General features: G+C 44.1%; 2 protein-coding genes across 2 annotated transcripts; both read right to left on the bottom strand.

Moving 5' to 3' along the window:
* Positions 1-7,690: 7,690 nt before the first annotated feature.
* NRIP3 (nuclear receptor interacting protein 3) lies at positions 7,691-20,287 on the bottom strand. Its single transcript, XM_054390753.1, has 6 exons — positions 20,114-20,287; positions 13,031-13,213; positions 12,236-12,318; positions 8,839-8,978; positions 7,892-7,944; positions 7,691-7,792 (listed from the first exon to the last, which is right to left on the bottom strand). Exons 1-6 carry the CDS (start codon positions 20,285-20,287, stop codon positions 7,691-7,693), a joined length of 735 nt encoding a protein of 244 aa, XP_054246728.1.
* Positions 20,288-36,438: 16,151 nt separating this feature from the next.
* SCUBE2 (signal peptide, CUB domain and EGF like domain containing 2) lies at positions 36,439-71,226 on the bottom strand. The gene is made up of 22 exons (XM_054390378.1): positions 71,106-71,226; positions 68,776-68,898; positions 68,214-68,339; positions 65,265-65,399; positions 60,663-60,788; positions 60,168-60,284; positions 59,244-59,333; positions 57,522-57,638; positions 56,403-56,525; positions 54,935-55,051; positions 52,496-52,618; positions 51,893-52,009; positions 51,201-51,287; positions 50,545-50,649; positions 49,258-49,413; positions 48,701-48,904; positions 42,372-42,539; positions 39,692-39,853; positions 39,257-39,454; positions 38,529-38,681; positions 37,357-37,436; positions 36,439-36,591 (listed from the first exon to the last, which is right to left on the bottom strand). The coding sequence occupies exons 1-22, from the start codon at positions 71,224-71,226 to the stop codon at positions 36,439-36,441; spliced, it is 2,901 nt and encodes a 966-aa protein (XP_054246353.1).
* Positions 71,227-72,089: the final 863 nt, after the last annotated feature.

Here is a 72,089-nt window from a genome sequence, read left to right as displayed (position 1 = left end):
TCTAGCTCTTAAAACATTCCCCAGGAGCCTCACTGAGAGAAGTCTGAGCCCTCACAGCTAACCTGTATCTGAGATCTTTCTTTTACTCATAACTTAATTGGAAGGCACTGAACAGGACTTTGGAAGATGTCTTGTGACCTTAACAGCTCAGCATATGAAGCAGCAGGAGGAAAGAGATGCTAGGCAGAAGCTTCCTTGCAACAAAATGTGGTCTCAGTTGGAGCAAATTCATCTAGGAGAATGCTAAGCTGTAAATGCCAAGTTGATTAGCCCTCACATATGATTTGTTTTTAAAAAAACACTGATGTCTCCTTCTGGAGGAACAAGAGCCCATTCCCTCCTTCTGTTAAGCTGAAAAGTCAATCTGAAAAAATGTCATTGAAGCCTAAACCAAGAAGCATCATGATACTTTCAGGAGAGGAGCTCTCTCTGACTGGAAGGAGCTTAAAATCCACACATTTCCTCTCTAGACCTGCTGACCCAGAAGGTCAAACAACCCTTCCCATAGCACCACTCACAGCAGACTCACTTCACTGGATTTTGAGATATCTGCACTGCTAAGACCCATTTTCCCTGTTATTCCAGCTGCAAGTCATGTTTTGCCCATTTATGGGGTTTCTCCTTCTCTTCTTTCTGCACCCAAAAAGGCTAGTGGCAAAATCCTGACCATTTGTTTGTCCTGATCTCTACTGGCCTGTATAAAACCAGGTCGCTGGGCTACAACACACTCACACTGGGCTTTTTCTTCCACCCAGGGATTTTGAAGCTTTGGGGGTTTTTTAATGGTTGTTGGGGGTTTTGTTTGTTTGGTTTGTTTTAGATTTGTGAGCCAGGGAAGACCAGTGATTCACCCTTAATTATATTTTTCTTTTCAAATTAATAGCCAGCACTGTCTGATGTTACAGAGCTTCTCAGATGGAGCCTATCTGCCCTTGTTCTCCATGACTCTGTTTTGCATCCACCTGCCTTGCTCCATCTGATTTGTTTGAGGAGGAACAGAGCAGTAAGATTTATAGCAACACTTTAAAATATAATTGTTTTTCTCATTGAGAACATAGGTCTCAATAATGCTCTTTCTCTTAAGCAGTATTTTTCAATGATGCCTTTTCTGGCATTGCCATTGAGCTGCTCCTCAGCTGTCAACACCTGGAAAGCACTGTGGCCAGATGTGCACTATGGGGTTGTAGGTAAGGGCACTACTTAGCCCTGCCAACCATTTCCTTACATCAGAGAGGGTTTTTAGCTGGCTGGGTCCAGGTCTCTCACCCTGGCAATGTTCTCTTAGGACTTCATCCCTTGGGAGGAGCAGATGCTATCTTTCTTGTGCCACCAACTGCCGCCAAGCTAGGCACTGGGTTCCCACGCTCCACACATCACCCATGGAGCTGCTGCCTGGCAAGGACATGGGGATGCTGCAGCTGCATCCACTGCACCCCAGCGCTGTCCCTGTGGCTGCAGCATGGGCCAATCCAGTCCAGCTGCCACCCTAATGTGGCACTGCCAGGCACCATGGTGTGGGGCATGGGGCCAGTGCAGGCTGTGCCAACCCCACAGGCCATGAACCCCTGTGAAGGCACGTCGGGTGGTAGTGGTTTCCTCACCTGCAGTAGCAGCGGCTGCACATCTACTGCAAAGAAGAGGTTTGTTTCTCCTAGTCTTTGAGACAGGGAGGTGAAAGGAGATGAGCAGGAAATCAGTGCTGACCCTGCCACTGCCAAGAGCAGGGACATGTGGGCACAGAGTTGGGATATGCAGGGCTGAAGCAGCATTAAGACCTCCCCACTTTCTGCAGATACAGCACCTGTTTCTAGGATACTGGGCAGTTTTACATTTGATGAGCACATTGCCTTGCACCTCTTCCCCTTCTGCAAGCCAAGATGCTTTGCTGCAGAGTCCAACCACGTCTCACAGCGAGCTGCCGGGGGGGAGGGTGGGGGGGAAGGTGTGGGCAGCCAGGAACCCCAGGAATCGATCCTGCCACATTCAAAAAAAGATGGAAAGTCCCTGCAATGTCCCTCCAGCTAGTTCTAGTTCTCCTGCTGCCCTGGCTTCCAGCTTTTCCTGAGCTCCCAATATTTTAAGGTTGTTGACTGTCTTCACACCCACTTTGAGGGTGTTGAAGACTCATCCTGGGGAAGTGGTGGCAGCACCACTCTACTAACTAAATCATTAAATCAATTGCCTTTTCAGCAATGCCATCACTGCAAAATGTCACAGATACCTACAATGTCATCTGCAGAGTCTGTAGCCTTTCCTCAGACGTGGTTGTTAGCAGAGCAGGTGGAGGAAGCAAGCAGCACACAGCTGAGTTAGCCCCAGTGATGCATAGCACATGAAAAGGGGGGAAAAGAAAAAATTCAGCTTCTGGAGAGGAGCAGACTTTCAACTGATGGAAACCAATACCTCAACTCCATCTATAAAGTGAGCAGGTGACAAAGAAATACAGACCTCAACTAATGTTTGCCCCATAAAATAAACCAAGCAATGTGCAGCCCTAAAATGAATGTTTATATTACAATGTCATCTAGTCACTTGCTCCTGAGACATACAAATCAGATTTGTTTTCACAACATGTTGAGCACCACATTGTCATCAGCAAAACAGTAATAGGAAAGCCCATAAAAAGGACCTCCCTTGAGAACTGCTGGATAACAGATTACCCAGCAGATAGCTGTGGAGAGATGCCCCAGTGGTTCTCATCTAGTCAGCTGCTGTGCTGACAGAGGCAATGAAAAACATTGGTGGAGCTCAGCAGGACAGAAAATGCATGTGAGTAATGTTGCTGTAGGGCTACTGCTGGCAATGTTCTCTGACTTTCCGTTCAGATCAGCAGCAAATGCTGCTGCAAAGCAGACAGCCCAGAAGGACTTAAACTGGATGGTCAGCTCTGTAGCTGACCAGACTGATGTGGAAAGGAAGGTCCTGGGGAAAGCCCCACTTCTCTTCCTGTGCTTCAGCTCTGCTTTAGGCATGACCAAAATGAAGACAAGACGTCGGAGGGGGCAAAGGTGTTTTGTCCCACTGCACTTTGCTAACTACATGAGCACAAGTGATAGCATGGGGGAGCCCTGTGGCCAAGGAGTAGCTGGCTCATTTTCCTTTGGGCTGCTTCAGGGCAGTTGTGCTTGTCCTCACCTGTGAGATGTTTGCAGTGTGACAGCATTCACCAGCTGGGGCATAAATCTTTCAACAAAACCCTCTGACACCCCAGGGACTTCTCATAACATCTGCTCACAGCTGCCTTTTCTTCTCCCCAGTCCTTCTCATGCCAGACCATTTCAGGCATTGCTCTCTTCTCTGCCCACAGCCACCTGGCCAAGAGGCAGCAGGTCTCTCAGTTGCAGGGCCATGACCAGGCTTTCTGCAAACCCAGGTCAGGTGGAAGGTGCCGAAGGTGCCAAAGCTGCACAGCCACATGCCTGTGCTGGAGATAAGCAGAAACAAGCACCCAGGGCTTGCTGAGCCCTGCAGCAAGTGGTCTGCAGCACTCAGCCACTTTACTATTTACCTCTGTAGCCATGCAAGTGCTCATGTAGATACAGAGATCTGATGTTACTTCCCAAAGTCTACAATTCCTCTGGACTGAGGCAACTGACTGTCTCCTCTAGCAGCCATTCTGGCTTATAGAGCATCCTGCTCACAGAAGCCACCTCTGAAAGGTGCACCAGGCACCAGTGCCAGGGCTAGCCCTGCTGTGTGCAGAAGGGATGAAATTTTTCCCATTGATTTTTCATTTGCATGTGCTGGGAGTCTGCTCACTATCATCAGGAGTAGTCTGAGTAAGTCTACCAAAACTTGGCTCAATCAAAGTCTTTTTGCTGTGGGACTCTTGAGTGGATAAAACAATAATTTCTTATTAGCAAGAGAGAGATCAGTTGCTCCTGAAGCAGCCTGAAGCACAACCAGGAGAGAGAGCAAGCTCCTAAATCCACAGCCAAAGCTTTGGGGGAGACACTGATCTTGGGCTTCTGCTCTTCTGCTTGTGGTCACGTAGCTATTGCACATACACCTTACTCATCTTTTGCTCTGACCCCTTTTTTTGCTAGCTTCATAAAGCTGATGAAGTTGGCATCATCTTCCCCTGCACTGACATTGCCCCAGTGCGCTAACCAAACACAGTAGAGACAAACTCAGCTGGCCAAGGGGTAAAACTGGAAGCAGCACAAGCAGATCTCACACCTCCCTTCGGAGGGAGCTGCACAGCAACATGAGGCTGGGATTTCAAATGCTCGCGTTTTTCCCTAAGTGCTGTGTGTCTTCTAGCCTGCCCGGTCTGTGGGGCTCCACCGCTGCTCTCTGCACGGTCCAGTAGCAATTTCCAGCAGAAGCACAAAAGCACTGCAGAGTTCCACCGGGGTAAGAGTGAAATGACCTCCTGTTCTCCATAGAGAAGTACACTGAGAACAAATTGCCAGCACGTCCAGGGTTGGAGCAAATAAACTGCAATAACAATATAACTTTATTTAGACTTCATTTGACATCTAGCACAGTAATAAGCACAGAAAGAAAGATGTACCAAAGTACCAAACTTAGAGCATAGAAAATAACGAAATATATTTCATATTTAGTGAAATATTTCTATAACACATAGGTGGGACTGCCCTGGGCAGCCCAACATTATAAATAGATACAGATATAGATATATATAGCTGTGTTATATAAAATACTGTATGTAGAGAAAACACTGAAACTTATCACCAAAATAGAAAATAGCTCCAAATACAGAGAGTTTGGATGTGCTAGTCATACCCACTATTGAAAAGAGGTTCAAACCCACTGCAGGAGAGAAAGCCCTAGCTTAGATGGATGGCAGGCATGAGATAATGCTGCTGGGCACAAACTGGCTAAAGCTGGCAGAAGGCTCCAGACCCAAGGTGATGGCCATGAGGTGGCAAGAGTTACTGGTCTTTGCCTGGGCCTGCCAAGACATTTCCTACCTGGGAATGCAGTGCTGATGCCAGGATGCCTGGTGAGCGGTGCGGCAATGTCGTCAGGGAGCTGCTCAGATCCCACAGGAGACCTGCAGCCCAGCTGAGCCATGCTGAGCCTGTGCTGACCTGGGGCCAAAAGGCTTCTGCTAAGCCAGAGCTGCTGGAGCAGTGGTCCCACTCCTGCAGCACACAGAGGGACCTCATGGATCTGGCTGCAGGGTGACTGGCCATCAGCAGATGCCCAACATCACAGGATATTATTTTCGATTTTAAAGATGCTTCTTCAGCAGATGACAGGAAGTAATTCCCATCAGCTTTTAAAAATCTAGAAAGCTGGTGTTGTAGGAGGCCAGGCTCCCCCAAGCATCACCATACACCTGTTTGGGTTAGCAAGTAAGCAGCATGTGGAGTAGCAACCCTGCTGCAGGTCAGCAACACCAAATGAAACGTTTGCCTGGTGAAAGCTCCCACCTTACCTGAGGGCGATTAAGGTCAGTGTACATGCAAATAAATATAAAAAATATGGCATTTCTGGCAGTACCACAAAAGTCCAACTGGAGTTGATAACCCACACCAGTGCATAACCTGGGTGCTGCTGGTGCTTCAGACTGGGTGCTGGGCAGGCAGGTGGAGACACCAGTCTTAGTGACAGGGGAGAGCTGGGGGCACACTGGGACCTTCTGATATGCCAGTAAGGCTCCCTGTGTGCTGCTTTCCAGAAAACATACTTTTGTGCTTGTTTGTTGCTTTTTGGCTCAATACTGTCACTAATTTTCCTGACTATTCCCACCAGGAAGGCAGCAGAGACCTGCCTGGAGGATCCCTCCATGAATGCCCACCCCTGTGCTGCTGCCAACTCCATGGTGAGTGGGGCTGCAGGAGATCACCCCATGAACCCTCCCAAACCCTGTTTCTGTGCTACTGCTAATGCCACCATAGAGAAGCCTACAAACCATTAATAATTCTGTAATTGCGCTCTCATCAACCTACTAATTGCATCCCTTATTACATGGCAACAATACTATGCTAACAGGATGAGCTACAATTCCTAGGTGGTATTAGCATTCTTATTTTACTGTAACTTCCTGGTAACGGCTATTTAAATGTGTCAATATCAATTAGGTGAATATAAATGCTTAGCCCCTGGAAAAATCATTAATAAAAATTTCATTCTGATAGCCTCTAATCACAGCTAAATACAGTTTCTCTTTTGAGGCCACTATAAAAATTATTTTTTCTCATCAGAAGAAATTCATAAGGTTCTCCCAACAGTCTGTAACAAAGAGGACACTGTACAAAAGTCCAGAAAATGAGCACATGTTTGTTTCTCAAAACCCATAGATAAACATGACAATATCTCTAAATTATTGGCTACTGAACAGGATTTCATTTAGCTCTACTCAAGCTGTAGCCTGGTATAAATGTTTTCAAAGCGCTGTTTCATCTGGAACAGCTGCACAGGATTTCTTTGATGTTGAGCTCTTGTATGGGAACAGTGTTTCAGTTCCTCTTTATGCTTCTGAATTGCTGAAATAGGAAGGAAAAGACATTCAATAAAACAGGCATTTTTCAAGGGGAAAAACCCAAACCAAACCACAAAATCTGGCCTTCAATACAATACCAAGAAATAATGCAGTGGTGACAGAACTACACTATGCTCCTTGCATCTTGATTTCCAAGGAGCCAGGGATAACCTCCCATGGTGTTGTGCTGCAGCACAGTCTTCCTGTGGTGCTGTACCAGGTGCTCCTGCACTGGCAGCACCTGTGGCAAGCAGGTGTCCCAGGCACACAGTGGGTGGGTGCCCTGGGCACATGGCAGGGCACATGCACTCTTATCCTGAGTCCCTGCTCTCTGGTGTGTACATCCCTCATGTAGAATCAGCTTTACCTTTGCTGCTCCCACCCAGGCTCCTTGAGCTCAGTGGTGCCCAACCCAGCAGCTTGAGCTGCATTGGGGCTGCAGGATGTCCAAAATGACTGTGGCAGGCCATGAGAAGCAGCTAAAGAAGGTGCTGCCCTACCTCATTCACCAGATGCTTTCTTAGGCAGTGAGCGACAGGGTTTTAGACAGCCACATCCAGAGTGCTGAGCAGCCACAAGCACTGCCTGCAAAGCCCAAGAGGCCTGTTATGCAAACCCCCCTTCTCAAGCACCCAGGGCCTGATGCTTTCATAAGGCAGAGGCAGGACCAGTGACGTCTCCTTTTCAGAAAGCCCAGCAAGGAGGAGCCTCACACAGTGTCTGGAAGGAGGGGGATGGCCCTGCCTGCTGCCTGCCCACCTGCAGAGCCATCTGACACAAGCTACACGCATTCGGGAGGTACTAGAGTGGACAGCACAGATTTCTCTTTCTATAGGGACATAAGGCTGAAAAAGACTGGGACATCAGGAGCAGCTGGTAGGAAGGCAGCTGAGGTAACATGGACAGAAGTGGCAACACTGTTATCTCCAGGCGGGATCTCTCTATCCCGCACTTTGCAAAACATTCATGTGGGTTTATTTGCCTTGCTTGATAAATATTTTCCAGAAAAAGGTTTGCCTGGGGCCACTCTCAAAAGCAGCACTCAAGGACTCTTTCTAGTGACCTCTAAACGGTACATTTCCTAAGGCAAAACTCAATGAGCTGATGCAAACAACTTGTTGGTGCCGGTGAGCTCTTGCTTGCCTGCAGTGAGAGGCTAGGGGCTCCGGCATGGCCACGCTGGTGGCGCTGCCATCAGACTCAGCAGTGCAGACACAGCTCACCTCCCCAGCCAACTTACTGCTCTTCCACCGCAGTGCTGCCACTGCCCACAAATGGGATTTCTTCTCTCTCCATCTTCCCCAGAACAAGATGGTGCTTCTCCATGTTTATGACACACTGTAGAGAACAAGTGCCTTTAGTAAAGAGGGAAAACTGCAATTTGAAGTGGCCCCAGCTCTCCCAGAAAGGGGAAAATCCCTTCTGGGAAATCCCTACCTTCAGAGCTTTCAGTGTCTGCAGCCCAAGGGAGAAGGGTTTTTCACTGTCTTCTGAAAAATAGGAACATTCAGAGTTATCCATTCAAAATGTTCTCCCACACTTTCTGTCAGTGACTTCATCCTTCCTTCATAGCTGCTCTGCTAAACAAACCCCTGTTTATAAAGGGACTCAGTTACAGTTCTGGGCTCCCTGGTTCAAGGATGGGGAACTGCTTGAGAGGGTACAGCAAAGGGCTATGAAGATGATTAGGGGGCTAGAACACCTCTTGTATGAAGAAAGGCTGAGGGAGTTGCAGCTTTTTAGCCTAGATAAGAAAGGCTGAGGTGGGGATCTTATTAATCCATATAAACACTCAAATAGTGGGTGTCAGGAGGATGGGGTCAGACACTTTTTCAGTGGTGTCCAGTGGCAGAACAAGAGATAATGCCACAAACTTGAACATAGGAAGTTCTATTCCAAAGGTGAGGAGGATCTTCTTTATTTTGAGGATGGTGGAGCACTGGAATGGGTTGCCCAGATTGGTGCTAGAGTCTCCATCTCTGGAGTCACTGAAACCCTCCTCGACACCATCCTGTGCAACCTGCTCTAGGTGAACCTGCTCTGGCAAGGGGGTTGAAATAGATGATCTCCAGAGGTCCCTTCCAACCCCTACCATTCTGTGAGTTACTCCAGAGGGTAACAGGATCAAACAAGGACAAGCAAATGGGCCTGCAAGAAGAGACAGTGATCACTCCATTGGCATGGCAGAACATGAGTCTGGTGTCCCAGCAGAGTCCTGCTGAACACACCCTTTCTCCATGTGAAGGACCGAACAGGGACTTTTGCTGCCAAAAAAAGCACAGCATTTTGGGTTTTTTTTTAACATGTTTCTGAAGGTTCATTTTTCCCTGGGGGTATGAGGGAGCAGAGCCCAGCCCATGCCCAGAGGACACACTCACACTCACCCACAACGAGCACAGCACACTCCACGGGCACTGCTCCCACTGTGAGGGCGAGGCACTCGATCTGGCCAATCACCTTCACCTTGCAGGGCAATGAAACCGTCTCATCTTCACCAGGGAGTGCTCCAAGATGCTCCTTTAACCTGGGCATTGGAAACACTTCTGACATGAAACAGTCATGGTTCTGCTGCTCCAGCAAGGACCAAATGGTGTTTGGAGAATACTTGCACCTGAAGCACTCTTAGCTTGCTTGTGTTTCCATGCCATCATTGGAAAGCTGCTCTCTCAGCAGGTTTTCTGTGCTGCTCTGCATACAGCCAGCAGGCTACACGCACCTCAGACCACAGCATGACCCACGATACAGCCCCAGGGCCATGTCAGCCATTGCCTCAGCCAGAGCTCCTTACTGGATTTTGGTTTTTACCTGAGTAATCTTTTTTCCTCTATATTTCCTCAAGACCTGGGAAAGCTAAAATTGCTTCTAATGCTATGTGGTTGTAGGGAAGGGATAATCCACTCCAGCACCCACCAGTGGAGCCGCTAACACTGTGGACCCATGGCTCATAGCTGGAGCAGCACACCCAATCCATGGTGCTTCTTCTGGGTATATTCAGAGTAAATGGGAACAGGTCAAACACATTCAGCCCAGAAAATGAAAAAAGGGTGTCAGGATTATTTCAGATAGTGTTGTTTTTCCTATCTAAGCCCCATGAACTAGTCTAACAACACTGATTAATTATTTATCTTCAGTTTCTCTTTTAAACTGAATAAGAATCTAATAGAAAGACAGTTTGAGCCAGCAACCTCTCCCTCAGATAAAAGCTGTATTGCTTTTTGGCTACTTGAGGCAGCTTTCTGCTGAGCTGCATTGCAGCAGTGTGTGTGTCTGTCTGTCTGTTTATCTGTCTGTCTGATCGTCCATCCTGGCAGGGACCAGCCCATCTCAGAGGCAGAGGCCCCAGGACTGATGTGGGGATTGCACTTGATATTTAGCAGAGGTAAAAGAACCAGGAGAGGTAGCAAAGAGAAGCTGGAGCCCCTCTGCCATCCCTCTTAGGGACTGACCTTAAAAAGCAGCATGAACATCGCAAGTAGTTGTTCATGAGTTCCTTGGCCCTGAGCTGGCTTTACTTTGGCTGAAAACCAGAGTGGCTTTTTTGGGTGCAGTCAGCTTCAACAGCCACTCAAGGGATCCGTGTGACGTGGTCTTTGGCTGTGGTCTTTGTTCCCCTGCATTTGTCCCCACCACAGGGCATAGGCTGCAGGGCTGGGGCCAGGACCTGAACAAAGCCAAGATACAGCTGGAGATGGCTCCTCATTCTGGCACCCACTGACCTGGATGGTTTTTCCAGGTGTGACTAGGACTGCAGAAAGGCTGCAGGGCCAGGGCCAGAGTAAAGCTACCGCCAAGGGAGTGGTGCATCACAGCTGATACTGACCCAAGGATGGATCGATAGCATGTGGGCAACGCATGGCTGAAAGCTGGCCGGGGAACTGCAGCGATGTGAGGAGAACCACGGAAGCAGTGACACATCTGGGAGAGGGGTTTGAAAGTGAAAAGTCCTCAGCAGTGGGCAGTGACCAGAGCTGCTCCCAGAACAGCTGCACCCACTCCTCTGCAGGGTATTTCTCGTGCCATGGCAGCCTGTGAGCTAAGCCCATTGCTCTGCCCAGAGGCGAGGGAAGATCTCCAGCGGCATCATGACAAGACACACAAAGATTTTTAAGGAGAGGAAGAACTGTCTGTGCCTCAGGCACACACACAGACACCCTGCTTTTAGTCACTGAGCTGTGGGGGCCCTCCTGCCCTGGCAGGAACAAAGCCAACTGGCCTAGCATGCCTCTACCCCGCTGCTTTCCAGGGCTGGATTTAAACAAAATCTGTGTTTTATCACTGCCACACGTGCTGGACTGCTTTGAAGCAAAACATCCTGGAGCAGTGCCTGCTGTCACACAGGACCTACCACAGCGACAGCAGAGCAAGCCAGGCATCCAAGCCCTCGTTCTAAGGCACTTTGTTCTTCTCACTTTAGCTTTTGTCCGCACAGACACAAACAGCAAAGGAGCTGTGGGAGCTGCTTGCAAGGTAGGCCTGCCTGCTGCCTGGGCTGGCAGTGCCAGGGGGATGGGCTGTTACTCTGGCCATGCTGTCTGTCTCCACACACGATGTGGCTCCAGCACACCCTGGGGTCCCACTTAGCAGGAACTGAAGCTTGCTCATTGCTGATAAGTAACACTGAGGAGGATCGTGAGCCTTCTAACTGCAGCTGTCTGGCTGATGGCTACAAAAGTGGTCTCATTCAAATCAGGAAGAAATCCCCTGAGAGCAGAAACTGGGTCTAAGCTATTTCTTCATCATTCTTTGAAAGGCAGGACTGCCCAAGTAGGCTGGTGCTGCAAAACCTATGCAGGACACACATGAGTAACACAGAGAGTAGACAAAATGTCTCAGAGCATTGCTGTGCTATTCAGATGGATTAAGGAACCAGAAAGCATCTTGCAAGATGAAACCCCTCCAAATGCACCGTTATCATCCCTAAGCAGGCTGAGCAGCTCCACTGCTTGTGGCAAGTTTGTAGTTAGCACTGCCACCTCCCAGCCAGTAAACACTATTGTGCAAAGTTATTACTGTCTGGACAGAAAACAGGCACCATTCATTCAGGCTCATGCAGTGGTGCTCTGGGAGCCACTGGAATTGCCTTTTGCATAATCACCGCAAGTCAGCAATAAAAAGCTATGACTCCATGGGAAAAAAAAGTGCCCAAATCTCCTTGATACCCTGTGAGCTGATGCCTGATCCTGCTCCTGGGAGATCAGCCAGTGTTTTGCTGCACATGGCCTGGAGTCAGCTCTCTAACACTACATAAATACATTTCCTTTCCCTTCATCAAGGAGAAATTTCTTATTGGGAGCAGCATGAGACACCACGTTTTGAGCACATGCATGTGCACAGCCACAGAGCTGCTCTACACCCATGCTGAGGCTAGCAGGAGCATGTCTAGCAGCCAGCTAGACTCCCAGCTCTGAGGCAGGGACCTGCAGGGCTGGGCTGACCAAGCTCCATGCCTGCCTGGGGGACACAGAAGGATGGGCATGGGGGTGAGGTGTTTGGGGCAGTGGTGGTTCAGCCATTACACAAGACACTGAATGGACACAATCCTCTGAAGGGATTTACTCAGAACTGAATAGGTCAGTGCAAGAGGGGTTCTATTGCAGGTCCCTGCAAGGACATTTAAATATAAGCCAGGTTGTAACTGGAGGCTCAGGGGTCTTCCTGGGCACAGGCCATAGCAGGCCCTTCCAGACTGGCCATGACTGGCATGAGCAAAATCCAAGATCAAGGGGCTGTCAAGTGCCACAAGGTCCCCCCCCCAAAACAGAAATCCAGCTGGATATTTACCCTAGCTTGTCCAGACAGGCAGATGACATGAAATTGTGCTGTGAGCCAGTGTCCACCACAGCCTTCAGCTCCTTCCCTGCACACTGTAAGAGGAAGCAGAGATGGGAGGGGGTGCATGGGATGCAAGAGGAGCACAGAGTGTCCAGGATCTACACTCTGCACATAGTCCCCATCAAAAAGCCAACATTTCCTCATGCTAGCCCATCCCTGCTCCACCACACATCCAGTGCCCACAGGGCATCATCTTGTCCAACCCAGGCACCCAAAAGTTGGCTCTTTAGCTGCGTTTCTAGTAAGGTGGTGCCACTAAACAACATGGTGTTGGATCCTGAGTCTCTTCCAGCAGCGTTTGCCCCTGCAAAAGAACAGAGGGGGCAGCTCCAGGCAGGAGGGGATATTTTGGAGAGCAGGAAATACAAAAGAGCATAGGGGTAAGGAGGAGAGATGTGAAATTACTCACTCCTGGAGAAAGAAAAGAGTGACACAAATAAGCTGTGAGCACAGGGATTCACCAGGGATAATTACCCCACAGCATTTTGGCATGCTGCCCCAGCCTGGCTACTCCCCCTGCCCTGATATCCAAGGGAAGACATCGATCAGATTAGTTTTCCCTGGGATACCCAGGTGGGCATCTGTGCCACAGCAGCCTTGAGCTGCAGAGGGAGAGCATCTCCACATCATTGACAGCCCCACTGGAGCACAGCCCCAGTCTGGAAACACGGAGAACAAGAGCACAGCCTGAGGCTGTCAGAAATAAAACTGGGGGAGAAAACCCCATGAGGGAGGGACTGTTACCTGGCAGCTCACCACAATGAGCTCCTCCTCATCCTCCTCTTTCCCTGAGCTGCCCAGTTTGGTCTGACTGAGCTTGTTGGTCTGTGCTGAGGCATCACTCTTGGGAGTCCAGCTTCCTCGACTGCTTCGGAATTTGGATAAATTTGTCTCCATCAGGCGCTTCTGCAGGATATTGTGTGGTTGCTTTAAGAAATAACACACAGAAGAGCAGGGTGAAGCCAGAGGAAAGCCATGAAGTGACCTGCATCACCAGCCAGCTTGTGGTGCCTGTGGGCCAGCACTGCCTCATGGGTGGGATGCCCTGAAGCCTCTCTCTCTAATTCCCAGATGGTGTGTACTCTTCCTAGCCTACATCTGTTTGCTCTTTTGCCAGCTCTGGCTTAGAATAAAGGTAACTACTTTGTACTGGCAAGGGAATAATCCTGTCAAGATATTAACCAAAATTCAGAGGGATGCTTTTCTTTTTCCGAACTCGTTCAAGATTTTATTTCATTTAGGAATCAAAATAAATCAGGCTTTTCCAAACTGTGTTTCAGCCATAATTGTCTTCATCTGTTGATAAGGACGTCAGGAATTCTGCAGTGATGTGAAAAATGAAGAGGTAACAAATTACCTTCCCAATTACATGCACCACCTAAGTATGAAAAAGGCACATGGACTTACTGACGTTTCTGGCTGTGATGGTTTGTAAATGCAATGAATATGTACAAATATACAAAATTCACAACATTTATTTACAAATATACACAATCAACAGAAAAACACAACCAATCTCCCTTTGCTTCCCCCCAAGGGGACCCTCCCAAAGGGGTCTCCCTCTCCCAGGAGCTTCCCCCCAGACCCCCCTGGACAGAGAAGCAGAGTTAGTTAAGCAGAAAGTTGTTAACTTAGCTGCCAAGGTCAGTGTGTTATCTTCAGCCAGAAGAGAAGAAGAAACAGCAGCCAGACAGCCCAGCAACTGCCCCCACTGCCGAACGCAGAATGTGCAGAGTGCCTACTTTGTTTTGGGTAATAGTTCTTAAACATTTCTATCTATCCAATGGAAGTGTTTAGAACAATCGTTATTTTGCTTTCTTACACCCAATAGTGACTTATTTACATTCTTTCACTTTCTCTGTTCTGAACTTTGCAAGGAAAAAATTAAAAAGACAGTTTCAAACCATCACACTGGCACAGGAAATACACTTCCCAGCTTCCACCCATGGCAATGCTCTTTGCATGAATCAACCCAGAAATGAAGAAGCTGTTTAGGGTGTCAGTGCCTTGGCATAACTACAAGAACAGAGCTACAGATGGTGTCTATCGTCAGACTTGGTCTGGTCTTTAGATCAGAACCTGGTCTAAAATTGTTCTGCATCTTGCTTTCCTCTGTATTTGTACTTGGCTGCTAAGGGTCAGTAAATGGGACCAGTCCTGGGTGCCACACCATGGGAGGGAGAGGAGAAGAGGGGAAGAGGTAAGATCATCTGAGGTAGATAGGCATTCTTCTGAGAACCCCTGAACAATTCATAAAGTAGCTTCTCACTGTCTCTGTCGTTCCCATTTGCTCTGTGAGAAGCATGTTGCCTCTCAAAATCTCCTCCAACTGCTTTTCCAAAAGCCTTTTAATGCTTACTGTTCATCACAGACAGATGCTCATACTCTGCTGGAGGTGAAATGACTCTGCTTGATTATCTGCTCACTTCTCTGCCTGGTTAGTCTCCACTCCCATTACTGCCCTTTCCTTCTGATTTTAATTGTCCACAGTGAGACCTTGTTACTGGCCTATCCCTGAATTTTTGCATTCATATTTAGTATGCCTGTGTCTGCAGAGACAGCTAAACCAGTAAACCTCCTCATCTTGAGAGAATTTCAATGGGATCAGGATCACTTTGAAAACCCCAGGCATGGTTCCCTGAGCTGGCCAGGTCACACCTGCCAGCACTCACAAAAGGCTAACGCAGCTGGGCATCACCCTGAAATAACTGCAACCACGTTAGTGCTTCAGATCCTGCTGTAAGCATAACATGGGCCATTAAACTGGACCTGGCTGATGAGATCTGGTAGATGCAACCAATAAACAGTGGTCACTGAGACACATAATCTCCTTTTTTTTTCCCCCCTGCTTCTCACTGCTCTTCTGTATACAACCTGTGACTTGAAAGGAAATAAAATTTCATGACCAATTTTAGTTGCAGCTGCTATATCTGACCAGCACATCCTGTGTAAAGGCAGTAGTGTAGCCATGCTCCCAGTGATGGGGAGAGATCAGATCCAACATTGTGCTACCCCCTTCACACACAGAAAGTCACTACAATGCTCCAGCATTACTCTGGTGACCACCACTTTCCCAATGAGACTGAACAGCAAAACCCAGTGTATTACTTAGCTAGATGAAAGGCAGGAAGGTTGGTTCCACTAGTCTAGTAATGGACTCTCTGATGAGGGATGAGCCAATCAGTTTGGAAGCAAGGGCTCCCTTACATGAGTCAGAAACCACAGGTGCATACTCAGCACTGTGATCACCTCCAAGGCTCCTCATCCAAGCAAAAACGCAAGCCAGGGTTTGCTGACAGTGGATGGCAAGTCCTTCTTACCCTTTATGTTTGCCTGAACTCAGGCACACACCTGGTGGACTAACTCTTCACAGCATAAAAAAAGTAAATACAAATGAGGGGAATAGGGGACTGGAGCAGTAGAGGAGTACAGTTCCCAGCTGGCCAGAAGATAGCTGTCACACAGTTGTTATCAGCTCACCTTAGCCAGGACCAAGAAAAAATTCTGAATGGCATCATCTAGGACAGTCTGAGTGCTCTTCTGATCTGTCTGGCCTCAATCATGTTGCCAAATACCTTTGAAAGAAGAAGCTGGAGAAGAACAAGCCACCAGCACACTTATCATTGCTATTTTAACTGCCATCTACCCTTGATTTAAACCTAAATTTCTCACAGTAAGTTCTCCTGTGGATCATTAACCAGTTACATATGTGGTTTTTCTCAGGCCCTGGTTTGAAGAGTCGTATGTGAGATCCTTCACCAAAAGGACAAAGAGTCAAACTCAGCAAGCACAAGTTACCACCACAAACAGGACTCTCTTTTGTTGATGCTTGCTCTTCTGAAAGCTGCAGCAAATCCTGCCTTTGGGGAGATAAATGTTGCTTACGTTGTGCTCCAGTACAGAAATAAACTAGCAGGAGGGGGCTTAAAAGGCTCCCTGCAGCACCATCCTGTCTCAGGCTATTAATTAGTTTGCTTTAACTTGTATTTCCCATGACTTCTGTGTGCAACAGAGTGAGGGATGTTAGTCATGGAGATGACTCAATGATGGATATGTACTTGATAAACAGATAATGTGCCCGGGGACGTTTCCAAATGCACATTTTCCTGGAACACTGCAAGCAAATCATGTCTGGAAGGGAGGCAGAGGAGGAAAACCTCCCCATGATAGTGATGGGGAAGGCAGCTGTGTACTCCCTCCAGAGTGGGCTGGCCACACAGCCAGGGCTGGTGTTTGAAGTAACCCTGACTACCTGGTTGTGTAATGCTGTGCTTTGCACAAAACTGTTGGAAGTATTATTATTAAAAAAATGAAATGTTACATACTACCATGTGTGAAGTGCCAAGAATTAGTTATTTCCTAGTACCATTCAACACAATATAAAAATCACACACCTGGATTTTCCATCCCTGACACTTTGCAAAAACCTATAACCCCTAAAAAGGTCACAGCCAAAACCTAAAATAAGTCAGTGGAAATAGCAGCTCTTGCTAAACTTATTTACCACTGTCTGTCAAAACCACAAATGATTCTGTTCAGTTTTGCCTGTCTCTTATTTATAAGCAAGTGCATCACTGCAGCTTGCAGTATCCATCTCTGGCATGTTTCCAGATACTTTGGCTTCAAGATCTGGGCATAACAAGACACATCAACAACAGTTTCACTGAGGTAAGTCAGGAAAGATGCCAGGTCCTCCTCTCTTCAAACCCATCTCAGAAGGTTTTCCCTCTCCTCTGTACCTAGGCAGTAGAAGATAAGTTTTAACACGCCAGCAGAGCTCATCCCAGGAAATAACAGATTTCTCTCTCTTTCCCCCCATCCTTCATTCAAATTCTCCTCTGGTACCAGCAGCCTGTGCTCACAGGCTGTCAGCACCAGTTACAGGGGGTTGAGGTGGGAAATGAGATGCTCCCTGATCTCTTGCACCCCTGCATGCCAGCCTGCAGCTAGGGCTCTGACCAAAACACCGCACTTAATATCAATGTTTTCTACATTTACACCAAGACTCAACAAACTCTGGGGAGTGCACAAAGGAAAGGGGGCAAACAAGAAGGCTGTACCAGCTACAGGAGCAGGGGATGGGGCACAAGGGCACCCAGAGCTGCACTGAGGACCCAGGAAGATCAAGAGCATTTTGAGGGGGAAATGCTTTGGGGTTTTTGTTATTTGTTACAATTTCTAACTTTGTTTCCCAGCTTGTAAAGTGATTCGGGACTGTTTCAGACAAAGCTCCTCTGAACGGGTCCAGCAGCTCTCAGGCAAGGGTGAAAAGGCAGAATGTGAAGAGTGTCAACAGCCAGCACGCCCTGCCCAGGTCAGGCTGGGGGTCACAGTTATGGGGTCAGGAAGCCCATATCCCAACCAATAACCATCTTATGCCAAATTTTTGGGGTTTGGGGAAGAGGTTAATAGTGAGGCATTCAACCAAAACCATTTCTATTCAGGATGTCCAGTCCTACACTTGCCAAGAACAATGTATGCTATCCTATAGCCTGGTCTTATACTAGGCAAACAAAGGGGAATTCATAAAGGGAGTGAGGCGCTGCAGGAGTTTGGTCCAACCCAGAATACACTGAAAAATACTGAAGGCTTAACATAGATAATTACATCAAACGTGCTTACAGCGGGCATCACCAGGAGAGATGTTTCAAGAGCCAGGAGGATAGCAGCATAGCCACCCTCGTGACCTGCTGCTGCCTCGCTGTGTGCAGCACCCCCTGCACTGCAGCCAAAAGGAAGGGAAGATCTCTCTCCCAAATCAGAGTGATCGCTGCCCTGGACAAAGACATCTGATGCCCTTGGGCCTCCTGACCACACACCTCAATGCCTCTGGACCTGGACCTCTCGGTTTGGGGACATGCCAAGGTGGGGTCCCACATATCAGAGGCTTTTGGTTCTTCTCCAGTCTCAGAGATACATGTTCTCCTGCTCCTTCTGGGGACAACTCTTGCGACATCCAGCCAGCCACAGCACCATGCTGGGCCCTCCTGAAGCAATGCTCACTGCTGTCCCAGCTGTGTGCAGTGTGAGCATGGCAGAGACGTCAGCTGCAACGTGACCCATTGCAACAACTCTGAAATTCATGGCACCTTCTCTGGGGCTGCAGAGACAGGAATGAGCATATGCCAGTGCTGCTGCTTTGGGCACTTCCCATATGTCCCGTGGGGCAGCAGACTGTGGCCAAGGTGAGTCCTAGCTACATATGTCTAGCTGCAATGTGGTGTGGTGTGGGAACAAGTTGGTTTTGGAGTGGGGTGGCACACACCAGCTCAGTTCTCACTCCATCCTTGCCCAGAGACCCACCACAGCCAGGGTAGGCAGAGTGCTTCTGGTATGACAGACCTCCTTTTAGTACTTGGAGAGGATCAGGAGCTGTGGACCTCCCCAGGGCTTCATCACACTCCTGGAGAGAGCTCCTCCACATGTCATTGCCTCACAGGGACTGTGGGTGCAGCAGGGATGATGCTGCAGCCACGACTCAGCTGGCACAGGCACAAAACTGGGGTGACATTTCTGTGACCAGGGCCATGGCAAGGACCCCCATGCTCTGTGCCCTTGGTGCTGGGGCCAAACCTGCAAGGACAAGGACTTCAGTGCTCAGTGCCCCCAATTCCTGCTACCTGTTGCCTCTCTCACTTGGCCAGAGCAGAAAGCCCTGTCATCAGGGTCTCAGTCCCACATGCTGTGGATTGCTGAGCCATGACATGAGGTTTAGACCCTGCAGATAACAATAATTCCTACATCATGCTCTGAAAGGCACTTTGTAGCTCTCTCACAGGGAGCTGCTATTCAGTGGTGACCAGAGAAGCTCCTTCCAATGCATTCCCTGGGGAGAAGCTTTACTCCCTATAACTGCAAAACATTTGAGATGTCAAAAACATCACCTCCGTGCACACTGCTGAGAACAGCCAACTCATTGCACTCATTTCAGCCAGGCAGAGCCAAGCCCAGACTAGCTGAGTAGGAAAGCTGTAACAGAACACAACTATCCCACTGAAAATAGAGATCCACTTTTATCAATAAACCTGCACCAAGCCTTGGAAAAAGCAGAGTGAGAGTGTGTGTGTGTGTGTGTGTGTGTTAGAAAGTGCAAGATTTATGAAACAATTGGGCATAAAATGTAAGGATGAGCTTTCCTTGGTAGGATATATTTTCTAGATTTTGCTCCTTGCATGAGAACTTCTGATTTTATATTTCAGCATCATTTCCCATTAGAGAAAAATCAAACATTTTTGCACATCAATATACAGAAATGCTCTCCAGCCACTGGATGTGAGGAAGAATGTTGTATGTGAGCTACAGGATCACATGGATCATTGCATATGTAAATGTTTAAAACCTAGAATTATGTATCTTCATTTTAAACCCCCATAGCTGCATAAGCCTTTATCAAAGCCTAACCTTTGGCAGTTTTATGATTTGAAGTTCTAGCAGCTGCACTTTATAGGATCTTGTTCACATACATGGATCACAGACAAACATATGTGCATATATGTATTATATGAAGCCATTTTGCTTTGCTTTACTTTGATTCAGAAAGGATTTGTACTGATAACAGTACAAAATGTAAATGTAAAACACCTTAGCTTTTAGATCCGAGTGCCAGACATCAGAATGCACCTACCAGCAAAAAGCAGCCCTGGTGATAACTAGCATAATTTATCTACTCTCTACCTTTTACATACAGATGACTCAGTTTTTGAAATTGATTTCCACAAGCAAGCAACCTTTCCTCCTAACAGAAAAATAGCGCACACACACACACACAAAAGATACTGCCCTACCAGCTTCTTAAGTCCCCTTCCAGTAAACATAATAAAGCCTTACAGTATCTTTTGAAGTCCCCAGCTTCTTCAGCCCATCCAGAGGGAGGAGATCTGCAGAATCCTTGTGAATAAACTGAACCGCCTGCTTCATCCTCCTCTGCTGCCGGAGAGATGCCGCTTCCCTGATCTCCACTTCCTTTCTGCTCGGCTCTGTCAGGACACCCGAATAAAACATCTTTCCACGGCTCACTTCTTGAAGATGTGCCTCTCGGAGAGATGGAGCCAGGGAGATGCTCTCTCTCCTGCGCTTTATAAGGGAGCCTGGTGACGTTTGGAGACCGGCAGGTACTCCAGCCGGCGCCACCGAGCCAAGGAGGGCTGGGCACTTCGCGATACGTTGCACAAACAACGGCGGGGGAGCTCAGGCTCTGTCTAAGGGAATAAATCTGTGCCGTTCCCCCTCGCTGCCTCTCCTGAACGCAAGATTAGTCGCAGGCATCCAGCGGCTCTCAAAGCCCCCCAGAAGCCTCACGGGCAGGAAAGAGAGTGCCAAAGCACCGGCACTCTGGTGCTCTTTTCTGTGGCTGTGAGGCTGCTGGGGGGCTTTGAGAGCTGCAAACAGCCCAGGACCCAGGGTACCTCCGAGAAACCTCTGCAGGCACAGCTTTTTCTGGCCTGGACAGGGAGTCTGAAGTATCACGACAGGAGGTCCTGGATGCTGCTGCTCCTTCGGCCTCATATGGACCATACAACTGGCCCCACTGAGGGTTGCTACCTTTTATCTGGGGACAGCAGGGTTAGGGGAAGCTCTGGATGCCATCTGCCTCACCAAAGCATTGTAGGCACCAGTCTGCATCATCACTGTCTACTCAAGTCCCCAAGAAGTGCAGGAACTGTCACAAAAATCATCCTAGTCAAGTTAGGGCACCCCAAACGTTGTTTTACACAGGGTTTCTGCGGCTGTCAAACATTCAGGTACAGTGCAACTTGACTACTCACTTGCATCCACGCTACTGATTACGAATCAGAGTAAAACTTTGTAAAGTAACTATAGTTTTGCAGCATTCTTGTTGCTTGTCTATTGATCCAGATGTTGCTGGAGTCACTCATCTCTGACACCAGACAATGCTGAGAGGGTTTCCAAGCCGCTTTAGAGGCTGAGGATGATGGCACTATCTTGATTGTCCAGGGGTATCCTTTATCCTTCACTGGCAGCTCTAGGTTTCCAAGAAGCAAAGTCTTTTTATTTCTAGGGCTGGGCTGTCCCTTAGCTTGTTTTATTTAGGCACAAACAATACTAAAGTCTCCAGTAAAATTCTACTACCTCATTACATTGCATGATGTGAACTAATATACACTAGCAAACTTAATTAACCTTCATGCTATAAAGACTGACTGGTAGTTAGGGAAGGGGATTTTCTTAACAGGACTCACGGGTTTCCTTCACTACAACAGAGAGTTTTTAACTGATCATCTCTCACCAGAAAGGAAGGGCCCGAACACTCCCAGCAGCACCTGGGGCAGCAGGTACCAACGTGAACATTCTGATTTCCAAGTGATTTGTTGCAAAGAATAGGTACAGAATTAAAGACAGCTCTAACACAGAGAGCCTGTAGGAATCCAGAAATGCCCACGTGGGTTTGATTCTTGTTAAACTAACAGAGACCTTTGAAGCACAAGAAACGCAGACCTTAGCCCAGGATTTATGCCAAGCCTGACTTCCACAGCACTTCTGACCCCACTTTGCCCCACCGCAATATAGCTTGGGCTCACACTGGAAACACTCCTGTCTCTGAGAGGAAAGCAAAAGGGGAGACTAGGGAAAAGTACTTTAAAAAGAGACCCAAAGTAAAGTGGCGATGAGAGGAAAAAAAAAAAAAAGAGGGATTCCCCTGAAAGCCTAGAGGGAAAGACATTCCTTTGACAGCAACTGAGGATAAATCAAAAAATACAGCCAGCATGAAAGCAGTAAGAACACCAAGCAGGCAGTCACTTTAAGCCACAGCACCACAGTTTCTCCTTCCTCCCTCCCCTGATCAAGGAAGGAACCAGGCAGGATCTGGCCCCCAGCAGCCATCTTCCGATCTTGGCCCATGCCATGGGGCCAGCCCCAGTAGCACAGAAGCAGACATTTATTTCTTTTTCTTGGCACATTTTAAACACAAAGCTTCGCTGATGTGAGGACACTGAGGGCTGCTGGCAGCCCCTTTGCATTGGGAGGGGGCATGGGAGAGTGACAAATAGCCATGCCCACAGCACTGGCACCACACAGCCCTGCTTCTCACATGGGGACAGTACTGACACTGAGCAGGGCTGATGCCAGTTGCTGCTGTGATACCAATGCAGCAACTGACACTGGGTAAACACACATCCGAGCTCTGTAGCCATAGCCAGATTGTGCATGTTCAGCCCCTCCTCCTGCGACCTGGGAGAGAGCTGGGGGAGAAATGAGAGTGCAGAGGACAATGAAACCCAAGCCAAATATTTCACGGCCTCACATAAAGGCTAACGTTATGCATGAGCCAGCCCCAGCTGGGTGAACCTGTCAGTGTGCAGAAGGATAACAGGGCTGCTCTGAAGGGGGATATAATTTTTTCTCCCTGCACTGACTCTGCTCGTTACATGACAGGACCGTTGTTCCACTACAGGCAAACATGCCCTGGAGGATAAAAGCACCTTATTTTTCACCTTGGAAGCTATTTGGCACTTACCCAGCTGATTAAATAAAGATGTATGACTACATTTGCACTCTCCCAAAGGCAAGAAGGCACAGAAGAAAGCAGGACTGCCACTGAAACCAGGAGACATTTTTTAACAGGAAACCTCTGTGAGGAGCAGCACTCTGCCTGGCACACTAGCAAATGCCCACTCCCCTCTTGCTTATGGCAAGAAGAGTAAAGCTGCAAAAGCAGGTGGAACATGAAAAGACCCCCTCACACTGCAGCTCCAAAACTGCAGCCTGTGTTTTATTTCAGCAAAGCATTTTGTCTGAGCCCTATGATTTCATTTCTGCTGTATATTATAAACTACCTTCTGCCAACAGATCAGAATAAAATCTGCCTAATGCTCAAGACTAATAAATGAGACAAAGGCCCTAATTCCCCTCCTGATGTTTTTATCCTGGGAAATGGGAAAGTAGGAGGAGCAGTAAATCATCTGCTCAAATGACTCAGGATTCATACTGAAACAGGGGCTCTGTTTGCCTATTTCAAACCCAGTGCTTACCTTCCTAGTTGGTCATTTGTCTGTGACAGGTTAGCCAGGGGGTTTCCTGCCCCTTCCCCCATTGTAGTGTGTCTAAATTGGGGCACACTTCAGAAAAATCTCATCCTCTCACTGGAGATGGGTCTGTGCATCACCATTGCCCCCTGCTCAAGACAAGCCCTGAGGGACAAAACCATCTTTCTTGCTCCTGACCCCAGAGCAGCACAAGTGTTTCGCTGGACAGTATTATGTCAAGGCTGGCACCAAAAGGAGGCTGTTCAACACTGTGATGGAGAAAACCCCTTCAGGATGGGCTGGCTCTGCTAGAAAGCTGAGATGCCTATTGCTGCCAGCACAGACAGGTGGCACATGCTGGGGACAGCACGTGCTGGAAACCCGAAGCAGATGGCTGGCACTCAGGGCATCTGTTGGCCCAGCAAAGCTGAGGACAGGGGTGCTTTTGTGCTGCTTCCAAACCCACTGTAAAGACAGCAATGGGGAAATGCTGCTCTCCCAGGCCTTTCCAACCTGTGCTTTGTCTGCACAGCTGGGGACAGACAAGGTGGTACAGAGCAGCATGTCGAGTGCTGATGGAGGAAGGGGAGAGAATACGCAGTGCTCAGGAGCTTATCAGCCACCCCACATGGAATGGGGTGGCTGATAAGATGGAAGACAAAGTGACATAGGTTCTGCCTGCAAATACAATTTGCTTTACAAATCATGTAAAGTGACTGAGCTAAACATCATTTACATCCCATTTATACTGCCTTAGTACCCAGTCATGCCTGTAGCTTAATCAGCCCAAGGAAAGAAGAGAGGCAGAGTTTCATTCACATCTCCATTTCATCTCTTCTCTGGATGGAAAGGAAAGCAGCAGCAGGCAAAGCATGAAGTGGGTTGGTCCTTTTTTTTTGTTTTCTTTGATTTCTCATCTTTCCTTGAAAAAAAAGTGATCTGTTAGTGGTTGACACATCCTGAAGAGAGGCAGAGATGCCCCAGAAAACTCAGAAGGAAGGACAGAGTGGTGTAATTTCTCTCCCAAAATGTATAGCATTCTTCAGGAACTTCATCTGGGCAAATGGGTAGGAAATGGTGAACAGAGAGCAGGTGATGTCCCTGCCTAGTATGCATCCATAGCAATCTCTGTTTATGTTGTGCAATAATAAGATTATTCCAATACAAAATTTTCAAAATCATTAATTTTATGAAACATTAATGCTTGCTAGTTCTCACCCTCCCACATATATGCTGGAGTTGAACTGCAAATATTTATTTTGGACTAAGCTACACATATATTCCAAGTGCCAACCATAACTACATCATTCAGATTCCCAAACCACAGGGGATTTCACTTCCCCTCCCAACCTGCAAAGGGCAGCTTGTGTGCTGAAGGCTTCCTCTGCTGCTGGGGCATTCCATGCTGCAAATTTTATATTCAGGTCATTAAAGATACAGGAGAGGTCTTGTTAAGCTAAACCAGTGTGAGTCATATCACACTACACAAACAGAATTTTCTCGCCCCTTTTCTAACTTTCCAGCAGCCTGACACCCAGAGACTAAGGAGCAGCAGAGACTGGCATGCAGGAATGCTGCTGCTGCTGCTGAAGGTTCCTGAGCTCTGAAAGGCAGGAGGAAGAGGGCGCTGCTCTTCTTCGCATCGGGTCCTACGGCAGTCCAGCAGGAACTGCTAAGAAATAAGAGAGCCCGTTGTTGCTCCCAGAAAGGCACGGGGCTGACTCCGAGGATTAATAAAGGGCAGCCAGGGGACAAAGGCTTCCAGATGAGTTCTACAACGAAAGAGACCACGTTTACAGTGTGATTGGGATGTCCTGGCTCCTCTGAGAGTCAGTGGAAGACATGCAATAACTAGATTTTCACCACAACAAATACCCTGCTTCCTGCTAGGCAAGGTGATTACTTCCGAGGTTCTCTTCCCATAGCCCCATGTCTTCATCAGTATGAAATGCACATTGGCTCCAGGATAAAAATTGTGCTATGGTGTGTCAGTGTGAGCTGAAATTCCCCCCCACTGACAATAACCAGGCTAGCCCAGTCTGGAAGTGAATGAAAGCTGTATTTACAAGCAGAATCTACAATCTATGATGAAATGCAATGAATATGTACAAATATACAAAATTCACAACATTTACATATATATACAATCAACAGAAAAGCACAACCAATCTCCCTTTGCTTCCCCCCAAAGGGGACCCTTCCCGAAGGGGCCTCCCTCTCCTAGGAGCTTCCCTCCCAGACCCCCCTTGGACAGAAAGCAGAGTTTAGTTAGAGCAGAAAGTTGTTAACTTAGCTGCCAAGGTCAGTGTGTTATCTTCAGCCAGAAGAGAAGAAAAAACCAGCAGCCAGACAGCCCAGCAACTGCCCCCACTGCAGAACGCAGAATGTGCAGAGTGCCTGCTTTGTTTTGGGTAATAGTTCTTAAACATTTCTATCTATCCAACGGAAGTGTTTAGAACAATCAGTATTTTGCTTTCTTACACCCAATAGTGACTTATTTACATTCTTTCACTTTCTCTGTTCTGAACTTTGCAAGGAAAAATTAAAAAGACAGTTTCAAACCATCACACATGGACGTCACCAAGGCCACAGACTTGGTGCTCTGCCCTCACTATGCAATGGCATGACCCAAATCATGCTGAATTGAACCGGGGATGAGAGTAAACAAAGAAGGTCTGAGCAGGAACAAGGTAAGCAGAAGGGGTCTGTTAGACCTTGGCTTGGGTGACAAGCTTAGAGCCAGCACCAAATGTCCAGGCACGGTGAAGCAAAGGGATTTGAAAGCTCCCTGCCACAGGGGGGAACTCTTGGTCCTTAAAGGAGTTTGCAAATCTTTTAAAAGATTTCTCTGCTTTTTCCCCCTCACTTTCTAGGTAGAGAACGTTCCTCTGCCCAAGTATACATCTGCTGCAAAGACACTTCTCGTTCCAGGTGCTTCAGAGTAGTGTGGTTCCTGAATAGCAGTACCTGGGGAGAGGGAGGGAGAAACTCCTCAGGAAAGCTCTGTGAAATTTACCTCCTGGTGAACACAAATCTCAGAACAAATTACAACCAAACAATAAAATGATCACTTTGTTTCTGGACCAGGACTAGTACAGGTCTGCTCTGAAACAGTATTGCCTTTTGAAAGGTTCCTGTGTGGCACACTCAGTTTACCAGGTGATGGTGACAAAAATGACAGAGTATCTCCAGTGACAAAGAAAGCAAGTTGAACAGAATTGGAATTTCCCAGCCCTGAGGTGCTTACTTCAACTTGTGCCAGTGTGGAATCCACCAAGGGACAACACTCCTACTATAAATTTTAAAAATTTGATTGTGAACCTCTTTTGCCTCTACCAGTTAGAGAAGTATTCACAGAGAGATTTCATTTGACATATTTCCACCTTCTTATGGAGCTCAGATCCAAGACAGCTTTGTACCCCTCCTGCAGAGGAAAGGAAGGGGGAGGTGGTCCTGCAGAGGAAAGGAAGAGAGTGTAGGTTGTTTTGTATAGGTTCTTTATCAAGCCTGGAAATTGCTCTGGTTTACAAATATACCAATAGTCAATGGACTCAGGATTTGAATGCTTTAGATTTATTTTTTTTTTAACTTCAAGGATTCAAATCCCAAGTTCATCAAATGCATCTTTATTTTAGAACTTTAACATAAATAAAAATTTGAGCCTAAGCTATTTTACAGTATCCATTTAAGATAAAAATATGATTTACACCAACATTACAGAGGTCACCACAGTGTCAGTCAAACACAGGATCTCTCACCTCTGTGGAGCTCTTACATTTAGTTTATGAAGCCAAAACTCCAACACTCTCAAGTGCTGCAAGTGTAAGTGAGCTACCATTGTATGCCCCTCCACAGAGCACACGCAAAACGGCAGCAGCTCGTAACGGCTAAGATTTAGGGAGACACATTACTGGATACTCAGTGCTAATATTTGCTAAGGCACAGAATCATCAACAGTACTTCAATGTAACTCTCCTAACACAGAAGTTGTGTTTGCCATGTTGTGGTTTAGTTAAATATCTCCACCTTCAAGTCTGGTCAACTGAAAGATACTTTAACTCACAGTATGTCTGAAAAGGAAGGCAGCTGCCCCAGGAGAGCAAGAGCATGTGCACTGCAGGTATGAACGATGAGACACACAGTGCTGTTCATTACCTGTGCACTTGGAGGTGTTTCTGCTCTACCTTGGGTAGAATTGACCACAAGATCATCTGCCCAGCCACTGATAAAAGCCAAGCTGTGACTGAGCTGAGCAACTTCCCTTGAAACAACAGAGTGAATTGGTAGCTGATTATACACAGTTTTATTTCCAAAGGCAAACATTCAGAATCCATTATTGACATCTGTAAGAACTGAGTCACAAGAGGGATGGGGTCAGGCAGAGTGCCAGATTCACTCACTGTTCTCAGAAGTAAAGAGCAGCAACTGAAGTGTGTCGGTGTGAGCTGAAATTCCCCCCCCACCAACAATAACCAGGCTAGCTCAGTCTGGAAGCAAATGAAAAGCTGTATTTACAAGCAGAGTCTAAAATCTACAATGAAATGCAATGAATATATACAAATATACAAAATTCACGACATTCACAAATATATACAATCAACATAAAAAGCACAACCGATCTCCCTTTGCTTCCCCCCAAGGGGACCCTCCCAAAGGGGCCTCTCTCTCCCAGGAGCTTCCCCCCCAGACTCCCCTGGACAGAGAAGCAGAGTTTAGTTAGAGCAGAAAGTTGTTAACTTAGCTGCCAAGGTCAGTACGTGTTATCTTCAGCCAGAAGAGAAGAAGAAACAGCAACCAGACAGCCCAGCAACTGCCCCCACTGCCGAACGCAGAATGTGCAGAGTGCCTACTTTGTTTTGGGTAATAGTTCTTAAACATTTCTATCTATCCAATGGAAGTGTTTAGAACAATCAGTATTTTGCTTTCTTACACCCAATAGTGACTTACTTACATTCTTTCACTTTCTCTGTTCTGAACTTTGCAAGGAAAAATTAAAAAGACAGTTTCAAACCATCACATGAAGATATTCATTCACAGCCCATTTCCTCCACCTTACTTTGAGGTTTATTCTGCCTAGAAAGCAGCAACTTGCAATTTGCACATTTCTTCACTAGTAACCTGGAAAAGAAGGTGGAATAGTTTTGACTGATGGTCAGAATCCAGTTTAGAAGAGGATCTCCTCCCACTGCAATCTGAAGAGCTAGCAATACCTGGCCCAGCAGCACAGGTCTTTCTAGGATCCACATTTGCATTTGTAAAAACAGAAGAATGCAAAATTTCAGGTCATTTACAAAACCATGCCCTCTTCACAGGAGGCTGATCGGAAGCAGGGCTTGAGACCAAGAGCTGCTACACAAAGAAAACCTGATAGGTGTATTTTGACTGCTGCTGTTAATGCCCTCAGAAAAGCTGTTTGGAGCTCCTGTCACAGCTACGCAGAAGAAGATTTCACTCCTTAGTGTTTGTGCCCTGCAGAGAGTTGCCAGTGAACTGGAAGAATACTCCTTCAGATTCCATGAAAGCTGCTTAAGCCACCCAAGCCAGCAAGAAGCTTTTCCTCAGGTGCATTCACACATCTGTGCAGAAAGACAGAAGCACACCATGAGCTGCTGTGCTAACGAAGCCCCCAGCTTTCAGCAGATTGACTGTTTAAGGCCCCCTGCTACAGAAGACCTAACCCAAACCCTCTCACCGTTTGGCAGCGTGGATTTTAACGGCTTTTCTGATTTCCACATGCTGCCCTCTCGTGGGGAGCCCTGCGGATGGTACCTGCTGCCTTGGCACAGCCCTGAGCCCTGTGGCACAGCCAGCATAAACAGGGCAAGGGCACAGGGAGCTGTGGTCTACCAACATCTTCAGGAAACACAATCTCATGTAAGCCACCACCTCATTATCACATCTCTCTAAATCCTCTTCTCAAGAACCGCCTTATTTGAACTCCTCCACAAAATTCCAGGCAAGAATGGACCCTGAGAGATGCCTGAGGGAGGGACAAGGCTCTAGCATCTTATATGAAGGTGTGCCAGAGCATGTGCTCTCAGCATCCATCAGATTACTGCCTGTGGAAACACATCCTGCAGGGGCAGAGAGCTATGGGCCTTTCTTATCCACTCCAAGAGCAAATAAGGTCAAGCTAGAGATGTGTCCTGTATGGAGGTGGGAAGGTTATTTGCAGCATGCTTTTTTCAGCACTGCTGTGCCACCTCACGCCACAGGCACTGGTGGAGGGGCTTTCTGGACTAGCCCAGGAAGACAGCAATGCCTGCAGTGTGAAGCATTCAGCTCCCAGAGCTAAGCTTCCTATTTCCAGTGAATGCAGTTGCTGTTCTCAGCATGGATGAGCCTTTTCAGGGTTTTATTTTTGTAAGTTTGCTGAGAGAATTAGCACCTACAGGAGCTGGGGCGCAATAGTTATGCTGTGTAAGCCAGACAAGCCCCCGGAGCACTTTTTTGCCAGTCCTGTTTTAATAATTGGTACCGCTCAGCTTTTCCACACAGCCCCTCACATCAGCACTATACCAGTAACAGCAAGCTGGGGGCCACCCAAATTAATAAGTAGGGTTGTGTCACAGACAAGCTTGATTGCTAGACAGAGGGATGCTGAATTCCTTGTTTTCTGGAGTGTTTTCTTAATTTCCGCATTAAACCCCTGAGAAATATTAATCCTCTCTTTTACCCCAAAGTGCTGGGTATTTGGTTGCTGGTTTTATACCAGCCAGCACCTCCAGAAGCCAGTTGAGCTGGTGTTTTGCAACAGGTCTTTCAACCAGTGATGGGCCATGCATAGCTGGAGTATGGTGACAAAGAGGGTGAGGCAGATGCTGATGCTAACACAGTGACAAGCAACAACTAACCTCTGCCTTTAAATCCAGACACTGCCTTGCTGAGGTGAACCCCCTCATCACTGCACTGCAGGTGGCTGCTCTCAAAAAGGGCCTGGGCAGGCACAGAAGGAACCAGAGAGAGTGCCTCCATCAAACACTGTATGCCACCAAGCACTGACATGTAGAGCCCACTGTGCACAGCCTGCTCAGCATCCCCCCTCCTCACAAGTTCACATCCTGGGCCAGCTTGCTGGGTTTTTTTAACTTTCAGTCATTTTTTTCTGCTCAGGAGCTGTACTTCTTGCATTCTCCTTTCATGACAGCCATTCTAAACACAGCTATCTTACTGTAAAATACATGCATAACATATACATGCACACATACATGTGTGCATTTAACATACCCCTACACTTCTCCATCTCCTGAACTTATTTCCAGATAGAGATTCTCCATCCAACTCACACCAAGCTCCTGTCCATACTTCGTATTTTGTTCCATTTCTTCTAGCACAGCAAGCAGAAAAGAATGCACAGAAAACACATTCATATGACCACTGCTGCATTACATTGAGGCACAGAAGATGAGGCTGTCTCTAAACCTAGTCAAGCATAAGCTTGCTCCGTACATAAGTCTTCCACAACTGTTTGTAATGTTCTTGATATAACTTGAAACACTTGAACTAAGAACTACTAAACAACAAACTGCATCTCACCATCTCAGATTCCAACGCATCTTTTTCTTTCCTAAAAACTATGAACCTCTTATTTCCAGATTCTCAGGATCATCACAGATGGGAAATTTCATGGCACATGATTAATATCTAGGTTTGTAAGTTTGCATTGCCTAGTGAATAAACTTCACTGAAAGAAAGAGCAGGCTTCAGTTGCATTAGATCCAAGTTTAGCAGCTAGACAGTGTAAGGGAGTTTCCTTAATGAATTCTCTACTTACAGACATATTCAGTAAGGAAGACTTCAAGGTCATCTTTTCTGATCAATTTTTTTTCATTGTGTACTAAACAGGCTTTACTTCATGGACTTAAAAATTTTTTGTTATTCTTCAAACTTTGTTTAATCAGAGCAACAGCTGCACAATCATACATATTTAAACTGAGAAATATCTATTTTAAAAAAAATCTTTTTAATAAAGTGGTTTAATAAAGTTGTTTAAGAGAGCAATATGCAGAAAGTCATAGATAATTTGCACTGACTTGGAGAGAAACTGGCTGAACTTACTTTCTGAGAGTGGAATCTGTCTCCTGAATATTCTAACTTTTTCTGTTTTCCCCACAGATGCTATATTTGCATCACTGCTCACACCTGGTCTGCAGGAACCGCAGGATATAAGCAGTGGAAAGCAGAGCTCCACAACAGGGAGTGAAAGTCTACTTATCAGCAAAAGGGTTATTCAAAGGAAATGGGCAGTAGCAAGGTGTGGTGTAGATTGGTACTAGGGATGCCTGGAAAGAACCTACTTGCAGCAGCCCTGAATTGTGCTCAAATTCTTTAAGTACTTGTTTGTCTGCTCTAGCAGCCTTACACACAGACAGTTTGAATGGAGCAGTATTCAAGGGAAGATGGGAAGTATATGTACATTTCAGTTGTGACAGGTTTTACATTCAGCATCCATTGCATTTACAGGATGTCATCTATATGCCTGACAGATAAAAAAGCATTTCATTTAAGTTCATTTAATTCAGAAATATTTGCAGACCATTATCCTTCCTGCTTACCTGCATCAGACCTCTTCTGATTCCTTGGATTTAAATAAGCTTCACGTCTTTCTCCCTATATTCTTCTATTACTTATCTCTGTTACGTAAACACCCAAAGGTTGCGAATCAGAATTTCAGCTCCCATTGTTTTGTGAGTTCACAAGATAGCCTCCAGGATAGGGAATGTCAATATGAACTGCTCGAGTGCTCATGTGTCCATCACCACAATCTAGCTGGTGGCAGCAAGCACAACATCAGGAAGAGTATTTGAATAACAGTTTTCTGCTGTGATTAGCCTGCAGTCACCATACTTTTCCACTACCTCTCTATTCCTGTCATCTACTTGGCTGTCTTTTCCATACAGAATAATAGTCAGCTTTCTACAGTTAACAGCTGAATTATACCTTCTAAAACCAAATGAACCCAAATGGTTGTGTTCACTTTAATACAAATCAGTCCTTGCCACTGAAAGGAAGATGGAAGGAAGTTAAGGGTCAAACAAACAACTGAGTAAATTGAAGAGAAGACATGGGGATTATTTTATGAAAGTTTGATAGATTGACTACAACTAATAATTTCAACATAACATCACAAAAACAATACAGAAAACTAGAATTAAACATTATTATAGATGAACTAATTTATAATTTCCTATGGCCTAATTCTGTTTTTTTAATTCCAAGAAATTGGTCAATGGATTTAATAAAAAGCTCTGATGAAACTGTGGCGTGACCTTAAAAATATTCTGGGAACTTGTGTCTTGGTACAGGTTTTCACCTTGTTTTGTTTTAAACAAGGGGGTGTAGGATTTTTTTAATTTAAAAAAAAAATCAGATTAATCTACAAAGTAATAAATTACTTTGGAGTTACTTTAAGTAGTTTATTCAGTCTTCGTACAGCTGGTTAAAACAGGTCAGCTGAGTCCAGCTCATCATATAGGAGAGATTTTTAGCATCATTATTAGAATTAATATCAGGATAATGCTGGTATTATACTAGCCAGAAATATGTGCACCACTAAGTATATGAAGAATTGCATCTTCATGGGTACAAATTCAGGCTAATAATATATTGCATGAAACAGAACACTATGGTAAGCGGATGTTCCCAGGACAGCCTATCTGATGTGTGACAACGTGCTACACAACCATCAATTTTGTCATAAAACTATTATTTAGCACAGGAAAGACAAGTAAAAAATATTACCCAAAGTTTTCATGCAACTAAAAGTTCACTGGTTTATTTCTCTTATCAATAACAACAGTCTGAAACATTTTACACTAGTTTACAACCATGAAAAAGAACCTTGTGTTTATCCCATGTAGCTGACAACAGTCATCCAGTTAATGCTAATTATTATTTCCAAAGTTAAATCCTGCTTTGTGAAGTCGAACATTTTCTTGAATCATTTGTTGCCAAAAAAGTAACATCAGTCTACAACCACAAAGAAAGTAGAAATGAACATTTCTACAGAGCCACTATCATTGCGATGAAGATAACAGTGTCAAGTGTTACAACATTCTGCAACAGTTATCACTTCTCCCAATATTTAACAATGCAAAAATTCCCTCTCCACTTTCACTGCACACACAGGATCTACAGGAAAAAGGGAAACTTTGATTCATAACGTTAGATCAAGGCCAACAGAAGTGCTTTGGAGTCTTTTAGTTCTCACATAGAAAATGAGCAGGGCTATGAAGCAAAACCAATTCTTCTTCAAGAAAGGGCAGCTTTTCTTCCTCAGCCTCAGGCCACACACCACACTGGTACGCTCCTCTCCGTCCAGAGACAGCAGTGAAAATTGCCTGTGCACACGAGGGCACCAGAGGAGCAGAGCTGAGACCCACTGAACAAACCAAAGGCAAGATGCTGGTCCCAGAGCAGCTGTGTAGAGCTGGAACAGTGCCCACAAGATGAGGTGCAGGGCAACGATCCCAGAGTTCAAGGCAGTAATTCATGCACAGAGCAAGAAAGCCCAATTTCACTAATTACAAATATTTGGATGTTCCACAACTTTTGTTTGTTGAACCCTTGTTAAAAGCAACCACTCTCATTTGTGTCACTTAGCAACACAAATGTTAAGGTCTGTAGTCTTCCCAGGAGGGAATAGAGCAAGAACTGGCTTACCTCCCTTGGAAGGGGAACACAGACCACAGCAAAGCCACTCTGCTGGGCTTGGCCCAGAAGCTGGCACACCATGGCCTTCTCCTCCCAGTGCCCCACCATCAGGCCTCTAATCCACCCATGCACTTAGAGAAGAATGGCAGCATCTCAGCCATCTCAAAGCATTCCATTGACACATGGAGATAGTTGGTGGATCATTGCGACTCACTGACCCACCACATCTGGCATGGGAAGCCACTAACAGTAAACAGGTAGGGGCTGTGCAAGCAGAGGGAAACTATCTTGAAATACCTTCCTGGGATCTCGCCACAACAGCACACTTCACCATAAATTTAGCAAGGATGCTTTGGCATCCCTTAGCCATTCCTCTCACCAATCACACTGCCTCATACCTTCTTCCAGATAACCCTTGTCCTCCTCACTAAGGCAGCAGCGACCCTGTTGGGGCTGAAGCACATAGCCAGGAATGCACAAGGACCTGGGTTCTTTCCCCTTTGTTCTGCTAATTCACCACCTGCCTCCCTTCTCCCCTCCAAGACTGTTTGCTCCCCTTTGCCACAGGCCTGGCAGTCCTGTTCCTGGAATGGAACCACCCTGTCAGGAAAACCCACAAGCAGCTCTTCAGCTGGAGTAGGAGCCCCAGTGCAGCCAGCTAGGGCACAGTTCTCCCCCTTGGCAGCAACACAAAGCCACTTCCTTCCTCCACCCAGACCATGGCAATTCTTCCAGGGCACTGGCAAGAGGAACACAGCACTGCATCACCCTCATCCTGAGAGGCTCTGCTTCCCAGCTGTGGTCTAAGGCCACTGTACCTTCCCATCACACCATGGCCAAGATGTGTCCTTACCACATGACAGGCTGCACTGCCTCACATGCCATGGAACAGGACTGCCATGGCACAACAGTTCAGCAAGGTGGCATTTGGTAATATTTTTTGCTCCTAACAGAGATTCAGACTGTGGCTCTTGATGAGGGTTTCATCTGTCACACTGTGGATGTGGTATTACTCATATACATCAGTTAAATACCACATCCCAGTGCAATAAAACCCAAGAATATTTGACTCCACACCCTAGAGAAGGGAGCATTTGCCCTGACTACACCATGACATTTCAGTACCTTTCCTAAGTGGCACACAGAGGAAGTTTGGCACATGCTGCACCACTTGGCACTGCGGTGACCAAAAGACAGAGGTCCTAAGTCCATCTCCAAACAAGCAGGACTGTGGCTATCTCCTGTCAAGGCAGAAGGCCCAGAAGGAAACAGCTTGCACAGCAGAGGACAGTAATGTGGACAGAAAAGCACTAAGAAAATACTCTGATCAGTAAGAACAGCCTTCTCTCATAAAAAACACAACCTCAGGAAAATGACACAGAGTTTGGGAATCTTGAGCAGCATTTTACCATAGATGACTTTTGCAGCCACAGTTTCCTTGAGAGTCTTTGTACATCTACTTCTCTCCAGCAAGACAAGGAAAGCAGCTCCTCTGTCAAACAAGGTCATTGCAAGGTGCTCAGACAAGATAAGGAATACAAGGATTGAGGCTCATCTAAGAACCTCATACAGGTTTAAACAGTGATGTACAGGAGCATAATCTACGCAAAGCCTGCATTTACAACGGGGCTTATGTCTTCAACTGCAGATGCACAAAGGACAGAATGTGATACTGCTCAGCAGAGCCAGTATCTCATGCTGCCCCTGGCCTATGCAGAGGGAGAACACTGGGATCCAACAAAGAATCTGTTCTGTTTTAACCTTTGCAGCCAGCCCCAAACAGAAGTGCCCATCAGGTCAGGGTCTGTTTTCCGTTACTGTAGATCCCTGGTTTTATTCTGGTATCACCCCATCTAAAACAATAGGTCATTAGCATGAAGAGAGTGCAAACCAGACCCAGAGCATTCAAGATAACATTCAAGCCTTTACTTATTCCTCCATATGCCTCATACAATGTACAGTTCAGAGCAAAATTACACCTTGTGCAATTCTTGGACTCACTGGTTTGAAGTAAAACTATTTCAATCCTAGCTCTGAATTTTCTGCATAGCAAAAGTTAAGCAAGACATCAATCTTGTCCTCACTTTCAGCAAGACCAAATGCAAACCCAGCTTTGTTGAGGTAACATGCATTAATGGCAGCCTGGAGCTCATACCAAGCCACACTAATTAGCCTGTCTGTCCACATTAGCTTTAAGAGTTATTGATGAAGCAACAGGGCAGAGCTCTACAAACTTCTGCATGGCACCATTCAGTTACAGAAATCATGGGTAGTCTCTAATTCAGAGACTTATGAAGTATCTTTGGTACCCAAAAGGCATTACCTGGAAAGGAATCAAAATTCTCTTCACCAAAATATTTATGTTAGCTGAGAAAGCCAAACTCTGCCAAGAATGGAGCTGGCGAGCTTCCCTGGAGTTTCTTTGCCAGTGTGTAAAACACAGAAAGCAGCCCCACCTACCACAACCCCTTTGTGCATGACCAGGGCTGGTTAGTTTTGTAAGTACAGTGCCAACTATTTGTAAGGCCTCAAAAATCTGGAAACTTTAGAGCGCAGCAGCCGAATGAAGGATCTTGGGAACATCTCTCTTGACTCTTGGGCTGTGTACTTGAAGTAGTTCTGTGGATGTGCCAACACGTCAAACAGTGCTTTTATCAGCTTCTTGTCCTACAAAAAGGAAAGCAGATTTTATATTCACTCTACAGAGGAGTTAGAGTCAGTATTACCAGAGCATAATGACTGATTAACTCATAAAAGACTACGGGCGTTTTCCTCTCCAAGTACTAATGTTTCAGGGCCTCAAACTAGTGGAGCAACGCTAACATTCAGGCCCCAGGGAAGTCACTGGAGTTTCACATTTATCATTAGCTCCACCAGGATTTTTCCCTTCCTTGTACTTCCAAGAAAGGCAAACAAAACAACAAAAAATTCATACACCAAAACACAAAACAAACAAACAATGGATCTGATATCCAGCAACAGAAAGGTTAACTTGGGGGGACATCCACTCAACTTGCCCATGCAGCTATCCCCTAGCCAAGTTCAGAGGTGTGAAATCCAGGGAGAAGAAGCTCTTGCTAATCTACAGGCTACAAGTAGCAGCATTAAGTGCTTTTCTGAGAGATTATATCTCATGTCCCTCAGTTTGCTCCACCAATTCCTTCCAGCACAGCCTATGTGAGGCACAAGGGACAATCTTCACCATACATTTCCCCATTAGATCTGATCCACCTTTAATCCCCCTCAGTAAAGGGTCTCTCACCCATTGCTCCGCACAATCAGGATGTGCTGATTCACCCCACTTCCCTGAAGTAGCATATGTCTAGTGCACCAAGGAACAAACAGATCTGATGTAGAGTAAGAGGCAACCTCACCAGCACAGAGAAGTGTCATTTTCAATCAAAACCAATATGTTTTGTGGGAGGGAAATACCTTAAGAATTTCTTGATGATTTTCAGATGCATAAAGTCTTCCATCTCGAACAATGTCTTCTATTAGTTCTTGGTAATCCTCTATGGGGAATGCACAAGAGAGTAATTTGCAGGTTCACTTCTCTTACATGCTCAATACCTACCTCAGTTATATATGTAAGCCCTACCCCAAAAGAACCAGTAGTACTTGGCCCTCATATTAGCAGTCTGAAAATATTCCAAATGCTCTTCTCTAAAGAAACTACAAATACTGTTTACTATGAAACCAGCGTTCTCTGGTGAGCTGCTCAACATAAACTTGTCAAAAGCAAAAAGGATCATCATGCACCTAGGATTGTAGTGCATAGTATAACCAAGCAGACAGCCTCAAACCAACTGTCCTGCAGAAACTTATCTGTAAATAACCACAACTTGTTACTGACATCTTTCTACAGTTAAAATGGGGGAGAAAAAAAAAGAAAAAAAAAAAGTAAGAGGAAGCTTTCTAAAAAGGCAAACTCTCTGGTTAATCAAAACGTGAAATACTTCGAAACGAGTAGGCTTCCCTGAAAAATTATTTGCTGTTGATGAAACTGCAGATCACAGCAAGGACAACTCCTTCACAATCAATCCAGTGTGAAGAGAATTGTGCCATGTTACTTTCACATCACTTACACTGAAGTGCAGAGCCTCAGCTTCAGTCTCACTCCTGGTGACTGACAAGGACAGGATGAAACTCTTGCTACTCAAGTTTCTTCTCAACACATTTTGCTGTCTGATACTAGATTACAAGTGGTAGCAGGAACATGGTAAATCAGAGGCACTTAGGCCTTATTCTGAACTGGGGGTACTCTGCTGCCATCTGAAGCAACCATGAACTGGGAAGGCAGAAAAATACATAAAACAGATTCTGGTTCTAAGCTCTGCATTTTGCAGGTTGGAGCCTAGAATCTCAGCTTTTTGTTTAGATCTGTGAAAGACTGGCAATACGATGGCACTTAAGACTGCAATTCAATGCAAGATTTCCTTAAACTAGCTTTAAATGCAAACAGCTACTGGAAGTAGTCTCAAAGTGACACTGCTGAGAGCACTGGATTACCCAGCTGCTTCACAGGGTCAAGGAGCCCACAAGGAGTTCTGCATTGTTGCAGCTGCACCAGTCCACACAGGCTGAGTTAACTCAAACTCACTTACCATCATATGTTACATAAGGAACTTGGAATCCTTTGGCACTGTTCCCTTCATTCGACTTGAATTGGATCCACAACTTCTTAGACCTAGAAGTGAAAGCTATAGGGCGCTCGTAGGTCTGGCAGGTTTCATATGTGGTCACTGAGTTGGAAGAAGCTTTGGAAGAAAACACACAATAGGCAGTTATCTGATGGTTCTTCATACTAATGAACAACTAGAAAATAGGCTAAGCTCCCATGGCAAGAAATGCCAGGGTTAATAAAACTCCTCAAAATGCAGCAGGCTATCAATGAGTAACTTTTGTCAAGGAATATTTCCCCTTTTCTTAAAAAAAGTCTATTGTCTGAAGGATGTGCCTATACTAGAAACTGAAGCTGTTTATTTACACATCAAGCACCTGCAGAGACTAGCAAGCATCTTCTCTTTACTAACCCAGGCTAGAACTGCTTAGCATAATTCATGCCTAGTTAGCTTGAGCCATCTGCCCCTTCTTAACAATATTTCTCTCAAAGTTCACTGACACATCTTAGCCTTGCACCCTTGTTTCTCCTGAATCTATGGAGCAGAACTACCAAAACAGGATTTCTCAACTCGTCATTTTGAGAAATTTCTACTTTTAAGCAGAGGACAGTTGGGCTACATTTAATTTATGTAAACAGCAATGCATGTGAGAAACCTGTGCTGCACACTGAGGTAAACACCATATGCCTCAGCAGATATTTCAGACTTACAGCTTTTTCGCATCACCAGGTAGTCTCCACACTCATCTTCTATTGGGAGAAATATTTCTGGAACCACAATCAGAATACGGCGCTTCGGTGGCGGATTAATATTCCAAGTGCACTCAGTGTTTGCAGGATAGTCCCCAGGATAGTTTGGTGATTCAATATATCCAGTGTAGTCACCCAGCTCACCTCCACACTGCCTATCTGAAAAAGCAACACAGTATGGAAGACTAGACAAAGCCTGCAGAAATGGTCTCTCATGGATCCCAGCAAGCCATGTGTGATAGGATGCAGGCTGGCAGCAAAAGAGGAGCAACACCACTGCCTTCTCTCCAAGCTCCCCAGAGCAAAAGCTAAATGTTGCCCTTAGGGTAATTCTGAATATTAATGTCCCATTTTTTTCATTTCAAGAGATCATCAAAACTATCTTGCTATACTTACTTTTGCACTGTGTTATATTTGTTGACCCATCAAAATCAGTAGTGGTGTTTCCAGGGCATGAAATGCAATAATTTTGTCCAAACTCAGGCTGGTATGTCCCAACTGTGCAGCGAATACACCGATGAGTTGTGGTGTTATAGAAATGGCCAGGTGAACACTGAACTGGAGAGTCATTAAGTATGCAGCATGGTTAAAAAGAAGAAGAAAAAAAAGCAGTAGCACATCAGAATATGATTTGAAACATTTGTCTAGCACCTGGTATAATTCCAATAACTGAAATGCTATATTAATAAACTATGACGATAATAAAGCAGAGGTAATTAACACATTTTAGATTATCACATCACTTTGTGCAGAAGTCCCAAACACAACACTACAGAGTAGTTCTGTGTGGAAGCAGTAATAAAAAGATATGTGAGAGTGAATATAACCACCATGATCTTGCAAGCAGGACACCAATTACAACAGTGTTACCAAATGGTCTATCCACTGATATTTGACTTGGAAGATGAACTGTATGTGGAAATACTAACTAAACCTTGCTTGTCAGCTTGTGCCAAACAGCATGTGCACAGCTGCTGCATCCCAGTATACTCCCATGATCAGCTCACCACAGGCAGAGGTGAAAGACTTTGGCCCTCTACAAGTGGCACATTGCATTGAAACTGATACATTGCTGCCTTCTCTCCTGACCACACTGTCTTGAAACAACAGGCCACAACTCAGGGTATAGGTACCTCTACCAGAGCTGCTGCTACTTTATTTAATCACACCATGTGAAAATCATGTTAGCTACACATAAGTTATAGCCCTCAAGGGACTCGCTGAAAGTACCTCCTGCATCACCACAATGAGATCCCACTCTGACGTACAAACTCTTTCGTAAGTGTAACAGATTTTATAGAAGTTTTAAACGTGAGATAGACAAGCAGACTTGCAACATTTTTCTAGTTCCCTGCATGCAGACAGGAAGGTTTTCTTCTCTTGTTGCAATCTGAGAATACAGGACCCCAAATACCTTATCTCTAATATGCTTCTTTTACTTTGATTTTTGCTTAGCAATCTGCATCTATACCCACCATCATTTGTACTGAAACCTGACAGCAGTCAAGAGCATCAGCCATATATATTATTTTTGCTTTTAACTCCATCACCACCCTACTTCTTTTTCTTGCCCTCTGTGGGATTTAAAAAAAATAACATTTGGCAAGTTTACCTCTTCTCTGCTCAATGTCAAAATAATTTACTACCTTGCCTTTCAAATGCAGTTTTCTGTGCTGCACAGTCCCTTTTCCTGTTCTTTTTAAGTTCTGCTGGCTCCCAGATAACTCTGGTTTTGTTGACCTTTGTAAGCCAGCTCAGCCTGGAGTGCTTCCCTACATGTTCCACCCCCTAGTCCAAATGCTTCATACAAGTTCCAAATAGTTCTTGCATCTGTGATTCCATGCCTCATGTGACCTCTTCCACATGCAAATCCTGGAGCTCTTCATTCTAGTTAATAAAAAAAATCCCTTTAATCTCCATTTTAATTTGAAAACTGAACTTCATTTATAGACCTGGCTTTGTTTCTGTTAAACAAAACTGAAATCAGTTCCTCTTATCTTCATCCAAGGTTTTTAACACATTCTTTAATGTTAACTTCTCAAAATCAAGTATAAAATGAGCATTTGTGGATTCAGTGACTCTTCACTGAAAAAAGGTAAAAAAATATAAATCTACTAGCTCCAATATCATTACCCGTAATATTAATTCTTCAACCATACTGCAATTCTCAACAGTAAATATATCTTAACTGACACTAGAGAGATCTCTTAATCCAAACCACTACTAAACGTTTGCATCAGGACCTTATTTCTATCCCTTATTTCTACTCTACAGCAGTAGGTTTTCTACTAACACTTTTCTCTTCAGGTGATTTTGACATAAGTGATGTTTTTTCACCCATGCTTTAAGACATTGAGCAAAGCATTATACTGATGACATTTCATTTCTCTCTATGGATGCAAATTTTTATCAATATTTTCAAAGACAACTTCATAGCTGTCTTTCAGCTTTTTTTATTTCAGATAACTGAGATAGTAACAAATTACTTAACTTTTAAAGATACGATCCTCAATTGATTTTCACTCCTGCGAGGAAAACCTTGGCAGCCAATTTCATGCCAGCTGCACTGTGATCAAATTTAGAGGGTTGTATGAGGTACTGTAGGGGTAAGCTGAATGCTAGCTTTTCAGGTATATGCCAAGGTATCCAAGCCAGTTTCTTTTTACAGGAAGAAACAGGACTGCAGTTTCCTCCCCTTCACATTCTCATGTTGCTGCTATGCTCAAACCCAAAATGTCAGTAAGACATACTCATCTTGATATTTTTCTTGAGACTTCCTTTTTTCCTTGCCAGTCCTTTGTATCCTTTGTCCTTCACAGATCAATGACTTCACTGACCAACTTCCCTGTATTGCTCAAGCCCTTCTCAAGTCTTGTATAAAAATGAGTTACAAAAAGAATTGAGGCTTTATTGAATTTCCTTGCAGCCAGGCCAGGTCAGCCAACTATGAGACCTCTGATCTCATAGGAGAGATCCTTGAAAGCAGAATAATGCTTCATTGAATGCCTCACTTGTGGCACCAACAGTTCCTTTAGCCTCAGAGCAACACAGTGAAGCAAATAAATCTTCACCTTACCTTTGGTCTCACAGTCCTGAAACAAGGACACACCACTATGTCTCGTTGTTAGACCTCCTCCGCAGGGAAAGCAGGACACTCTCCCAGCTTCAGGCTGATATGTTCCAAGGGGACATGGCAGACAGGGTTTGAAGCCATCAGGAGAATATTCACCCGGTGAGCACTGATCTAGAAGAGAAGGAGCACTCTTGCTTCAACCTTTACATTATAGGTGCAGTTAGTTAGTGTAGTTAGCAAACCTGCACAGGACTTGAAACCCCACAGTGAAGCTGCTCTCCTTAGTTGGGAAATATGAGCCAGAGTTTCAGAACTCAGTGTTAGCAACAGACAGAACTTAATACGCACAATGTACCCAATAAAACTAAGACACTGGTAATCTCTGGTGCTGGTGAGTTCTTTTGCAAGCTGGAATGGATTTCATGCTTTGCTGCAAGGCTGCACTGGACATTTGCTATTTAATCTGTGCAGTTCAATTACGTAGTGATCATCTCCTTTTTCTAGCTAAAAAAACCTCTTGTATTCCTCCAAGATGACATAATTTAGTACTGCACCTGAGATGTCAAAAATATACTTCCAGATTTCTGTATTTTAATGTTAATGTTATTATATGCTAACACTCTATAACCATTGCTACCAAACCGTGTGAAAATCTCAAGCACAAGTAATCATGCAAATTTGCTAAACTAAACATTGTGTGTGCCTCAAAGATTTTAAAGCAGAAATATTCTTGCCATTCCTCTGATATTGGATCTTGGATAATGATTATATGTGCTCTGGACTGTTGTGGTTTGTATGCATAAATAGCACTCACACAAAGAGACTGATTTTACTTAAACACACCTCTCAACATTATCTAGCAAGCCCTGCAATATTTATGAGTACCTTTGAAAAATTCTGGGTTTCAAATTTTTCACAAAAGAACTGACTTCAGTGCCAGAATTTAATAATTACCCTGCTGTGGGAAGGCACAAAACACTGTTGCAGTTGTTCAGCTGTGCTGAAAAAGTCTGTCCTTTTAAAGACTTGTTACGATAATAAACTGTTAGTTTTAGTTTATAGCTCCAATAAATCACTCAGTGAATAGCTGTTTTGTTAGGAAGTTAAATTGGCCTTGGCTTCATTTCAGGATGTATGACTAACAACAAATAGGGCATTAACTACCGGTCATGACCAGTGATGAAGAGTTTTGTTTATGGCTGATACATTGAGTGGAATAGTGAGAGTCCCTCTTTAACTTAAAACTAAAATACGTCAGGTTAAGAAATGCTCTGTAGCTTATCAATGAAAGCTAGTGAGGAAGTCTCAGCTCTTCATTCTAACTTTCTCCACTGCACATCACTTCTGCTCTCAAAAGGACATATATTCATTTGCTCCTACACTTTTCAAGCCTTTTTTCATTTTATAAACATTCCTACAGAACACTCATCTCTGTACTCTTCCTGCAACTCAACAAACATGAATGAATTAAGGCTTTCATTGCAGCACTCCTAATAGGGCAAGGAAAAAGCAATATTTACAATTCTGTGACAAGGAAAGACAACCAAGGTTAGTGAAGGTGACTTTGAGAAGTGGCTACTGACTTCAGAAACCAAGAAGCAATAGAAAGACCAACACAAGTTTCCACCCCTCAAAAAACTCTATGTTTCTATGAGAAATCAATGCTCTGAGTGGCTTCACTAGAGACTATTTGGCTCTTTGCTGTTTCCCCTCAACCTGTCTTTTTACCTTCATTTTAACCACATGTCAAGTTTGGGGTGGGGTTTTTTCTGTGTGGGTTTTTGTTGTTTTTTCGTTTGGGGTTTTTTTGCACTGGAGATGTGTGTGTGATTTTGTTTTGGGTTTGTTCTGAACAAAATGTTACTTCATATTGACACTTGTAAAACCATACAAATTCAACCTTAAAACTGTTCTTCAGGCTTCATGAACTTGCTCAGGATCCAGCATAAGTCAGCTAAAAGAGCTCAAAGGAAACCCGCCCCAGGCAAGAATCGAACCCAGCACTTATGTGGAAATGTTATCTATGAGAACTTATCCCATCAGGTCTCACTTGTCAACTCTATCATCTGTATCTTACTTGCCATTAAACAGCATGTTGCAAATTGTAGAGCTCCCTGTGAAATAAAGTTGAGTTTACTAAACAATCCTGGCAGGTTTAGATCAAGTGCCTAATTTTTTTAAATTTGCATTGAGGAAGTAAACCTAAAAAGATATCCTTGGACGTCACTAAGACCCTCAACATGGGGAATTCTTAGATGCATTGCATAACTGAATTCTGAAAGTAAACAAAAAAGATGGAGCAGAAGCATCAGATGTTCTATTTCTGTACCAAGAAACATTTCTAAGAGTTCACGCTTTTCCTGCCATTTGGTTAAATGAAACAAACAAAAAAAAATTTATGAGATTCGTTTCACAAAACTAGAAACTGCATGGTCCCACCTGACATATGGGAAATAACCAGTTGAAACACCCTCTGAAGATTTGCAAATAATGACATTAAGTCAGAATTTTACTGGCTGGCTTTACCCTTTTTTTCCAGAAACCTGATTGTTTTTCTCCAAATGAACAAAAGAACCAATTGCCTCTGGTAGACTTCATTTCTGCAGCCACTGTCTTTGTTTGGCTTCAATACCCATTTAAAACCTGGTCTTGAGTCTCATGCAGCTGTTTTAAAGAATCAAAAAAAAAAAAGTGAAAGCTTTTCTGATGCAAAAAGGGGAGGGGGGAGAGAGGCCCACAGGGAACCGGGATTAACAGTTACAAAGACATTTAAAGGCTTTTCCCCTCTTTTCAACACGTTAGCCTTTGAGCATTTGCTCCTGTAGACAAATGCTGTAGTATCTCAGTGGCTGAGAAGGTGAACCTCATAAAGGAGGTCACGATCCACCAATTCACCATTTTCTTAAGAATGATGCCTTGACTTTATAAGGAAAATCACCAACAACTGATGCAAATGGATTCTGAAGCGGCATCCTTTTAGTTATTGTGTTTTAGTGGTTCACACACTTAGGTCACATGACATGGCTACACATTCCATTCTAAGGATTCATGTCTTAAATCTAGGACTGTCAGAGCAAGCAGTTAGCAGAAAAATAGTAGTCTTTTGACCATTTGATAATTTATTTCCTTTCATCAGATTTTTATAAAATGGTAGAACAAAACCTGACAGAGTCCTTGCAAAGTCAAGCAGTGCTTTGCTTCTCTTGAAGTGTTTCTCCTGCTTCTGCAATGCCACTATCATAACACATTTAAACTCTGAGATGTGGTTCATGCTGTAGGAAATATTAATATTTTATATGCACCTTCTGAACTGAGGGGACAGAACTGCTAAATGCTGAGCAATGAAATGCATCACAGCTCCCACAGAAGATAAAGCTGCTCAGCATTTCTATCAGAGCAGTGCCTATACCAGTCAGTGTTGCTCACACTTGCTATTCTCTGAAGTGACAGCTCTTTGGGTGAATCCTCTTGTGACCGCAAGGGCATGCTCACATGTCCTTTTACATAGCGATTTCAGGAAATGGTAGTTTTCACTGCCTCCTTCTATCTCTTAAAGTACTCATGTATCCAACAGAAAAGTACCAAACAGAACAGGTAATTCAACTCTAAATGATCAGAAAATCCCTGAAAGAACTATATGTTAAACAGCAAATTTGAAATAAAGGCTACTCTGGACCATCAGTGAATTCCCTTTTACCACCAACAGCTATTTAAAGAACAGCAGACACACATGTGCAACTATGCAGCATATTAAGAGTGATGAAATACCTTGGAAATTACATCTACTCTGTTCTTGGTGCCTTTCTGGAGCTTTTATTCTCTACTGTGTCCCACTGCAAACAATGGGAATTAAGAGAGGAAAATGAAGAAAAGAATTTCGTCAGAATTGCTGAACCAAATGAAGTTCAGCTTGCTGCTGCAACTGCAGGCCAGTTAGCCAAGACAAAAGCTGTCAGAGTAGGAGCTGGATTTTCCCTCTTACGTTGCTCAGATGCAACTGATGTTTCAGAATGCTGTATTAGGAGAAGTCCACAACTGGATCAGGACCAACACAAAACTGTCTGAATCCCTAACTCTGAATCTAACCTAGTTATAGTCCAAGTATTTTTTTAAATGTTTTTTTTTTCAAAAATGCACTTGAAAACAATTAACTGCAACCTGCACTTCACTCACTTGTAAGACTTAAGTCCCTAGGCTTAGTTTGTTCCCTCATTGCTTCCTGCTCCTCCAGTCAGATTGAGCACATCCACCACCTTGACTGCATCTATCTGCTGACCTGGTTTCTCCTGCTATGGAGTCATTTTCTCCCCAGTCATTAGCACATCTAGCTAATCTGGCCTCAAACCTGTCCAGAAGGTCTCAGTAGCTCTGCAAAACAATGAGATCAAAACAAACCAAAAGCCCCCAACTCCTCCATGCATATCCCTGAGTTAGCTTCTTCCTCGCCTTCCCACTCCATTCTCTTCTCCCCAGTCTACTTTTTAGCTCCTCCTGACTGGCAGTCAAAGCAGCAGCAGCCGCCCAGTGCCGCCTTTACCTTACACAGAGGGACAATCAGCTTTTTCTGAGCAAATGAGGCATGTGTAACAACACTGCCTCTCTGTGTACTTTTATGTCTTCTCAGAAACTAGTTGACTTTCTGTCCAACTTCCAGCAATCTGACAAAGGATGCAGAGAGGTTTCAAAGATACTAAGTTTCTGTATGTTTAATATAAATAAGTGGGGAGCATGCAAGTGGAAGAGGGTGACTTTTCATAGCATCCATGCAAGTAAAAGGCTGTGGTGCCAGTTCCATCTCCTGTTCAGTCACAGCAAATCTATGGTCTGAATATTTCGGCTAAAGAAAGGGAGATTCATTTGGTGATTTCATAGGGAATCTCAAGAGTTTCATTGATCAAAGCAGTAATGGTTAAGGTGTCCAGAGCAAAACTGTGGCACCAGTTCAGCAACAGAAGCAGCTTGACATTTACATGTTCTTCAAAATGTTTGTCTTATATGCACAGTGTTTCTGTATTAACCATGGACAGGCTATTTATGCTCATCATCCTAAAGATCCACCTAAGCTTTCTCCAAAACCTCCCTTTCTGTCTAAACTATCACAGAAATGCCATGTAAGCTTCTCACTTGTAAAGAGAAATTAGGCTAGTTCTGTAGTTACCTAAAAATTCCAATTTCTTTGTTGTTCCAATTCCTCATTGTAACTCATGTTGCCTCCTCCACCTGCAGTAATTGTAGCTCACTTGCTACTTTTTCCAGATCGAGTCACAAATGGCTTGAAAGCTGTACTGTGCTCTGTACAATGAACTGAAACAGTTTTTTAAAGCCTTCGTCCAACATTCAGCACAATAGCTTGAAAACATCTGTGTAAGTTCATCTTGGTGAGCTTTCCAAAGTTTTTCAGAATTTTTACAATGTAAAAAAACCCAACCAAACAAAAAAACACCAATAACAAACAAACCCCCAACACAAACAAAAAACTCCCAACAACAAAAACTTACAGCTTTTTCTTGAGCAATTCCCTAGTCTGTTGTTTACACTCATGTTTTAAACAATATCAATTAATTTTTCTATTCTAGGAACCAGACTTAGCAAAACTAAATTAGAAAAATTTACTCTGAGGCCAAATGAGTTGCTGCTGGATGACACGCTAATTCAATCTGACAAGCATTTTAAAGCTTTGCTGATTCACAAAACCACCTACATGCTGCCTGCTCTATGCAGCCTGAATTAGCTGTCATGGTTGTTAGGCTTCTGTTAAGATAACATCTGACCCCTATCCTTAACTTTTGTGCTTTAGAAGTATTTATTATAGGCTGCATTATCATGGTGTTCTCCAGCACCATGATAATTAAGATTTTTCTTAGTATTGGCCCATTCTCCATGAATTTGTAACTCTGCCATGAAGGTTCTCTGGGACTCCAGGCCTAATCAGCAAAGTGAATGTAACTGTATGAAATTCTGCTCAGCCTTTTCTTTGAAACAAGGAAGAAATGAAACAAGTTCAGAACACTGCGATATGTTGGATATTAAAAGTAGTCTTAAAAACAACACTGGGGGTATCAAGGCCATTGGCACTCCCATTATTTCTGCCTTTGAGCTCACTCTGTGCGTCAGCTGTAACAACCTGTAATGCACTGAGCCCTTGCTCTATTCTGTAACACAGCCATTGCCAGCGATAAATATACAGAGCAGAGCACATCCTAGTAGCACAGTGACCCCTACTTCGCACACAACCATTCTCACTCCTAGCCTAGCATCCTGTGATGTCTCTAAGCTCACCAGACCCAAGTAAAACACATTTGATGGTTTGTTCCTAATTTACATTCACTTACCACATCTGCTACCCAGATGCATCTGTCCTACACCGCAAGATTGCTGTGGCTCTGATAGCTTGAGAGACTTTCTGGCCACTTCATGGTCCACACCAGAGACACGGACGCGGAACTGGTCCCTGCTGACTGTTTTCCGTAGGGTTCGAATGGTTTTACGGAATCTCTTCTCAGTCTTCTTCCGTGCACAGCGCACATCACATGTGTCTGAAAGGTATCAAGGGTAAAAGTTGCTATAAGTGACCATGAACATAAATCAACCCAATCCAAAAGACCAACCAATGCAAATCACTGAGGAAACAACGTCTGGGATATTCGCAAGGACAACACCATCAGGCTAGAAGAAAACTAATCAGACCACACGACTTTAACCTAAGGGCAGTTGTTTGATCTGTGAAACTAGTCTCATCCTTCACTTTTTTGAAGCAGTACAATTCATTTTCAAAACAGGAGATACTTTTTATTATCATTTAGCATATAGAGGGAAGTGAAAAATACAGAAATTAAGGAGCAAATAGCAAGAAGCTTCAAACCGCACCTTGAATTATTTTCCAACCAACCTGTCACCTCCTTTCGGCTTGTTTCAAGCTCAAAGTCCACAGTGATAAAAATTTCTCTATCTGCTGTCATTCTACTGAGGGTTCCATGAACTTTCTTGCCAGTGCTGCACGTTAGGTTTACGTATTGGATGCTCTCCATTACTGAATTACGTGTCTCTGCATGAACAAAATTAAAGGAAGCAAAAGCTTGGCCAGCTTTGTTATTGAACATTTACTAGTGCTCAGGGCCTACGCTGTCATGAAGAGTTGAACAGGAGCAAATCATCAGCTCCACATACCAATAAACAATCAGTCTGACCAGTTTCTCAACTGGTACATTCTCACATAGAATCACAAATCCAGTGCACTTACAGATGTAGTGTCAGGCCACGACTCTGGCACTGCAGTGGGTCCAAGGCAGGATTCACTGCTAGGATGAGAGCTTGGCTGCAGTGCCCAGCCCACTTACCCTGGGTTCTGCTAGCAGCATATTGCCTTAGCACTATGCAAAGCACCTTAAAACCATGACACTGCCTGCATCAAGCAGGCTACTCAAGTTTTAAATGGTGTTTAAATTAGTGGCTGCACATGCAGGACATTAGGAGACAATTTTCAAAGTTTCAGTGAGGAAATGAGATTTAGTTAAAGAGAACACCCAGAATAAGCTTTACTTCTGGAGTATACAACTTTTCAGTGAGCACCCAGCATAGTTTCTCAGTTATTCTTCCTAAGGACAAACAAACTGACACATTGATTCATCATACTGTTCAGTGACTTCTTCCCCTAGCTGCCTCTTATTTTATATATATATGTATATATACACACACAGACATACTCCTCATTTTCTGCTGACTTCATGAATTCCTAGGCTATACTTTCTGCCTTGGCACAGATGAAAGAGTTGACCCATCTGGGATTGCTGAGGTATAGAACACAGACAAAAGAAAAGAGGAATAACCCTTTGGCAAGAGAGTCAGCATAAAAGGCCATGAGATTCTTCACTGAGGCATCAGACAGTAAGGAGCAGGTGAGAAAGGAAAGAACTGAAAGATTCAAAAGAATGGTTGATTTTACTGAGAATTTATTAGCAGTAGTACAAACAAAGAAGGGATTTGCTAACAAGACTGCTAAGGTTGTCACAGGAATGTCGTATGATCTGAAACAATCATTGCAAGAATCATGGAAGTGTGATTCACAAGGTCAGTGAAAAGCAAGTGCTTTGCTTATGGTGTACTTCATATTTGGAAAGCACTTAACAACCCCTGAGCTATGGCTCTAACCTACTTATCTACATTTTTATATTCATACCTGCTATCACCTGTTCCAGGCCTTCTTGAAACATCTCAGTCTTTTTCAAACTACATTTTCCTTCATTTAATTTAAAGGTTACACTTATCTTGATGGCTGAAGTATCTTCAGAAAGAAACAATGACATGTTATTTTTTAAAAAGGAATACAAAAATGTAGATAACCCTAATGTCATATCACAATGATGACATAAAAAAATATGATAATATAAAGTGAAAAAGTGATCATCACAGAAAACTTAAAGTGATGCCAGCTTCCTCCACAGCTGGAACTGGAAAAAAAATACCAGAAAAGAAGAATGGGGTCAAGTCCAGAACTGCTATTGGGTAAATCAAATAAAGGCTAGCTGAAGACAAAGAAGACACTCCAAGCCAGTTCAGAAAGTAGTTTATATCTATATAAAATAGCACTTCTCATCTGGTTAGCTTTAAATGTTTTCTAAACTTTCATGTCCAACACCTCAAACTAAACATATTGTATGGTGCCAATACTGTCCAGTGTTGTCCCGTATAAGTCTTAGTTTGAGCAGTACAAGGCGAATTTCCTGCTGTAACCATGAATGGCGAGGGAAAGAAAGTCAACAGAAACATCCTTATTTCACAGTTATCTATTAAAAGAAATCAGTCAAAACATGCAACAGTACATCTAGTGATTACCCAGCCAGCTGGATGCATTTGTATTTTGCTGCTTTTTCTTAAGCTGAGATGACCTGCCACAAGTGAGAGTGTAGGCATCCTGTGTTCCTAACAAACAAACCATATAGACAGTCAGGAACGACAGACTGAAGGCTCCTGTGGTATAAAATGCATTTTAAAATTTTTTGAGTGGCAACATTATCTTCACCCTTTTCAACAACGTTGTTCATAACACACTCTACATTACAGCTTATCTCTTCCTAAGTAATTTGAAGCATTCAGGGAGAAAAGCAGCACCTCTCCCACGAGCAGCAGCCGAGTCTGCATGCTGTGTCCTGTGGGGTGGGAGGGGCTGTGCGGGCAAAATCTCAGACCCCACGCAGGGCTGGAATGCCTTCGCCCCATTCTGCACTGGCTCTCAGGGCCAATTAAGGAATGGCCCAGGGAGCACAGAGAATTCTGCCCTGTCATCCCCAGCTTCAAACAGACAGTTGTCATGAGAAGGGAATCTGAGGGTAGAGCAGTTATAAAAGACAGGGTAAGGGGGGCTTTCCTGGGACACTGGCAGGGATATAGCCCTTTATTATCTATAGTGAAAGAGGAAGAGTCCCTGTTAATTGTCTACTTCTGGAGGCTTCCATGAGAATTAGGAGGTTTGCTACTCTTACACTCTCTACAGAATCATATGCTTGCTTTTGAGGCTTTCAACTTACCAGAAAACACCTGGACATCTGAGGAGCAGCTTAAGAAGCATCTATCACTCCCACCACTCTTAATGCAGTGCAGCAATACCTTGGGTGACATATTATCAGGCATTGGACCCTTTGTCTCTAAATAGGATAAAACAAACACTCACAGAGGTAAAATAGCTACATTCAGTCTACTAACATATTGACATGCAGCTGGTTCTGTAGCTGGTACCTGAGAGCACCCATGCAATTAATATGCTGTTCAGACAGAAAAATCAAAGCAAAATAAAATCACTGAAAGATCCCACCACACAAGGAATTTCCTTTCAGGTACAACTATGATCAACATACTTTCTCACGCAGAGAAACAAAAGGAAACAGAAGAATGAGGTAGATTCAAGCACAGGAAAGAATGCATCAACATCCCTCAAAGTATCTCCTGTTTTTTGGGGGGTTTGCTTGTTTTTACCAGTTTCAACACCAGTACCATCATGCCTCACTAAAAAAGTAAAGTGAAATAGTGAGAACTCATGTCACTTAACTGAACAGATCAAGATTTTCAGACTTGACTATAACCCCATAGCCATCAGACATCAGGAGTAGAAATGAATTTACCAGGAACCTTACCAACACAATCCTTTTTATTCCAGTGTAATTTGTAGTTGGAGTGGCACATGCATTCATAACCTCCCTGTGTGTTCACACATAGCTGTTGGCAACCACCATTGTTGACACTGCATTCATTAACATCTACAGAGGAAAGGTAAAAATACGTTTAGAAAGTTACTCCTGCTAAAGTTCTGTGCCCCAACTCCACTGGTACACTAGCATACAAATACTGCTTACTAGGGTTTGGAAAAGGTTTTGTGAATGCTGTGTGAACACCCACCTTGAAATAGTTTTGTTTTCATGGAAATCCTCTGATAAATGTCAAAACTGATCAAATATTATGGGAGGAGAGATATTAGGTACGTTCACAAACCACACAAAAAACATATCCGGCTTCAGCAATACAGTTACCAAATTAACTTGAAGAAAAGGAGACCAAAAAGCAAGTCTGCATTGCACTGTGCCTGGTTAATTAATATTTCTAATTTGGAATAAAGAGAGACAACATGAACAGGATTCATACTGACCAATGCTCTCAGACATATACAACTGCTTTGGAACGCTGTTTGACCCCACAGGACCTGCTAATGCTATTGTACCACCATTGTCCCTTTTAGCCAATTATCCAATTTCAGAGCCTTGCCCTGCTAAATAAATGCCAATAGGAGGAGAAAGTACTGACAACACAACATGCTGCCTTGGGTGCAAACTTGCATGCCGATGCTCAATATACCATTCACCAGTGGTGTATCTCAGGGGTCAGTACTGGGGCCAATACTATTTATCTTCTTCATTAAACCTGGATGATGGGACAAGAGTTCACCCTTGACAAGTTCGCAGATGATACAAAACTAGGAGGAGTGGCTGATACACCAGATGGTTGTGCCACTATTCAGAGGGATCTTGACTGGCTGGAGAAATGGGATGACAGGAATCTCATGAATTTCTACAAAGGGAAATGTAAAGTTCTATGTCTCTGTTTCTCAAATACCCCCGATAACTGCCTCCCTTGTCTCCAATAGCTTTATGGCAATTATACATAAACCCAGCAGGCTGCCATCAAAACTCTTCTGAGTTCAGAAAGTATGCAACTGAGAGTAGCTATTTCTTCATACAATTTTCTTAATGGAAATAAGGTTCTTGTCACTGCTCTCCCCCCCTCTAGATATGTAACAATTTGCTGGAAAATACTGTGAAACAGATTATAAAACTGATTTCTGGGGAAAAATATACTACTGACATAACAGAGACAGCATAGGTAAGAAATTAGCAGCAGAGGAATAATGCAGAAAGAAAGCAACATCTTAAAATGCTATTCCTGCTTAGGACACCACAAAATCGGTCCGAATCTTTGGTTTTCATTGACCTTTTTGTAAGGATGCTGCAGGCAATGGTAACCTATTATCTCCAGCACTTAATGACCTCTTTATAGGTCAGAAGGTGCATATGCAGAATCCCTACCAGTTTCAGCACAGCCTGTGATTGCGAGTAAATTAAAGACTTAATATGGCACAAGGATTAATATTTCCTACACAGAAGCATGATATAAAGAGGCCACTTAGCAGCCAACAGCAAAATTATAGGTCCTTTACCTCACTGGTAGGGAAAAGAACTTGGATTAATACAGATAAATTAATAATGAGAACAGACTTGTTTTAGCAAGTAGAATTAATGCAGTGTTAATCCCCATACAGACAGGATATAATGGAGCTGTTGTAGCCCTGTAGTCTTCTCTGCAGATTTTCAAGAAGCAGAGGTTAGAAGATCACAGAGGTTAGAGAGATCTCTGAATTGTTATCTCTAAGTTCAGGTGTGCTCATTCTGCCTCAGAAATAAATAGGTCTTACTCAGAATTCAGTAAACAGATGGAGTCAGTAAGGTCTTGCCTAAAGCTTACATAAAACAGGTTTAATTCCATTTAGTATGCAGTTTCCTTGTGTTCATTCTGGGAGTTTGTCACATAAATATTCATACTTGCCATACATCGAGGTTCTGTGAACACCATTCTCTCTTTCCTTGAACTTTCCTTGTAGGAAAGATACAAAATATTTAAGACGATTAATCTTGGCCAATGTAAATCTGTGGTACTACATCAGCTAAATTCCAATCTACATAATTTTCCAACTCATTCAGAGCTTCCCATTCTTAAGTCCTATTCCACGGACTTTTCATCAAAGTCAATGACTTCTGCACGTGAAAATTCTATCAAATTATGGCTTTCATATCCAGGTGCAAAACGTATCAGTTTGTTCTCATAGTCAGGGAAAATCATTTAATCAAAACCAAAAATGAGCAGGATTATAATCTACTTTTTCTATGTCTCCTTATCATGTCAAAGAGTAAAATTTCCTCTGTACGTCTACTGCATATACATAGGCTTGTGTCTTGCACAGACACTCTTCAGACCTGTGGCAACCACACTATCAGCACAGCCTGCAGTGTCTTTTTAGAACTCACCTCCACAATGTGTGAAGCCATAGAGAGCATATCCTTTGTTACAAGTACACTCAAAGGTGCCTGCATGATTGATGCACGTGTGGTCGCACGTCCGTTCAAAAGAGCATTCATCAACGTCTGCAAGTTGTAGAGGGATACATCAGTATTGCTCAGTCTGGCAAGGGAGCACTGAGAAGCTAACCATGTTGGACAGAGATGTGCAGATTTATGAAAACTAAGCAAATTTTTTTAAGCAAATTATGTAACATACTGAAATGACAGCTTTGAAAAGACAGTAAGTTTGCCACACAGGCTTTGTCTTGGCAAACACAAGAACTGCTGCCACATTTTTAACAACCAGGTTTATTAGGAGGCGTCCCTGCCTATGGCATGGGGTAGGAACTAAATGACCTCTAAGGTCCCTTCCAACCCAAACCATATTATGACTCTGATTATGCATGCCACATAAGCACATTGCAAGATATAAAAATTCACATCACCATCACTGACACATTAGAGTGTTCTCTTTTCTTGGGTTTTGGCTTGCTTCAAGACACCACTTTTGAAACAATGTAGGGAAAGTAGCAGAAATGACAGGGACAAAATGGAGATGCAAGTCTTTAAAATATATTCATCAGCAGATTCCACTAAAAAATATCCCCACAAACTCTTCTGAAAATCTCAAATATTTATAGTAAGCTTGCTCTCCAAATCAACAGTTGTCCTTCTTTGTCTGATTAAAAAAATGCACCAACAACCCAGGTGAAAAGTATTTTCTGTTGGTGAGTTTGACTTTCTCAAAATCATTAGCATCAGCTGGTTGTCTAGGAAATGGCTTTACATTGTTTCATGCTGTAGCGCTCCCAAAACCGCAGACCGTTTTGATCTTTACAGTTTTATGTGTTTAAACAGCTTAATCAGGATTGGTAACTCTATATACAAGCCATTACAGAGAAAAGCTAATATACTTTGTAAATCTCACAGGAGAAATCTATGTCATTCTAAAAATCACATACTTCATGATGGTTTAGGGAATAATGATCCCAGCCTGTCTGCAGGCTTGTAATTTCACAGATCGTGTTATAATTTTTTTATCTTTGAATAATGAACTCATGGCATCTAAATGTCCCATTAAAAAAAAAAAAAGTAATTCCACTGTGAATTATGCCTCTAAATTATTCTAAGATCATTAGTAGAAGGGGGTGTGGAGGAAACATTATCTTCATAAAGAGCTTTCTTATATGATGCTATGTCTGTTGCTTCCAGATAGCAGTTCACTGTGCCATTAAGCGTACCTCCTGCAATAGTATCAAGCCAAACGTGTTAACTCCACAGCTGTTTCAGAAAGAAACCAAAGCAAAACAAAACACAAAAAAACCCAGCACTGAAGCATGGAAATTATTCTGGAGCCCATTATCACTTCATCATTGCAGTAGATGTCCAAGCCACACTGATTTGTTCTACTTTATTGCCTCTCCAGTACACATACCTTGACATGATTTCTCATCTGTTAATAATTTAAATCCTTTTCTGCAGCTGCAATCAAAACTGCCAACAGTGTTTTTACAGAAATGATCACAGCCTCCATTATTGGACTGGCATTCGTCAATATCTGTAACAAAAAAGTGCTTCAGCTATTAAACACAGTACATTCAACACACTTCCTCTGCCAGATCCAGAAAACAGTCACGTCCAATTGGTTAGAGAATCCCAGAAACAAAATATAGAGAGACTACTACAAATTAAGGAAGATCAATCCAGCTCTTAGGAATGATCTGGCCTGGTCAGCCCCATGACTGTTATTTGCTTCCATTTAACATACTGCTGTCAGTTACATGTATTCACAAAAAACCACTTTCCTAAGTTGTGTTTGGAAACAGTCCGACTAAAATGCTTTCTAATGTTTTAGCTTTTTTATCATTCTTTCCATTTCCTTTTCTTAAGCCCTGCAGAAATCTCAGAGAGAGAAGACTTCCTGACCTAACCCGTCCTTTCCATGCCAATATTCGAATGAGCTCTTCATCTAATATTAATTGACTCGGGCATGAGGATTCCATCATTTTTGCCTAGCAGAACAGTCTTAGCATCTAATTACTGGAAAATGTATTCTAAAACACAGCCTAAATGTCCCTTTGCTCCCGTTCAGTAATCTCATTAGAGCTGCTTGGACCAGTGTAAGTAATTCTACTCACACATCCCTGTTTACACACTGATATTTGCTTACAAACTGCTCTAACATCCAGGCTGCCTGGGTGAAATAGCAGACTGTTGGACTGTGTGCCTCTAAGAACCTACGTGCCTACCACTCCTAGTACTGACCCCTACTTTACCACAGACCAGTATTATCTCCTACCTCCTCATCTGTGAAAAACAAGGCCATCTTGCCAGGAAGGGTGGAAGTGGTGAAGGGGAAGGCAGAGCAGTAGAGATTCGCTGCACATTATGCACCTGGTGTGATGCAAGCAGTGCATGGCCCCTGGGCTGCAGTCCCTTCTGAGGTCAGATTGCACATACTGGCTTTCCTTAGGACACTGGATTACTTTCACATGGAGATTGATACCTTACAGCAAGACATTGGTATGCAGGTATCTGCAAGTACAAAACTCACCTTTACATGTCTTCCCATCAAACTGGAGTGTGAATCCAACAGGACAGCTGCAGTGAACTCCAGTTGATGTATCTTTACATGTTCGATCACAGCCACCGTTGTTCACTGCACATGTTTCTAGCCAACAGGATAAAGCTGAAGTTTGCTCAGGGATATTATAATGGCAACAAGAAACATTCTGTGACACAAGGCCTAATTCCAAGCACACTACTGTTCAACTACATTTACTCCAGTATACAGAAGCAACTACTAAACACATGTGTTGGCAAAATCCCTGCCTCAATCATGTCCAGGTTTTTGTGGAGACTCTACAAACTAAGATATTGCCTCTGGATATTCTCATCCTTAAACACAAATCCCCACTCCATGATGATGGATCTGCACCTGTCAATCTGTCTCCTTATACCCACACTTCATCCTGGCTGATTCTGACACTTCCCAACAACACTCAGATGTCTGGCTACACTCAGCACTTAATACACCTGTTTTCTTAAATCCTTGCCAGTACATCTTCACATAACACCTGTGCTCCTAGTCATTATACCCACACTAAGCATTCCTTCAGGCATGTAACTCAGGAGCCACCTCAACCTAATGTACCTCTAATTTCCCCCTATGCAAACTATGTCTAAATCTCACCAAGCCGTTCTAGTGAAGACCTCTAAAGTACAGTTCTTTACATCCAGCTACACAGAAATAACTCGCTGTTTGGCATTTATCCTCTTGTAATCAAACCACATTATTCAGTCTAACAACCTTTTTTCTGACTGGACAAATGCAATTTTATCCAGCACATACTGACACAGAATGCTGCAGAGACCATTTTCTATGTCTCTTTTTTGAAATCCTCTCATTCTAGCTCTGTCTCTTAGTTTTCTGCAGCATCAAGCATAAGTTACTTATTCTGAAATTTTGACACCTTCACTGGTTTATTCTCTCTCAGGCTCTCACCCCATGTGGGAGGCTGTGTCCATCCTCCACATGAAGATAGAGCACCTCCTCTTTTTTACCTCTTTCCACAGAAATCTTTTTGTTAAATGAGACTACTTATTTAGATGTCTAAATATTTATTCTGGATGTCAGAGCTTTGGTACTATGGCATTTTCTTCCTCAGCCACCATGCTCCACGCCACCTCTGTGGCAAATGCCAATAAGCACCATAAATCACCCCAACCGCCAAGAGGAGCTTTTGAGAGGTGGCAATACACTGATCCACCTGCCCTGAGACCACAGTGATCATTTCCTCCTGTCTGTGCCTTCCCAGTAGTGACAGACACCTAGAGGCTGGTATTCCAGGCCAGATGTAAACAGCCCTAGAAAGAATAAGATGCAATCCACCACTAGGAACAAATCTCTTCTATGCAGAAATATGCTTTCAACTGAAGAGATGCAGGTAGAACACTGCTTCCTCCATGACCACTTGGCTAAAACTGTACCACAGCAGGGATTGTACTGCATTCTTGTGATGAGTTAGAATCATGGAAACACACACTGCTTCAAGGGCAAATTCCTGACACCCCCTACTGACCATCACAAGCAATGTACATAGTTTCTTATACATGATGGAACAATATTGCTTCTTTAAAAGGGAGTGGAGAATCTCAGGAAGAATTCAGTACAGAGTTACAATGGTTACAATAAATAAAAAAAAAAAAAAAAAAAGAATCTCCAATCTAAAAGTTTTCAGCAAACAGCAAAATTATTTTGAATAAGCACTTTTACCCATAAGCAACCGTCGCTTCACCCTCTTATCCACATCAGCTCCTGCTGTAGTGTTTCCCTCAGAAATTTCAACAGCAGCCTCTTCCCTCTCTGTAAGGAACATGAGAAAAAGAAGCAAATTAATAAAGTTGCCTCACACATGCAAAAAGCTGCATCACATGCTGAATTATCAGAGACAGTCGGAACTGACTAGACAGAAAATAACTTTTTAAAAAAGAAATTAATAATGAAAATCATTAATACTCTTCAGCTGAAACCATGACAGTACTTGGCATCTGTTGCTTCCTTACAACTCATGTTTCTCCAATATTCTTAACAAAACAGAAGATGTGCTATGGGTGTAAAGATGAAAGAATTGATTGAACTGTCACAAGCACTTCTGTTAAGAGCACACTGTCATCATCTATCATGGACTCATACAAGCACCAGCCAGTTATGTCTGAGCATTTGATTTCAACCAACAGAAAACAAATTCTTCCAGAGACTGGAAGAGTTTATAAATCTTAAGCGCTTTGTTTAACGGATAACTGCCTTGCAAAAACTGTACTTTAATTAAATTCAGAGTTCTAGTTTTAACAGATGTACTGGTTGGTTACACTCTGTGGCTCATGCTAGACAAGAAACTGAACATAAAATATCCTAGGGGGGAAGGGAATCTACTTTGTTGAGTGACAGGCCTATTGCTTCAGACAGATCATTGAAAATTACAGGCTTCAGAGGTATTAGGTAGCTACTTATACAGGGAAGCATAAGTTGCCTGGACCCAGCCAACTCACTCATGCACTATCAGGTTTCTTAGTTTTGGAATCCTTGACATTTTCTAGCCATACTATTATGAAGAGCATTAACCGTACACACAGCAATGCCACACTACTCTAGAATTAGTCATCAACAGAAAACTACTTCCCTCCACTGTATACTGACCCAGGCAGGTTTTCCCATCCACATGCATGATGTACTTGGGGTGACATCCACAAATAGGCCCATTATCAGCATCATCACATGTATGTTGACAGCCACCATTTCCATGATTACATGTTACTAAGAAGAAAAGATATATTACATCTCACAAGTACTTCCAGCACCTTTAGAAGACAGTGTGCCATTTTGTCTCCATTTGACCATCCAATGGACCTTCCTCACGTGCCCATTTCCTTTCTCTGTAAAACCCTGCAAAGCTCTCTTGTGGTGCTGAACTTCCCCTTGTTATGAATGATGGCACAACTCTCAAACTACAGATACTGTAGCAACCTGTGGGATAGTGTCCAACAGAGCCATTGATCCTAGTCTAATGCAAATGCATTGACTTTAGGCATGTCATCCCAGTTTGCCTATAACAAACCAAATCCCATATCACTGCAAACAGAACACTATTTGTTCACTTTGGGAAACCATAAGCACATGCAGAATGTTGCATACAAATGCAGCTCCTCTGGTTCTTGGACAGTTCAAATCCTGGTCGGCATTCACAGGCAACTCCTCCTTTGGGTGTTTCTCTGCATATGTGGGCACAACCATGATCTTTATTCATGCAGCTCATGCCTTCTGCAAAACAGGACAAGCACAGGAGCATCAGCAACAAAAACAAACAAAAAAAACCCAGAAAAGCTCAAACTGGACAGCAGCTGGCTGAGTTATTAAATTGGATCATTAGACCAAATTAACAGAATAGCTTTTCTACTAGCGTTACACCACAGATTTTTGCTGAAGTCTTCTGTAATGATACAAATTGAGAAGACAACTGAATGCTCTCCTCGGGTGTACAGAGAGCAAACCTCTGTCATCAAAACCTCTGCCTTGGTGCATCTGGTTTTTATATGACAAGTTACACCAAAAGGCTCTTTCTTCTTGGTGACAACACTTGGTTTGAGAAGAGTAAGTGGAGCATACTTTGGCTACAAGGGTTTATCCCACTCTAACCTCAGTGAGCTCTACTGAGCTGAGATGCCCAGAGAGAGAATGAAAAGGGTGATCACACTGCTAAAAAGGGATTGTGTGAACAATTCCACACCCTAAGTATTTTTTACACTTGCACAGCTCTTTCTTGCAGTCTTATTATTAAATGAAACAAAACCATTCTATTGGCAAGCAGAGGTCAGTTCATCACCATTATTCCACTACACTTAATTAGGTCCTTCCTCTGCACACGACTGTTCTTGTCATCTGAAGCACAAGCTACAGTACCCTTTCCCTATTAAGACAGCTTTAAGCAACAAAAGAATGGATATTGCAGAGCCTAGATTATTCTGCTCTACTGGCTTTTTGATTCCTTTCCCACAGTGAGGACTCTGTAGAAGTCTCACAAGACAATGAGATTTCAAACCCTGCAGCACACAGACACAGCCCAAGTAGCCCACATGAAAGCTGTCATCCATTATTGTGCTGCCACTCAAGAAGGAGACAACCTATGAGGCCACAAATTAGTCTCATTAACTCTTGTATTTTTGTGACACTGCTGTTCTTAAGCATGCAGCATGATTTGGTCTGTTAGCTCAGGGGCCTTGGAAAGCATTCAGAGCATTAGCAGCTTAGTTTCTTAGTTATTCTTTTGTCTCTAGTGAGCTCCCTAAGAGGAAACTGTTCAAGCAGGTACTTTAGCAAAGTTCACTACCATCAGACAAATGGTTTAAATGCTCAGTTTGGGATTGCTCTGTTCTGAACGAGTAGAATTCCATCAGGTCTCCATAAAAAGCTAGAACTGCACTGCCCAAACCAGGGCACATTTTAATAACAAAGTGCCTATTGTTTAACAAGGTACACCACCAAACTCACCAAAATCTAGCTGACCCCAAGGATAGCATTTCATAGAAGACACACACATGCACACACACATTCTAGCATTTACTACAAAAATGCTGCTTGTTTCCAAAGGCAGTATAAGATTTCTACTCAGCCCCATTCTATCAGATTGCATTAAAGAAATGTCTGTAAAACCATAAATGTTGTGTGACTGCAAACTCCTTCATGGACGCAGATCACATTGTTCAAGAGATGTTCCAATGACAGATTGTGGTCCAGAACCAAATCCCAAACAAATTTTGGTCAAATCTCACCCACCACATACTTGCCAGACACACGCTCTCAGGAGACCTTGCAAGACACAAAAATGTCTTGGGATGGATGAGTCTCTTGATTGTCACACTCATAGCCAAGAGATCTGAATCCAGTGCCTGCCCAAATCAGTGGACTCCAAGTCAGATGAGTATCTGTGTTGACTGGACCTTCAAGAAGGTACCCAGTAAACATCAGCAAGATCTGAGCACTCTGGTCACTGGCAAGACACAGTACTCTTCCAGCTCAACCATTAATTTCAATGTAGCTCTCATCTTGCAGGTCCAATTCACTCCTATTGAGTCTGCCCAACAAACAGGTAGCTGTGACTGAAATACCATAAGGGGGAGTGACAAGTTTTGTCATCCATAGCAACAACTACTGCAGGATGCACTACACAGATATGCATGAAAAGCAGTTCTCCTTCAAATTTTCTGGTTCTATAGTACCTACCAGCTACTAACAGCCTCCCAAAGTAAAACCTTTCTCCCAAAAATGATGAAGAGCTCATTCAGAGCACACGGTCAAGAAAATAAATAAAGTAGGATTGTGCACAACTTCCCAAGGCACTCTGAGTTCCTGTGATTTAAGCAGGATCTTAGGCAGACCATCAAGCTCCTAAGAGCACTACTGTCCTTCAGACCAATGCCATCAAACCAGATGAAGCCAATTTTAGTTATCACTCTCCTCAGATAGCTACCTGACTTGAGTACCACATCCCAGCAGGTGAGAGAGAAGCAGAGGATAGTTGCAGAGACTTGGGAGGGCAGGTGACTCAGGCTCCCGTTACACTGGTCATTAGAATGAATACAACAGCCCTAAGGCACTCCATTTCTCCTATCTGAACTCCAGTTCACTCCTTTTCTGTGTATATAACATCCTTTAGGATGTTATTGCAGACCTCTAGCAAGTCTCTCAAGCATTAATAGATGCAGTCTCTTAACCAGGCTAGGAGACAGGGAAGGAAATACTCCCTTATAGTACAGATAAGAAGCAAAAATGAGCAGGTGGCAGGGCCATACTGTTTGATCAATGCTGTGAGATCTTGGAACTAATTAGGTATATATGTTGAAAGATGCATACACAAGGTAGAGAATAGGGGAGGGAGTGATGAGCAGAAAAGCAGAGAAGAAAGTGAGGTGAAAGATGAAGCAATGAGATTTGGCTTGCAACAGATCTGCCCTCCAAGAAGAGAGAAAAAAAAAAAAAGGAAAAAAATATAAAAAGGAAGTGGGAATCCCATGGGGAATCTCATTCTTCACAGTAATGGGAGAAGGCAGGAAGGAAACAGTCACAGCATGATAGCCTGAAAAATGGCTTTTAAAGAAAAAAAACAAACACTTCTGCATTTTAGTACGAAGAAAACCAGTGTTTCAGGCAAAAACAGTAAGGGCTTTTTCTTAAGACTTTTTTTCATGAAAATATATTTTATTTAGTAGTTTTCAAGAAAATGCATCTTTTTTTCCTCCTGCTTTTCTTCATAAAGAGAAAAAAGAAAAGAAAGAAAAAAAACAACACAAAACCCAAAACCCAACCAAACAAAAAAACAAACCAGGAAAAAAAGAAAAGAAAAAAAAAAGCAAGAAAAAAACCCCAAACAAATAACAACAACCAAAAGCCACCACCAAACAAACCAACCACCAACTAAATTAAGTGGAAATTTGGTATTACACGAAAAAGGCTCTTTTGGCCAAAAAGTTGAAAGAAATTAAATGCATCTTTAAAATAAGAGAGGCAAAATTCCAAAAGTACAGTTTAGGGAACAAATACTAATGACAAGAAATGCTGCTGCTAGTTCAGGATTGTAGAATGTACTTGAGCAACAGCAAATAAGAAGAGTTGGATGTCTTTCCTCCCTTGGCATTAGACGAGACAAAGGAGTTCAAGCAACTGATTTTCATCTTCAGATGCATCACCCATGCACACACACAAACACACATCACTACTAGCAAAGCAACATCAAGGCAAATGCCTTGCTCTACCACTGCAGCCCTCCTGCTTGTCCCCACTCCTGGCTCATCTCCTGCAGTTGCAGGTTACACAACAGCCTGAGAAATCACCACACATCAGCAGATCCCAGTAAGACCAAGCCCAGTACCAGAGAAACCGGGAATACTAATTCTTAATTCAAACAAAAGATCAATTCAGCTACATCAGATGACAACCACCTCAGTGCACTCAGCTGTAGATAGCTATAAGTGTCTATAAATTTTTATCTCTCCATTATGGGGATTTTTAAAGTGATATTAGTTTACTCATGTTCAGATTCCTCTTATAGTCATGCCAATGATAAGCCACAGATTAAAGAAAGCTTTGCAGCTTTAAATAGCTCTTAGAAGATGTTCACTGTACAGTTCAATGGACAACTCCCTGATCTGAGCAACCACTTTAAAGTATTCCCTAAGGACATCCAAAATAATTTTGTTCAATTCAATGCCTAATTAGATAGTCAAGGCTCTCTGATCTCCCAAAGGTTGTTTCATAAAGGTTTTACTCAAAACAAAGAATATGATTTGAATACCTTCAGGGCTGACAAACAATAAATCTCTTAGCTGAAACCTAAGCACTGTACAGGGAATCTAAAAGGTACCTGAAGGTAATGCAGGTCCTGCAACTACAGCCAATAGAAATGGTCGGAATTCACTGTCCTTCAATTTGTTGCCCTTCTCTGGATCAGGACACAGCTTAGCAGCACAACAGATCATAAAGTACACTGGAAGCACAGCCTTTAAAAAGCACAACACTGCACATATACAGGTGGGATGAAAGGAGCAGAAGGGATGTGAAGAGTCTTCAAAGTCACTTAGAAGATTCTGACACACTACCCCTTTTAAAAGAAGTAAAGACTTCGAGACTCCTCACAGCTTTGAAAAACTCAACCTAAAAACACTTTTGAAGCTGCTTTAAAGATTATGCAGTTAGCTTCTGTCAAAAACTCCTGTGTGGTGTCTGGAGGGAAGCAGCCAGTACCTTCTGAGCGGTGGATGCATGTATGCTGGTTGTCACTGAGAAAGAACCCTTCCTTACATCGACACTCATAGCTGCCTACAGTGTTGACACAAACATGCTGGCAACCACCGTTGTTGAACGTGCATTCATCTGTATCTGAAAGAGAGAGAAAGAGAGAGATCAGCTTTGTACAAACACCAACACATTCATATTGGTAGAGCAGCTCAGTGTGCAGCATGGACACTCAGCATATAACCAGCCAGGCAGCTCAGACACCCCAGCTAGCCTGCTATTGCTGTGCTGTGCTGCTGCCCTTAGGAAAGTGTATGTCTGCTGCTGATCTTCCCTGTTCACAGTTTGCCCAGTCAGTCACAGAGCTCCCAAGAAATGCTGGCCAACTAACCAGAGTTACTGGTTACAGCCAAGGCAGAGCAGCCTGGTGGAGGCAGAAGCAGGACTTAGCACTCCACCTATGTGAACGTACTCCGCCTCTCAGTGCAGCTGGAGAGTGCTACTGCTCAGCAGCCTAGCACACTTACATCTAGGCTGAGCATCCACATACGCTTTTGCCTGGCTCAGTGGGACACAACTCTGGTTCCAAACCCCTCCAAGGTATAAAAGGTGTTGTTCAAGAAAGATCTCCATTTTGAAGCAAAAGAGAAAAAAACAAAACAAAACAAACCTCAGGATAAATTCAGCTTAACACCTATCGCCTGCTCCTTACCTTCACTCTTGCTAGAATTCACACATCACATCTGTTCTGATGCTTAGTTTGATTTACTATCCTCCTCCCTTAATTCTAGGTCATCACCATCAAGGCTGCTGCTGTGTTGCCTGACTGTAGTCAATGACAAGAGCAGAAGTTCTGGAAAGAGTTTTAATGTTGATTTTGCAATGCTCAGAGCTTCAACAATACCAGAGAATACAGAAAGGCTCTGCTTGCAAGATGACCAAGAGAAACAAAGACTAGAAGAACATTTTACAAGTTTCTGAAAAACCAGATGCTCATCCCAACCTTCAGTTCTTTGGATTTTACCCCTTAATAAGTGCAGGTTTTTGTAAACACTATCAGCAAATAATTTTCCTACGCTAATTCTCAGAAATGCTATTTCGGACAGGAAGCAAAATTGCTGAGTCCCTTAAAAAACAGGACAAAGTGTTGCTGAGGCAAAGCACTGGTCTCATTTGCAAATTCATATGAAACATCATGTTTGCTCCCTGTTCTGTTCATTGTTCTTGTGCTAACAGCACAATGTTCTTAATTTAACATTGTAGCATTTCTGGCATAAACCAGCTGTCTTCTGAAAAAATGAGAAAGAGAAAGGCTTTTAGTAAGGAGCATTACATAGTATTACAACAGATTTAATTTCTATGAAGGCAATGAGTAAGCCAATTGGATGCAAAAGAATGTGACCTGGTGTAGCAAAAAGAGCGGCTGACATATCTCCATCACAGAGAAGCTGAGTATTTCAGAGTTCTGCAGTGATGTGAATGTGCAAACAATCATGAATAAACAACCACCATGAGTTTTTAGTACTACAGAGTTGAACTCCAGCAGATGTTTCTGTCTTACAGACCTTGGAAAGCTTTCAAAAAAATCATCTCTTTCCAACAAGTAATTGTCTATTTGGCTTAAACCCAGGCACACAGCCGAGATCTTCAGAACTAAGGGTGAGAGGAGGGCAACCCTGGCATGAACAAAGTAAATAAATGGATTAAGAGAAGATGTGATCCAATTTGCTACATGCCAAAACATTTATTTAATGTTTACATCACATCTCAAAATTGGCAGGTCAGTGGTAAAAACTTTGCTGAATGTCAGTGACATTTTATTTTATTTTAAAAAGCTTGCCATGCAATACTGAGCAGCTTCCCGGCAACACAGCAGGTGGTAGATTTTGGTCTAAGTTATGTCTAGGTCTCGCTGATGACAAACAAGGCAGCTGAAGTATGCTCTAGAGGGGCTACTGGATACAAAGAGAACATACCTTCTAATGCCCTTGTATGAAGCAATCTGTTCGCTCACATTCAGCCCTTCATAGTAACCTCAACTGAACTTCACTGTGTGTTTACACAAATAACAGCAGATATTTTGCTTCCCTCTCTGCTTTCTTCAGTGAAATATTTAGAACAAAATTACTTCATCAGCAGGACAACTTCATTAACATGAGGCTCTATCCCAGGGAAATAACACTGGCAAGCATATACAACACTGCCAACAGGCTGGCAGCTCAAGCATTTCTGTACACTGCTGCACTGTGTGCTGGAAAATACCACCACAGCAAAAACACAAGGTCTTGTTATCCATTCTTAAAGATTTCACCTGCTAGCACACAAGAAGAAGGAAACTTTGGAGGTCTTAAATAAAAGAAACAGTGGAGTGTGTTCATGACTGGTCAAGGGAGTGTTGCCAGGATTGAATAAGTTTCCAGATTTGTGTACTTTGCTTCACAGTAACCACCCAGGGAAACTCCAAGTATTTCACTTACTCCTGTACCTCAATGGCCTCTGTCATACACAGCTACTGCACACTCCTCCCTGTCCTTTCCTCACAGCTCCATGTCAGGAAGTACTCTGACATAGGAAGACTGAGAAGCCCAAACGTTATCCAAGGAAGAAGATTTCTAAGTGTGGAAACACACCTGTGAACTGATCCTAAACTACCTTTGAAACAGAAGAGACAAGGATAGCACATGTTCTTTTACATAAACTCACTTAGTCTAATAATAGATGGCACTTGACACACTTTAAACCAAAGCACTTAACAGAAACGTAGCACAACCACCCTCATTTACAGAAGGGAAATAGCTACACTGGCAGGGTACATCAGCAACGGGAATTCCTACAGGAGTAGGTAAGGTTCTTCTCTAGCTGAGCTGATTCAGCCTAACATATCACCTTGTGTTTTTCAGGGACACAGTCAAAAGTTTGTTAGCATTGCCACTCAACATTGACGAACACACTTCTCACCCAAACAGTTGTGGCCATCATGAGCCAACATAAAGCCATCGTAGCAAGTGCATCGGTAATTTCCTGGAATGTTGAAACACTCGTGGACACAACCGCCATTGAAGTCATTATCACATTCATCAATGTCTAAGGAATAAAGCAGAAGTCACTATGATGGATGCTTGCTTGAGCATTATAGACAGTTAGAGATGCTACTGTGTAAATGTGAGCAGCAACTGCTGTCTGAAATCATCAATGTCTTGCAAACAGACCATACTTAACACATTACTTGCTGAATGTTTTTAGAGTGACAAAATGCTCTCAGATCCCCATGGAGCTTTACCTTACAGTTTTTCAGGCTGTTGGTTAAACAACAAATTATTATTATTAGATGGACTAGATGAAAAGCCATGCAATCTGCTTGCCTTTGATTTGTAAACACAAAGTAAAACAGGTGAAGAAACAACTACTGTTTTCATTTAAAATCATCCTCCATATTCTCAGTCGTTATTTTTAACGGCTCTGTCTTCTTAGAAATAGCTCATGCTGATACAGGCAGAGCATAGTGCTGCCATCACTTTACCTTCACACTTCCTCCCTTCACCAGTGTAACCCACTTTGCACATGCACTTGTACAGCTTCGGGGTGTTTTGACAGATAGCATCTGGGTGACAGTCATCAAGCCCGAGGCCACATTCATCCACATCTGTGAAAAGGCAAGATTCAGAAGGGATGTCAGACGGTGGGGAACAGAGCACATCTCCAGTACGCATCACTGATCAGATGATGTAAGGCTGAGTGCCTGTTCATGCTGCACACATTTGCTATGTGTTTATGAGTCAGGAGACAGAAACATGCAGATTCTGTATCTGAACTTAACTTCATATAATGCTCTACCTGCACAAAGATGTAATTTTGCATGCAATTCAGATAAGCTTGTGTTAAGCTTTTGAACCCACTTATAAATAGATCAAATGTTATCAGTTCTGGCCTAGATTTCCCATGAGATTTAGATGTCATTTTTCACAGAGATTCATTAGAGACTGTTAACCTTTCTAGTTAACAAAAATCAGTCATTGAAAGAGCTCATCACATCTGCGACACCAACCTCCAGAAGCCAAATGATTTTTTTAACTGACAAGGGGAGTTCGCAGAAATGTACTTGCAAAGTCAAACCCAACAAGTTAAAAGACTGACTTACCATTAAGCAGATGTATAATTTATAAATAATGCCAATTTTAAAAATACAAGAATAGTATCTGTTGAGCAGCACCACCAAAATATCCATGTGGAAACTTCAGAGCAGAGAAAATGAGGAGAAAGGGGAAAACCAACAGGAGGAAGTCCTGGAGATGAGGAGACGTAGACAGAAGAAGAGGAAGAAAAGTTATGGGCAGCAGAAGACAGGAGCAGAAGTTTTTCATACAGTGGAAGAGAATTCAAACACAGAAACAGTAAGATTTCCAGCAACTGGCTAATGGGAAGAACTGCAGAAACAGCACCTCACATAGGTACAGAAAGTGACTGCTAAAATAACAGGACGAAGTACGGGAGTATCAGCAGAAAACGACTACTTAAATATTCAGCCACTTTTAACAGTTGGGATCACTTTCTAATGGGGAATTTCAGCCAGCACCTCTGCCATTTACAATTATAGCATTCATCTCTTTATAGTCCTCCCCCCCCCCAATCACAAAATATGCCTCTAGGTATTGCAGCAGTTGCCAACTTAAGAAAGCATTCACAGTTTTAACTCCTAATGACATTTGGCAGCAAGAAACAAGGCAAAGAGCCAGTGCTACAGCAGTGCTCTCCTGGCTTTCAGGTGTACACAGGACAGATAACAGCCATGGAGTGCTCAGATACGCCTTCCAGAAAGTGAGGTGAGCGTGGGAAACAGCCAGAGACAGTAGCAGAACCCATCTTCCTCTCAAAGAAGAAAAATCAGGCCATTATAAATAAGGGGAAGCAGGGAACCGAGTGAGCAAGTCACACAAGGAGGGTTGCTGGGAATCGCTGAGGGGCCTCCAGCTGTTGGAATTCAGGTAGAGAAGGATGAGAAGGAAAAGGATGAGTAGGGAAAGAAAGAGAGCAGGCAGAAAGAAGCATTAGCAGCATGTGTACCCCCTGCACAGCAAGCTCTTCCCTTCCCAGCCTGGGCCAGGGAAACACACCTGCCTCCACAAGGTGGGCTCCAGCAAACACACACCAGGGAGGGGGTCTTCTCACACAGCAATGGCACAGGGACGTCAGCTACATCCCACACCAAAGGCACCACAGCCGCTCTAGTGGTTTATTTTTACACTACCCTCTGTGGTCTGCGGCACGCAGAGAAGAACAGCAGCAAAACTCCAGCGTTAACGCATACAGAAGCATGGAAAAAAGGGAAAGAACTCAGAAGGCGCAGATTTCTTCATGTCGTGACAGCCGCTCAAGCTGAAGGGACCCTGGAGGAGGAAGCCTGTGAGCAAACATCCCAGCCTTCAACTTGGCATGGGCGGGCGCGGAGGAGGCTGCAGCTTGAGTTACTGGGCGACCAAGAACAGAGGAAGCCGCGGGACACGCAGAATTTACTCCCCCACTCCCTCGGCAAAGGTGAGACGTTAACCGGGAGCCCCACCCCGGGCCAGCCCTGCTCCCAGACGGGATCGCAGGGAACCCAGAGCTGAGAACCGCCAGCGCTGCCTGCATCACCCCGCAAGCAGCCAGCCACCCGCCCGCCATCCCGCTCCGGGAACAGCTGCGCTCGCCCCCGCGGCCACCCCTCGCCCCAGAAACGACAGCCGCTTGCTTCCCTTCGCCTCCCGCCCGTCCCAGGTGCTGGCCCAGACAGTGACGGCCCGGGCCCCAAGGGGAACACGAGGGCTGGCAGGTACCCCGCGAGGAAGCCGCTGCCCGGGGCTGAGAGCGAGCCGGCGGCGCGGCACTCACCGGGCAGGGGCAGTGCGACGGGGCCGGCCGGCGCAGGCAGCAGCAGGAGCAGCAGCGGCAGCGCCCTAGCCCCCGCCGCGCAGCGGCAGCCACCGGACCCCATCGTTAGCGCTGCGGCTGCTGCTGCTGCTGCCGCCGCCGGGCGGGAGGAGGCGGCGGCGGGAGGAAAGGAGGGAAAGGAGGAGGGAAGGGGGGAGGCGTCTGCGGGCGGGGGCCCGCCTCGCACTGACAGTGGGCGCGGGGCGGCGGAGCGAGGGCTGGGCGGGTCTCCCTCAGTGCCGGGCCGAGCGGCGGCACCCAAGGGCGACGAGCGCACCCGCTGCGCGCCAGCCGCCCCGTCCCACGTGAAAAACCCCGCCGTGCACCGCACCAGCGCACCCACCCGCGGCACCGACCCTCAAACACCTGTGCGGCACCCTAAACACAGGTGTCCTGGAGAGATGATGCTGCCGGAAGGTGCAGCAGATACCTCACACGCAGCCTGCGGGTGCCAGCGGCAAGAGCATTTGAAGCGGTGCGCTCCCTGCTCCGCAGCAGCCCGTGAAACGGTCCCTTGCTAGTGGAGACAAGTCCGTGCAATGATCTCATACGCCTGCACCCTGCCACGGCCGCGCATGCTGCCACGGCCCACATGGGCACCACGCACTCCACCTTTCCACGGGTTTCTGCAAAATCACAAGATTACGATTTCTGCCAAGTTTTACTGCAACACGTGAAGTCTCATCTAAAAGATGTACCAGAACCCACACATCACACCACGACCCCGCAGCCCCATCCCACCCCCTTTCCCAGCCAGGGATTTCTCACATCTGTCCTTACTTTAGCAGGTAAAAGTGGCTTATCCATTATTCACTAAAATTGTGATTTCCTAAACGTTGTTTGACCTTTCAAGGGGCCAAGCAAAAGCAGGCAGCATTCTTTTCCACTCCTCCTTCTCATCCCCATTTCGCTGCTTTTTCTCTTTTG

Source organism: Indicator indicator, chromosome 21 (assembly GCF_027791375.1).
Source record: "Indicator indicator isolate 239-I01 chromosome 21, UM_Iind_1.1, whole genome shotgun sequence".
Taxonomy (NCBI): domain Eukaryota; kingdom Metazoa; phylum Chordata; class Aves; order Piciformes; family Indicatoridae; genus Indicator; species Indicator indicator.
The sequence above is the reverse complement of the archived record's forward strand: the minus strand, read 5'-3'. Positions and strand labels throughout refer to the sequence as shown.

Bases quoted from the DNA above. Each gene is read 5' to 3' on its own strand.
- NRIP3 (XM_054390753.1), bottom strand. From the start codon at position 20,287: ATGTTTTATTCGGGTGTCCTGACAGAGCCGAGCAGAAAGGAAGTGGAG. The intron at 8,979-12,235 runs GTAAATATCCAG...TCCAATGCCCAG, and splicing joins GCCTGTCTGGACAAGCTAGG to GTTAAAGGAGCATCTTGGAG. The intron at 7,945-8,838 runs GTGAGTGTGAGT...CCTATTTTTCAG, and splicing joins GTGTGCTGTGCTCGTTGTGG to AAGACAGTGAAAAACCCTTC.
- SCUBE2 (XM_054390378.1), bottom strand. From the start codon at position 71,226: ATGGGGTCCGGTGGCTGCCGCTGCGCGGCGGGGGCTAGGGCGCTGCCG. The intron at 51,288-51,892 runs GTAAGTTGAAAG...TTTGTTTGTTAG, and splicing joins AGATGTCCAGGTGTTTTCTG to GAACACAGGATGCCTACACT. The intron at 49,414-50,544 runs GTATGAATATAA...TTGTTCATGCAG, and splicing joins CCTGGAACAGGTGATAGCAG to AGACACGTAATTCAGTAATG.